The sequence below is a fragment of the Vigna unguiculata genome, chromosome 4 (assembly GCF_004118075.2).
Source record: "Vigna unguiculata cultivar IT97K-499-35 chromosome 4, ASM411807v1, whole genome shotgun sequence".
In the NCBI taxonomy this organism is placed as follows: Eukaryota; Viridiplantae; Streptophyta; class Magnoliopsida; order Fabales; family Fabaceae; genus Vigna; species Vigna unguiculata.
Genome location: NC_040282.1, coordinates 33,726,152 through 33,798,240, shown reverse-complemented (window position 1 = coordinate 33,798,240; position 72,089 = coordinate 33,726,152). Strand labels below are relative to the sequence as shown.

The 72,089-nt window shown below is 28.4% G+C and overlaps 4 protein-coding genes and 1 long non-coding RNA gene across 6 annotated transcripts in view; 3 read left to right on the top strand and 2 right to left on the bottom strand.

Annotated features, from left to right (window-relative positions):
- LOC114182443 (tryptophan aminotransferase-related protein 4-like) overlaps positions 1-3,392 on the top strand; it is a 4,006-nt gene extending 614 nt beyond the window's left edge. The window contains exons 2-5 of the mRNA XM_028069312.1: positions 1,650-1,947; positions 2,030-2,319; positions 2,626-2,906; positions 2,992-3,392. Of these exons, the coding sequence (XP_027925113.1) occupies positions 1,650-1,947; positions 2,030-2,319; positions 2,626-2,906; positions 2,992-3,374 (1,252 nt within the window). The 3' untranslated portion in view covers positions 3,375-3,392. The remainder of the gene's footprint in view (positions 1-1,649; positions 1,948-2,029; positions 2,320-2,625; positions 2,907-2,991) is intronic.
- An 8,926-nt stretch (positions 3,393-12,318) lies between these two features.
- LOC114182761 (zinc finger protein 830-like) lies at positions 12,319-18,684 on the top strand. The gene is made up of 8 exons (XM_028069690.1): positions 12,319-12,547; positions 13,435-13,585; positions 13,962-14,061; positions 15,582-15,798; positions 16,857-17,127; positions 17,936-18,011; positions 18,125-18,171; positions 18,285-18,684. Exons 2-8 carry the CDS (start codon positions 13,497-13,499, stop codon positions 18,463-18,465), a joined length of 981 nt encoding a protein of 326 aa, XP_027925491.1. The 5' UTR covers positions 12,319-12,547; positions 13,435-13,496; the 3' UTR covers positions 18,466-18,684.
- A 15,447-nt stretch (positions 18,685-34,131) lies between these two features.
- Positions 34,132-37,217, bottom strand: LOC114180225. Of its 2 annotated transcripts, none has more exons than XR_003603643.1 (8): positions 37,075-37,217; positions 36,738-36,894; positions 36,560-36,632; positions 36,421-36,484; positions 35,916-36,025; positions 35,143-35,252; positions 34,479-34,516; positions 34,132-34,323 (listed from the first exon to the last, which is right to left on the bottom strand). It is a non-coding gene; the product is annotated as an uncharacterized LOC114180225 (long non-coding RNA). The 2 variants fall into 2 exon arrangements; XR_003603644.1 differs by having other exon boundaries at positions 36,566-36,632.
- Positions 37,218-49,324: 12,107 nt separating this feature from the next.
- LOC114181043 (vacuolar iron transporter homolog 2-like) lies at positions 49,325-50,482 on the top strand. Its single transcript, XM_028067362.1, has one exon. It carries the CDS (start codon positions 49,444-49,446, stop codon positions 50,116-50,118), a length of 675 nt encoding a protein of 224 aa, XP_027923163.1. The 5' UTR covers positions 49,325-49,443; the 3' UTR covers positions 50,119-50,482.
- Positions 50,483-58,729: 8,247 nt separating this feature from the next.
- LOC114181393 (receptor-like protein EIX2) lies at positions 58,730-62,908 on the bottom strand. The gene is made up of 2 exons (XM_028067837.1): positions 59,433-62,908; positions 58,730-58,958 (listed from the first exon to the last, which is right to left on the bottom strand). Exon 1 carries the CDS (start codon positions 62,760-62,762, stop codon positions 59,475-59,477), a length of 3,288 nt encoding a protein of 1,095 aa, XP_027923638.1. The 5' UTR covers positions 62,763-62,908; the 3' UTR covers positions 58,730-58,958; positions 59,433-59,474.
- Between the last annotated feature and the right edge of the window lie 9,181 nt (positions 62,909-72,089).

The window sequence follows — 72,089 nt, the reverse complement described above, 5'->3', positions numbered from 1 at the left end:
AAATTGAGTATTTGGAATGTATTTAACAAATATTATAATTAAAGAGTTCTACAAACATTACAAATATATATATATATATATATATATATATATATATATATAATAAAATAAATTTTCTAAATTTATAATTTCTAAATTCTCTTACTTTTTAAAATCTTTCTCTTATCAAATTCATAAGTTATATTTAGGTTTTAGAAAAAAATATTTTAATTTTTTTTATTTTGTTATACATATTTGTGAGATAATATTTATCCAAAAAGAATTGAAATTATGACTCGATTGAGGGTACAAAGTTTCTTTAAAATCATGGTAGTGCATATAGGTTTGAATGCATTTATCATCTAGATGTGTAGTTGTAATATTTAATAGGTTTAATTGTGTTGCATATTTTTTAATTTCAATTAGAGCAACTCCGCTTATTAAAATACCTAATGTTAAAATATCAATTAGGTATACCCAATTTTATGTTTCGAATTATTGAAACTAATGTTTCCTTAAGTAGTAAAATATTTTTCTCAAGTATTTTTTTTATTTTTAATTTAATTTATAAGCATTGGTGTGATATACAACATAGTTATTAGTCCATATTTAATTTTCTTTATGAAAATATTTGATTAATGATTTGGTTTTAATATTTGGGTTTTATTTCGGTCCTTGAACTTTTTTAACTCAATTGAATAGGTATTAAAAAAAAAAATTAAAAACTCAACTTGGCTTCTTCGTTAAACTGGCATAATATGTTCGGAAAGGGTAACACATCAATATTAGGATTATTTTGGAAATCTTATGAATTTATTTGTTTTTCTCCTTCCACCTTCCTCCACCTTCATCCTTCTTTCATCCCTCTCCACCTCCCACCACTTACCAATCAAAAGGTTACCTATCTCCTAAAGTCAGAAAAGTCTCAAACGAAAAGTTTCAGAATCCAAATACTCTACTAGTTTTGTAGTGTGTTCTCCATTGAACATTAAAATTACACTGTATTAACATTTTAAATATCTTTTTAATATATTTTAAAATATCAAGATTAATGGTAATCAGTGTATCATAGAAATATAATAGAAAAACAATACTAATAAAAACTCAATAGAAAGTCCAAATTCATAATTTTAACTTTAGCTTTGAATATTTTTTTCAATTCAAAGTCGTAAATATTTCTCACCTAAAATCCCCCATCCATATAAGAATTATGAAGCTTAATTAGGAAAAAAAAAAAAAACTTACCGTTTTAGTTGGGAAGAGCATAGCAAAGCCTTTCACCCACTTTGGTGGAAGTTGGAAGAAAAAAATAAAAATTAAAAACCCAGAAGGATTTCAAGGTAAAAAATACACTTCACTTTTCAAACGGAGTTAAGCTAATGAAAGATAAACCCAGTTGAGTAAAAAAATTATAAAAACTAAAAGGATAAAGCCGAAATTACTAATGAAAACCTTAACTATATGTTAACACTTAATTTTATGTACTGTGATGTAAATTATTTTACACGATTAATTAATTAAAAATTGATAAATATGATTGTTTTAGACAGTTCTTTTATAAGGGAAGTTAATAAACACATATCATTCATGGTAAATTAATAGGACATATACTATGTACTCTAATTTTTGCATAAATTAACATCTATTACTTTGTGTATTGTCTTCTGCAGTGGAGATCCCACTTTTTTGGAACCCTTTTGGATGAAAAATGCAGCTAGCAGTGCAGTGGTGGTTGCAGGGTGGCATCGTATGAGCTATGAGTACAGTGATGGCTCTCTCATCTCAGAAGAGTTGAAAGCACACATTCAAAAGGTCCATGCAAGTGTTGGAAATGCCGTAACAGATGGAAAATACATAATATTTGGAGCAGGTGCCACCCATCTTCTTAATGCTGCAGTGCATGCACTTTCTTCAAACAATGCTTCATCTTCATCTGCAAAAGTGGTAGCTTCAGTCCCATATTACCCAGTAAGTTCTGATCCAAAGACCTTAGTTTTTTATATTTACATCTCTCAATGAATGCACTTTTTAACTCATTACTACTTGCCAGGTTTATAGAGAGCAAACAGAATTTTTCAATTCTGAAGATTATGAATTCAGTGAAGACACATCTATGTGGAAGAATGATTCTTCAAACTCAACCTTCATTGAGTTGGTGACTTCCCCAAATAATCCAGATGGGGATATGAAGAAATCTGTTCTTCAAGGTCAATTTGTGAAGACAATTCATGACCTTGCATACTACTGGCCTCACTTCACACCTATCACAGCACCTGCAGATGAAGATTTGATGATATTTACACTTTCTAAGTTAACTGGTCATGCTGGAAGCCGATTTGGGTAAGTCATATACATAAAACTGAGTCAAGTTATTCATAAATAGTTCATATAGTTTGAATAATATGTTTGAAAATTTCATTTATACTTATATTTTTTTGCCACATAATGTAGTATTTCTCTCAGAATTAAGGTTTTTATTTTCTATAAATTGATTAAAATTATTCTAGACATAAGTTACCTTCTAAAAGTCTGCATATTAACTTATTCAAAAGTTAGATTTTAACTTACTTATTGTTTTAATTTAGCTTATGAATACTTATAAACAAAATTTCCTCAATAGAATATGTGTGCATTGATTTGTGTTAGGTGGGCAATAATAAAGGATGAAGCTGTTTACAAGCGAATGTTAAAATACATGGACTTGAGTACCTATGGTGTTTCTAGAGAGACTCAGCTAAGAGTGTTGAAGCTTTTGAAGGTAGCCCTATCTGGAAATGGAAGGGCAATGTATGAATTCGGATACAACACAATGAGGAACAGATGGACTAAGTTGAGCAAAGTCTTGTCTCAATCAAAAAGATTTTCTACTCAAAATTTGAAACCTCAACATTGTTCATTTTCCCAGCACGTAAGAACACCTTCTCCAGGTATGTAGTTTTTTCCTGTTTAAAAAGTTAATGGGGGCATTAGTGAAGTTTAAAAAGTTTGCTAACACCTTCGTATTTTTTGCAGCTTTTGCATGGTTGAAGTGTGAAGCATCAGTTGTACAAGATCGTTCTTGTTATGAAGTTCTGAAAGAGGTAAACATTACTGGGCGAGAAGGTAGTTTATTTGGTGCTGATAAGCACTATGTGCGTCTTAGCTTGGTTAGAAGCAAAGATGACTTTGATTTATTGCTAAGGCAAATCAAAAAGCTAGTTTCTGTGGAAACTAATGATGAAGGTGTGGCCAAAGTTTCAACTGGTTTAGGGCAAAGCAATGATTCTACACTGATGTTGCGTGGTGAATGTTGTGGGAACGGATCATTGGATTTCAGAATGGAATTAGAGGCCTTGAACTACAATGGATTGTACAATATTGTTGATCTTTTTTCTTATCAAGAAATTAAGGTTTAAATATTCTTTTAGGGTTTAGATTAAGTTTATTTTTTCTCCAAATTTAAATAAGATTTTTGGTCTGAATTTTTATTATGAAAATATTGCTTAATCTTTTTGTTTTAAATACAATTAAAGATTTATGTTACCCATGTAACAAATTATAAACCATTTCTGTTTTTTTTTTTTTGTTTACATATGGATCACTTTGTTTCCTTTAAGAATTATTCATTTATATTATTGTTATAATATGGTTGCTAAGTGGTTTAATTCTTGGTTAAAGTATCACTACAAGAAAATATCTAATTAGTAACAAATTTTAGTAACTAAAAGTTGTTAGTTTACTAAACAATTTAGATACTAATATGCAAAAAAAAAAATTACTGATTACTAAAATAGTCACTATTATAAATAAAAAATTATAATTGGTCACTAATTAATTATAAATCAATTTAGTAACTATGTCATTTTGGTAGCCAAAACCTAGTGACTAATTTTCTTTGATAGCTAATTTTAAAAACCAATTTAGTGACCAATTATAATTTTTTATTCATAAAAGTAATTATTTTAGTAACTAATAATTTTTTATTTTGTAAATTGGTATCCACTACTAGATATATTAGTTTCAATAACATTTAAAAAATGTTGCTAAAAACTAAAAAAATGTTGCCATTTACAAAGGTAACATTTATACACATGTTGTGTATAGTACATGTTACCAAAAGGTTTTAGCAACATTTTTGTATATTATTAGCATCATTTTTAAAAATGTTACCAAATAGTATCTTTACTAACATTAGAAAAATGTTGTGAATTAGTATCTTTACTAACACTTTACAAATGTTACCTATCCATTTTCTAACATTTAAAAAAATGTTACCTATATAGTTTCTAACATTTAAGTAAATGTTACTGATTCTCTTATTTATAACAATTAAAAAATGTTACTAAATGTAGAACACCCAAGTGTAATTAATTCTTGAGCAAAGACTATAAATTGTACACTACCAGATCATGGGACTTTCTTGGGCTGGAAATATATGGAGAAATTTCTGGAGAATCCGCTTGGTGGAAAGGAAAAGTTGGAGATGATACATTTATTGCTAATCTGGATTCACGTAGATCCTACACTACATTGTACTTTATCATAACACAGGAGAATTTAGATATGAAATATTACCTTAGAAACATCATTGAAATTGTTTGTCAACTTATTATTGTTGGTGAGATAAATTGATGGAAGGAGCAAAACATATATTGGAACTAATCCAAACATTAAACTGAAAGAATCAAGCTCAAACTGAAATAGTAACATAGTACAGGAACTAAAATAAAGTACATGTGGAATATCTATAGAATATTTGATCTCATCAAAAGTGAAGGATAAAGGTTGAAAAGGAAGAACCATACTCCTTCCACTTCTGTTAGCCTTGTCACTAACTCTTCCAGAAAATGACCTTAATGACATAGTTGCTTCGTCTACCATTTTCATTTCTGCCTTGTCATCACATTCAATAGTTTATGGCCTCAATACCAAAGCACAAGCTGAAAATGGAGAAATTGTAACTTGTGCTCAAGGACTCACCAGATGAGCTCTTTCCATTAGTTAATTGAAATAACTCTTCAATTGTTGAAGCATTTCTCTCCATCAATGTCTCTTGGGATAGCCCTGCTTGATTCGTTCCGAATGCTGCAGAAGAAACATATTCAATGAGAACAAATTATGTTTGTGGTTATATAAAAGAATCCAAGTAAATTTCTCAGTTAAAAGATGTATGAAGATGGCAAGGTGAACAAAAAATTAAATAGAAATACATAACCAATTAATGCTCCTACTCCAATCCAATACCAATAAGCTTACGTGAAAAGTCCACGAGTTTTCAGTACCAAAACTCCTAAAGTTTTGTTGGACTTAGGAGTAACCTACAACATAACAAATCATCTCATAAATATATGCCTAAGATTCCAAGGCTTGTTGTTTCTCAAAATATATTAACCATTGCAAAAAAAAAATGTTACCTATCTCCAACCATGACCAAGAAATTTATTCACAACTATATCATTATGTCCATAATTAGAGGTATTTTATTTTATTTTATTTTTTCAATTTAAAAAGTATTAGTAATAAAGGAGTTCAAAATAAAACTTCCAGGAAATAGATAAAATATTCTTCAAAATAGAAATTCAATAATAGTTCAGCATATAACAGATTAGAAATAATAATTCTTTGAAATTGCATTGGACTTTGATCTACTGTGAAACAAAAAACATAACCTTCTTAAAACAAATCTAGGTGGATGAGGAGGCTTTATACTCCAACCATATCACCAAACATTGTATAAATCACACTATTCACAAACAATGACCTCCTTGTTTCAATTACAACCTTAAATGAACCACACAAAACTTCCTCAAATGAAAAGTGATAGGTAAACTACTGAAGCAGGGGCATTAACTTTCCTATTTCTCCTTTCACAACACAAAGTGATCGTAGTTTTTAGTTTCCTCTTCTACATCTAATGCTATATGACAGTGTACAGTTAATGAGAGATATAAGACGTTCACTTTTTGATTATCTAGCGATTTTACATTAAGAATTGGATTTAAATAAGCAAACCCATCTATCATCTACCGTCTGAATTAATATCATAGAAAGCATATACGAAAAAAAAGTATCAATAAAACCTGATTCACGAACAACGTAGCCTATTAGCCCCAATTCACAAAATCTTACTAAGATAACAAAATAAAACCTAAACCTCAAAATATTGGACACAAAACAAAAAGCAATACAATTAATTTAGACAAACGAACCTACACAAGAATCTCTTGTGGCTGGTTCAAGGGTAGAAACGCAAGTTTGAAATGGAGGAAGAAGAGAAACCTCACACGCGATCTCGAGAGAGGGGGAAGACGACGAGAAATTGTGTCGTTGTCGGCGACATCTCCCTAACGGCGGCACTGACGTTGATGGCTGAAAGTGTTGGCGACTGTCGGCGCTAATGTCGGTTTTGGTGATGCATTGCGGCTGCGGCTGCGGCGAATAAGGCGGTTGCGGCTACGACGAATGAGGCGGCTGCGGCTGCGGCGAATGAGGCGGCTGCGGCGAATGAGGCGGCGTGCAGACTTCATCGGAGATGGAAGCAAAGTGGTGGAGAAGAAGAAGGGAAAGTTGTTCGAAGACGTTGAATTAACCCTAGAGAAAAAAAAATGGTTTTGTGAATTTTAACATCTAAATTTTGAGAATAAAGATAAAAATATCAAATTTTTAATAATACAATAATTAAAAACTAAAAAGTTAGTTTCTATTTTGATAATTTTTATTGATTAAAATTTAATTTCTAAAATAAATTAAAATTTACTAGAACATAATTTCTAATTACATTTTAACAAGGCATGGGTTATTATTATTTTATATTTAATTAATTTCTAATAATACTAGTAAAATTATATTATACAGTAAATTTATTTATTTATAGTAACATTTTCAAAACCTATTGCAATATTATGATTAATATTATTTATAATGACGTTTTTAAGAAAATATTACTGTAGGATAACATTACTATAGGATGTATATAGTAGCATTTTTAGGAAATGTGACTACACAAATGTTGCTAAAGTCAGGGAATCCTGTAATAATATTACTTTAAATTTACTTTAAAATAAATTAAAATATTATTTTAAAATATTAAATTTTAAATTAATATTAACTATTTCAATGTTATAATAAAATTACTATTATCATTTTAAAATTTTACAATTAATATAAAAAAATAAAAATTATTTATTTATTTATAGTAACATTTATTTAAAAGTGTTACAATATCATAACAACAATATTTATAGTAACAGTTTTAATTACTTATGGTAACATTTTTTAAAAAGTATTACTATAGTTATTTATAAAGTAACATTTAGAATAAATGTAACAGAAAAATGTTACTAAATCTAATAAATCTAGTAGTGTATCTAAATTGTAATGAGTAACAATTTTTTATCACTAAAATTGATTACTAATGAAACATTTTCATACCCTGATATTTTTCTATGCATTCAATCAATCATCTTATCATATATTTATTACCTATCAAAAAGGCATTTATGTACAAAAATTTGAAATAGAAGAATTAAAGCAAAGTATACCCTTATGTTGAGTAGAAAAAAATATTTTTAAATTTAAAAGTCCAAAACAAACTTATTTTAAAATTGGGAAACTAAAAAAATATTTAAATCATATAGCAATTTGTGAAGTTGTCTAATATGCACATCACCACATCAATGAAAATTATTTTTTGTTAAAGAATACTTACCTTATTATGTGTGTTTTAGGAAAAATTAAATGTAATTACAAGCAACGGCTGAACTAGCATGTGACCAAGGGGAGCCACGGCTCCCCCAAGGTTTTTAATTTTAATTTTTATATATTTTTTAAATTTAAATTTATATATTTATATATTATTTTTATTATATATATATATATTATTTATATATTTTTAAAAAATAAAATAAAAATTAATTTGATGGATCTTGATTAATATAAAAGATTAAAGTTTTGTATCTGATTATAAAGTTTTTTTCATATCAATCTGTTAATAGAATGTAAATGTAAAAAGAAAGACAAAATGAGAAATGGAGATGGGAGAATAAAGAGATCGAAGAACTCATATTCACAATATCTCCTAAATCAGTATCTTAGTATCTTAGTATGATTTATGTAGGTTAGATTTATGATTCTTCCATTATGATATTTCTTCTAAATTAAGTTTTCTTTAACTTAGTATGAAAACTAGCTTAATTTTAGGGATTATTTTATGAAATTGACATAAACCCTAATTATATTTTTCTCAAATTAGTATAATCCTACCTTATAAAATGTTGTGATTTTATGTTTTCAAGTGCATACAATGAATTAGTTTAATAATCTTGAATTAGACTAGAAATTAGAATACCATTTTGCTTGAATTCAATCAATTAGAAAGATTAAAAATTGAGAAGTGTGAATTGCAATATGAAAATGGTTTAAGTAAAAGAAATAATTTTTTTTATTAATAAATTATATAAAAAAAATTAAATTGGCACCCCCGAATTTTTTGTTCAAGTTCCGCCACTGATTACAAGCGTTAAAGATAGAGCTTTTCTGGAAAGGTTTGAGGAGTCTACTCTATTACTTGTTGTTGGATCACACGTAAATATATATTTAGATATATATTTAGTCTCATATTTAATATATGTTCATTCATTTTTTTAGGGCTGCAACATAACATATGTAGGTTAGAATGTAATCATTTAGATTTTCTATTATGGTGGTTCGTTTGATTAGTCCTCAGTAGTAAATCATTAATTTAGTGAAATTAATTGGCTTGATTTGTGGAAGAGTTTGATGCAGTGGCTGCATTTAGAACCTATAAAAATTTCTTTTGTAGATCTCGTTAATTTAACATACAGTTCAATCATTGGAGGAGATGAAAATTGGAAATTCCAAGTTAACAATTGAGAAAAATTGTTATAAATTATTATTTGAACAACATTGTACCTAATTTGATCGTGTACTATTAGTTGAGGTTGGTAGTAGTACTCCTTCAATTTTTTTAGGTTAAAATATTTCGTTAGTCCTCATTTTTTATTAAAATCTCAATTTGGTTCTCATATTTTATTTAGTTTCAATTAGGTTCACATCTTTATAAATTAGTAACAATTAGGTCTTTTCTGTTAGTATGGAACTAACATTGTTAAGTAGGTGCCATGTGTCAGCTCCTCGTGTTTTTAAATTTTTTTTGAATTTTTTGAATTTTTTTTTTTAAATATTTATGCCACATGTCACGTATGTACTGTGCCATGTGTCAATCTAATATGATGACACGTGTCAAATTATTGTATGAATCTCAACTTGATCCTCATATTTAATTTAATTTGATTTCAGTCAAAAAAAATTTAAAAAATTTTCAATTTCATGTACTCCAAATTTAGACTAAATTTTACTTTTATATAATGTTATTATTATTTTTATTAAAATTGATATTTTTATTAAATATTGCAATAATATTAAGTGTATTTAATATTAAAATTTTAAATATATTTATTTTAATTTGTTATAAAATTGTTTTAAAATTTTACATTTGAATTTATAAAATTATTATTTTTAAGCCAATTCTAAAAAATTGTTGATATTTAATGTTATATATCACTTGTAATAAAAGTATCATCATAACATTTATATAAAAATTAAATTTGGTCTAAATTTGGAGCACATGCAATTGAAATTTTTTGAAAATATTTGAAAATGAAATCAAATCAAATTAACAAATATGAGGATCAAATTGAGATTCCTACAATAATTTCACACGTGTCACCATATTAGATTGACATGTGGCACATTAAAGAGTGACACGTGGCATAATTTGTTTTTTAAAAAAAATTCAAAAAAATAATAAAAAAAATTCAAAAAAAGAGTACATCTATTTAACTGTGTTAGTTCCATACTAACGATATACTAATGGAAAGGACCTAATTATTACTGATTTACAAAAATGTAAACTTAATTCAGACTAATAAAAATATAAGGACCAAATTGAGATTTTGGTACAAAAACAAGTACCAACGAAATATTTTAACCTTTTTTTTATCTCTTCAATGAGAATACACTTGAGTGAGATGACAATTAGGAGAGGAACATTCTAAGGGGAAGCCTTCATTAAGTTTTGTTCTACGACTGTTTTTTCAAAGACAACAATAAGATCATAATTGAAAAAAGAATTCATGTATGTTATTGGATGTCCCATATCAACTACAGATGAAATAATTTTATAATATATAATTTGGTACAAACCTCAATTTACAAACTGGTTTTATGTGATTTAGTTACAGTTAAAACTCATTTTTTAACATAATATCAGAACTATTGTATCAAATGTTCCACTCGATTTGACCGTTGACATGTATGTGTTGGATGAATTATTAAAGGAGATTACTTTTCTTTATAGCTGTAACTATTTTTTTTGGTGTATATATTTTATTGCTAGTTTTATTTTTATTAATCTAAAATGTTTTATCCTTCAAATTTTGTAACCATTTTCATGATTATCTTTTAAGAATTTATTTTTTATAAAAAGTATTTTTTATTTTAATAATAATTAAAATAATTATATTTTATTATTTTGTTATTATAAGATAAATGCACACACATATATGCACACTAGTGCAGTTTTGCTATTTTAACTCATGTTATAGGTCTCAGTTATCACTTAACCGAAGCATAAAATGGCATGGTGGCAATTTTACAATTTTTTCCAACTTGTATGCCTCGATTCAGTATATATCCAAGGCAGAAAACGCCTTTCTGCTTCGGTTCTTAGAAAACCGGTGCCAAAAGTTGGCTAATATTTCAAAAGTGCCACTACGACAGTGATATTTGGCCTCAGTTGGAATTGAACCGATGCCAAAAATTGTTTTCTGCCTCAGTTAAAAATTGAACCGAGGCCAAAAACTATTTTCTGCCTCGGTTGGAATTGAATCGGTGCCAAAAACTGCTTTATGCTTCGGTTAAAAATTGAATTAAGGCCAAAAGGTTCGTTAGGGTTCAAAAATCGTGAATCGCTTTTTTTCTTCTTCTTCCTCGCGTGCGTGTTCTCTCTCTCAGCCACCCACCTCCACTGCTATTGTTGTGCTCCGACCACTCGCGATTACTTAACATTTGGCTCATTCGTGTTCTGGCTTGGCGAAGTGCAAGTTGGGGCTCGCGAAGTGGGCGTCAGTTTGTTGTGTTGCAGGTGTGTGGCAGACTGGTGTTCTACGTGGATGGAGATCTGTCGTTGATGGTGGCGAGACATGTAAGTGGCAGCAGCGTGAAGAAACTTGTCTTTGCGACGAAGGTGGTTTCGCGATTTGGGGGAAGAGACCCGGTTTATGGTTTGTGATTTGTTATAGATTGTTGATTTTTGTTTGCATTTATGCAAGTGTGGTGTTCACATTTTTCGTGTATGAAGAACATGGAGAGTCCATGGTGGTGGCACGATTCACAAATTGCTCTTACGATGAAGGAGAAGATGGTGGTGGTTGCAGATCTTTGGTTGTGAGTTTCGGACGTCGCGGTGGCTGACGGAGCTGTGGTTGAACCATGGTGGCTGCTTAGGGTTTCTGGTGGAGTAATGCAGAGAGGCACATATGGTCTCGGTTCTCAACAGAACCGAGGCAGAATAGGGAGCTTCTGCTTCGGTTAAGACCCGAGACAAAAAATTAACCTTTTTAGCCTCGTCCTAAAATGCCTCGGTTCCAGAATCAGGGCAAAATGACAAAAATAATCGCTCCCAAAAGTCCTCCTGCACTAGTGACACATGTTCCTTCTCATGTGAATATAAATTAAGTTTAATTTAAATTACAAATTTAGATTTATCGATCAAATTTAATAGTTTATATAAATTCTTATACTAATTTTTTTGTGTGATTGTTATAAGATTAAATAATTCATTGTTATTAATTATGATAATTATACTTTATAACTTTTCTAATAACAGTAAAATATTAAATTAAATATTTATTATATTAATTATAAAATTTAAATATTTAAAAATTATTTATTAATTTCATATTAAGTATTTTTTAATATTTCTAAATTATTATTATCATTTTTATTTTATGTTTTTTAAATTTATTGATAAATATAAAATATTTAAATATAGTTTTTTTATTACTTTTATTTATCTATTTATTGTTTCATTAATTAAATTAACATATTAAAAGACCTACTCGTAATCGATTTCCAGCAGGCAAATATTAAAAAACGGTTTATTTTCCTAAATAAAATTTTGAAGTAAACTAATTGAGTATTTTTCTTATTTCCGAAAAAAAAATCCATTTGATAATAAATATGCCAAACAGCATAAAAAACAAGAGGAGTAATTGATATGTATTATTTTATTTTTTTAGCGTAAAAGTGATGATTTCAATTTTCAGTGAAAGAGGAAAAACATGTTTTTATTAACCACGCGCACCAAATTCATACGCATTGCAATTCACCACAAACTCCTCCAGGCGAACCACCAAGAGCCTCCGGCGACGTTGTGCGAACCACAAACATACTCTGGTAACCCCGAGCGGCGAACCAACCGCGTGTCCGGCGAGACCATACTGCAACTTCGGTGTGACTCGGCTCTGGTGAGGCGGTAGAAGAGGAATGGGGATGAAGCATATTTGAGGTAAAAAACTTCCAATTTTTGCTGTTTTCATGATTGGTTTTTTAATTTCTGGTTTGTACGTATCCCTATTGAGAATGGCTGATTAGGGTTTCATTAGAGTTTGTTCCTACCTCTGCAAAATGCTAAGTCATGTTTTCATGTATCCCATTTGATATTTAATTCTGATTCATTTGTGTTATATGCCGTGGGCATCAAAATTGTCCGAGTAGAAGTGGAATCAGCTCTTGTTTCATCCTTAATGTGCAGAGGTTTCTGTGGTTTGTCTGGAGCACTAGGCATGGCTTTATAATAGTCTCTGTATGTGGGAGCATGAAGTTTGTTTTTGTGTGTGAAAAAATTATGCACAGTTTGTGTGTAGCATAGTCAAGTGATTTATAAAGTTGAGACCCTCTGTCTCTCTGAAGGTTACCTGTCTTGTTGGATACCATCCTGAACTTATGTGCAATTTGTTGTTTTCTAAATGGTTAGAATGTTTTTTAAAATTTCAGTAGATACGCTTTGTCTAGTTGTGGTTTAAGAGGTTACTTTTTGTGACTTAATCATTGTGCATAGGCTTTGTCTTGCGTTGGCAAGGTTGCTGCCTGTATTTGAAGAAATTGCTGTGATTCCTGTAGATCAAATGACTAGTGTATTTTTATCTCACTTTGGATCTTTGTTAGGTTGCTTTCTTACAGTGTCATCAATGTTATGGGATGCTTGGCTTACCTTCTTAACTTGTTTTAATCTTGCTGTGTGTGGTGATATATTGATAAGTTTTCACCGAAAGCAAAACTGTTGTGGCACAAAAATGCTTGTTTCAATTGTCAAAACTCTTCTTATTTATATTATTATTTTTGAGGTGATGAAGGATCATTGATCCAACTATGTTTTGGGTGTTGACGTTTCAGGGAAATTACCTTTTTGTCAACTTTTTCCTATACGCTACACTGCTCTTCCAATCAACAGGAATATGGATGCACAAGCCAAGAAAAAGGCTTTGTTTCGTGCTAAGTTGAATGCCCAGAAGAAGGAGAAGCGTATAGAATCTCCCCTTGTGAGGTTTGTACTTGGTGACCAGCATGTACTTTTTGCATTCCCAAACACCAATTTACTTTGCCCTTCACAAATTTGCGTATGGATTTCTTACTTTGTTATATATTACACTGCATCCGTTCACCCTTCATGGTTTTCAATACCTTCTGCTTATAAATTGAGTTATACCTTTTTACTTAATTGTTTAGTTTTATGCTAATTACAAGGCATCTATATCTGAATTTGTGGCAAAGTGTACAATATCCATGTTTACTCCTATTATGATTTGCATCCGATATGTTAAGACATGCCTCTTCCTGGCTCAGCATAAAACATTATAAAGTTTATTTATTTAAATTATACCTGTTATTATTTTTTATAGTTTCTGTGCATATCAATACAGGTATAATGAATTTGATCAACCTGTTTGCCGGGTTTGTGATGTTGTTCTGAAGTCCGAGTCTTTATGGGATGCACACCAAGTTTCTCGTAAGCATCGTGAGGTGATGATGATTACAATCTCATTCTTTTTTGAGTATTTGTGCATATTAGTTGATAGAACACTATAGTAGAATCACAGAGCATCCCTAAACTCGTATGAGATTCTCATCACAGAGCAGCCATAATAGAAGCCCTTTTGCATGCTATAGCAGTGGAACCATGATACACACTTAAAATCATAGAAGCCATTTTCCCCTTAAATAATTCTGTTTAGATCTTCAGTTTTTATGGGGGTATAACTGTGATGTCTCCGTCATTTTCCATGGCGTTCTTTGGCTTCAAAAACATAATAATAAGATTTGAAACACTTCTTCCTTGATCATCCACACAAAAAGCTACGTCTGTGTTGACCTTTGTTACAGGAACTTTTGTTTTTCGATAAGTTACTAATGGTTTTATCTTTAGTCAGGTCTTGCTTTTTTCTGCATACTTCTCAGATTACATTCTACTAATTTGTCTCTGCATACTTCTCAGATTACATTCTACTAATTTGTCTCGAGTGTTGTTCTTTTTCTACATCGTCTTTCATTTTTTACTTAATTACAATGTTGTTGATGCTGCATTGTATGTGTTAATTGTCTTATAAGTTATTATTTATCATAAATTTGTTTAATTTTTCCAATTTTGAAGTATTTATATTAGAAGTAATAGTATAAATTATTTAGTTTGCATTATACTTTATAAGGTAACAGATACACTGACTTATTATTTTAAAAGGAGTGAAAGACTCTGTTAACATAAAATTACATACAGAGCTCAGCTGTAAGTTAGTTTAATTGTCTGACAGAACTTTTACACTAACCAACAGTGCCACTACTGTAACTGAAAACAACACTAACAGGCTCGATGTGTGTCAAATATAGTATTACAGTCACATTACCCCAGAAGCTCACGGGGGGCTTAGAAACCAAAGGTATCTCGGTGAGTCTGCCCCTAAGAAAGGAAAATCTAGTAGGAGACAGGCTTTATGAGAAGATCTGCCCATTGATCTTGACCAGGAATGTGTCGAACATCAAGCTGCTTGGTATTAACATTTTTGAAAACGTAGAACACGTGAAGCTCCATTTTCCTGGTTTTAGCATGAAGAACAGGATTATGAGCCAAATTAAGAACAGATTGTCACACAGAACAATAGGAGTATTATGAGGAATTGAAAGCTTCTTAAGAGTCTCTATCCATAAGATGTCAGCTGTAGCAACAGCTAAACTCCTATTTCCAGTTTGTTTTCTTGATCAACATGAAACTAAATTAGGTTCCAAGTAAATGGAAGCCCCTGAGATTCAAGAAGAGAAGTCATAAACTATCATATTCATACCTTGTTGACAGCAAAATTTTTACACACCTTGTAAATGGTATTTCTTTCATGTAAAAATTCTATTAGGTCATGCCTAGCTACTCTTATTTGTATCATTTTTTAGGATTCTTGTTAAGGCTTGTTTCCGTTTGTATTTCACAACCTCTCTTACATCTATCCCCATTCCAAAATGAACTTACCTTAAAAGGCTATGATTGTTTTGGGCAGGCAATAAGTAATCTGAAAGCTAATGCAGCTGGATTAACTCAACAAAACAATGTGAAGCCTGTTTCAGATGCCAACATTCCCAAGGCTAAACCAGAACATCCTTTGGGCTCACAATCAAAACTTCCAGAAGGTTCACGAGAAGTGTCTAAGCCTCAATCTTCGTCAGTGCTTCCACCAGGTTTTTTTGATGACAGTGATTCAGGAAAGAAAAGTTCTGGTAAGAATTTGGTTTAGAAAATTAAGTACGTATTTCTACTCTTGTACATTTTAATAAACAGAGTTGGAATTACATATCACAAGAGGTGATAGTAATATTTGTCTTTATTTACATATTGTGTATGCCACTTAATTAATATAAGTCCATTTGATATTTATACAGTTACAATTCATAATTTTAAGAGTAGAATAGGTTTTCATGAATTCTCACGTCTAGTTTAATTTGAATGATAAAAAATTTTCTGAACCAGTGTCTCATTTAGGGGTCTCATCTCATTCACAATTTTCAGTTGTTTATTTAGACTAAAAGATTTTGGTCCCTTGACCCTTCTGGAATGTTTTCACGAAAATCATTTTCAGCATTTCAAGCTCCTTTTTTCCTTTTAAAATATAAAACTAGTTTCTATCTTGAAATTCTCTTTTGTATGCTCAAAGCTAAAGTCTAAATTTTTATTTAGGGTGAGGTGCTTAATAGAACATATTACATGTTTGTAGCCTACAAGAGGCTGATGCTTGTTCAAAAGTGGTTCCTCATTCGGTTTTGCATTGTTTTTTTGTTACCTTTTGGAGTTCATTGGTTTATTTCCTTTTTTCTTTATGGAGCACCCTTTACCCTTTACTCTCTTTGTAATTTTCTTCTCTACACATTATTGAATTTCTTCCTTTATAAAATTTATTGTTAAGAGTAGGACATGAAATCCATGTGGTTGGGCTTTGAAATGATTGTAGATGCGTTACAAAAATGATTGTAGTCTACAGTTGGCTGTCCCTGCTTGGAAATGGATTAAACAACTTTTGGTGCTTTTCTTCCAAAATATATATTGATAAATAGTTAAAACCATGGAATTTTCAGATTTTATTAATAGCAGTGACAAGGTCCTTTGGGTCTAAAAGTAGTAACATTATTCTCATCTTTTATTATTTGTGCTGGGTATATCCAGTTGGTGCTTTATCACACCTTGGGACTTCATGTTACTACATGTTTGATAATAACGTTGGTTCCTTGCAACTTGCAGCACTTAATATTAACTTTTGCTTCATTGACATTTTTCCTTTCAGACCATTCAGCAGACTCTGACTTAGGTAGAAAACCTGGGGTTTCTGCTCAAAACCAGGTGTTAAACTTCAAGAAGGAGAAAGGTCATTTTCATGAAAATAGTGTTGCAGAGTCAAATGTTAGCGAGGCCTCAACGGAGAGTAAGCAGACATCAGTTAATAGTACTGATACAGAGATCACGCAAGTAAAAGGGAGTCTGCCTGAAGGATTTTTTGACAATAAGGAAGCTGATTTGCGTGCCCGTGGCATAAAGCTTGTTAAGCCAGATGTCAAGTAGGTTCCCCCTTTATGTTGAAGGTTACTGCTACATTTGGTTTTCATTAACTTGTTTTTTTTTTTTTCATGGGAAGTAAATATAACCAAAATATTTTTTATTCGTGGGGCAGAAAAACATTGCCCATATTTAATAGAACAGAGAACAGTAAAATTTTCATTAGCTTTCATTCTTATTTTATCAACCAGAGTGATTTTTGGGAAACTGTTGAAGACATTGAACTGGAAACAAGTCTAGTTCATAATATCAGATGTTTGTATCAACCTTGTGTGATCCACAGAGTCATATATAACCACTACTCTTTGATGATTTTCCTATTTTCTTAGCAAAATGATCTTTTGACAACTATATTTTTGTAAACAACCATGTGACAACTTTTTGATAGTAAAATATTATACTCAGATGAGTCACTAAAGATAGTGTCGTAGTTAGGAATAAAATATTATTAGAAGACAGTTGTATACTGAATGAATGGGATAGAATGGGTGTCAAGGTATAGGAATTCATTTTCTTATTTAGCTTCTTTAAGACGAGGGTGCACTTGAGAGGGTATAATGCAACCTCTGATTGAGGTGCAGAAAACTTCCCTTAGTGCACTTTATGGATGCACCCCTTACTCTATAGGAGTCAGCCTAATGGGTGAAACCATTTTATTTCTTGGTGTTCATTAATGCGATACCATACCCTTGTACGTTGCTGGTTCTGTTCCGTGAGAACTGTTGTTCTTTTCTATTTTGTGGAAGATTTATATCGTTAAATAGAATGGAACTTAGAATGACATTGTATTCTTTAAAATGTTCTCTTTAGAGACGAGTACAAGGAATTTGAGAAGTTGATTCAAGAAGATTTGCAGGAGGTTGACAACCGGTTGGAGGAAGAAGAGGTGATGATCATTATTTCTTTATGCTCTATAATTGAGCTTTTTGACTTTCTAACCTTGATATGTATATGCACTATAAATTTGATATATGATGAAACATTTGTCGTTATGGGCAGATTGATGCGGCCGAAATGATAGAGGAAGCTGAATCTGTGGAGCAGAAGTATGTTTAGCTGTCTTAAAATACTTTCACCCCTTTTATTTGTTCTCTTTTTCCATCTGTATTTTTAACTAAGACACCCTTCCGCACCCCATCTATATTTTATCCTTCTACAGGATCTTCAGGGAGAAAGTGCAAATGTTGAAGAAGAGGAGATTGGATCTAAAAGCTGCTAATGCTGCAAAGCGTAATAAATCATCCGAGGCTGTAGCGAAGGATTCTACACACGAAGAGTCATCCAGTGATGATGAAAGTGAAGAAAATTTTGCCGTGGATTGGAGAGCACAACACTTGTGATATGTGAACACTGTGCTAAGTTTTTTTCTTCTATTTCTTGAATTCATGACTTTTATATATACCCCATATCACATTTTGGACATAAAATGTTATGTACCACCCTCTTGTCTGTTCATCAATGATTTATCTTCACTTTAACCGAATTTGCTTAGAGCTTCGGAGATAAGGTGGTCATAGAGATTTTACAATATAGTGAGTTTGGGCTGAGTTATGGTCAAATTTGAAAATGTTCATTGACAAGACGTCCTTCCTAACCTAAAATTCATCGGTAGGCGAGAGGTGTCAATTGATCTTCTGAAGATATAAAGATCAATGATCATAAAATAGGTGTTTTTACACTCAATTGACACTTTATCTCACTATTTATCACTTTTTTTTAAGACAAAAGTTAACTTTTGTGTTAGACCATTTTATTCTTGTAAAAATTGTCAAAATGGTAGTCAAATATTATTAAATATTAGTTTGTGGATACATTCTAAAGGAAATAAAAATGTTGTGAAAAGAATATTACTAGAAAGAAAAAAAAATAGATATTTTTAGAACATAAAAAAAAACTCAAGAATAATATGGAGGCAGAATTTTGATTTTTAGTAAGAAATTTTTTGAATTTCTATTTAAACTGGAAAAATTTCTTAGGTTAAAAAATATTTAACAATATAAAAGTATATTGTCTCTATTAGATTGACAAATTTAAGAAAAAATAATATAGTAGTTGTAGCCTTTTATTTAAGAAATGATAATTTTCATAGTTTAAAAATAAATTTACTTTTATTTTTTATGTATTTTTAGTTTATTAAACAATTAAATATTTAATGTTCAATTTTTTAACTTATTTTTTGCTAAAAATCAACCGTTTTGGTAATTGGGGTCTTTAAACCAAAATGCATGAATATTTAATATTACTACTTGTTTTTGTAGTTCCATTAGTTATTTGGCCACACACTATGGTAATAGTTGCTATTTGATCTATCTTTATAGGTATATATTTTAACGCTTCGTTACCTTTTTTGTCCACCTCCAGTCCTATGGGAAAAATTCAAGTTATCTATAACTTGAAAACATTTTAAATTGTATAATTTGAAAATTCATATTGAATTGTGCAATCTAGAATTTAAAATATATTTTGAATGACATCATTTAAAAATATATTATGAATTGCATTTGAATTTTAAATTTTAAATATATTTTTTACAAAATTCAAAATGTATTATGGAATCGTGAAATTTAGAAATATATTTTGAATTACGTAACATAATTTGAAAATCTGAAAATGTATTTTAGATTACATTTCTAGATTACGAAATTTGGAAATGTATTTCAGGTTCAAAATATATTCAAAATTAAACAATCTAGAAAATATTTTAGATTATTTGAAATACAATTAATGATCGTAGAATTTGAAAATTCATTTTAAATTACACAATATAAAAGTACATTTATAATTAAATAATTTGTAACATTTCAAGCAAAATAACTATTGTGACTCCACTTGGCTCACATCTATAATGATAGGGTTAATTCTTTATAGCATCGGCATAATGGTTCTCTTTCAAATAAAAATCTTGCTATGAGAATTTCTTTCAACTCTCACAACCTAAACCTCACTTTCTATATTATATAAGTCAATGAGTTTAGTAGAGTTAGGAGACTTACTACCGGGATTCTAGCTTAATACATAACTAACACATGCATAAATGAAGCAACTCTCTTTAGAATTATTTTCATTCCCAAAGAAACATATAGAGAAACATTCATAGATCATAAACCATCATTATTTCAAATTTTCAAAACCTAAAACATCATGTGCCACTAAACTAGGCCACTAAACTAGCAGCCAACGTTAAGTTCACTAGAGCTCTTTGTTAAATGAGTGCCTAATGGTCCTTCTAGTGTTGATACCCTAATCCTCTAAAGCTCACTATGAAGTGAGCACCCAACGGTATCTGGGTGGCGCCCTCATTGGAACCTTTGATGGTCATTGGCTATAGTGCACTCATAGAACTTAAGTGGTGCTTAGCACCTGGAGCTCTAGAGTTCACTGCCAAAAGGGCACCTGACGTTGTTCATGCTATTAGCACCCTAATATATATTAGATTTTTTTTCGTGTGTATCAAATGAGTTTAATGATATATCTAAGCACTTTACTTCTTTTTAATTCCTTAAACAAGTATCCTTTGATTCAAAATGTCTCAGATAATACCATTCAATCAATTTGATCACATCACACTTCATAATTTCATATTCAAATCACACAATCCATCACAAAGCAGTCAATAAAATTTCATAATTTCAACAATTGCATCTAAATCAATTCATCAACTAGATCAAGTCATTGCATCACAATTCACAAACCAATTTAGAGAAATCATTCAATTCATTCACATGCATCAACCACACACATTTGTATTTGAACAAAATAAAAAGAATAAGCTTCCATTAACTGGAGTAAAAAACCATGACTTAAAGGTTGCTCCTAAAGCTCTAGTTCTCGCAAGATGCTTTAACTGCATAAAAAAAAATTATCAAAGATTCGAACACATCCTCATGATCACAAACAAATAGAGATTCACCTTCAATTATTTTGAATCACAAGCATGGACCAGAGAGCCACATGCAACATCAAAACTTTCAATTAACTCAAAAGTAGCAAAAAGTGAATTTATTCTATCTTGAATTCTAATCGGCTCGATGTGTTGAGCTCTTTGCTAGGATCTCTCTTATGATCTTTGATTTTCAAACATGAAAAATTATGTCAAAAATCTAGAGAGAAGACAAAGATAGGTTTTTAGAAAAAAATTTAGAGAGATGGTGATTTTTTATAAAATGAAGCTTGATTAATAGAAATTATTTATAATATTTTTAATATGCCATTTTAAATAATAAAATAATCGAGTGCCAACAAATAGTACTACTCTTTACTATTTTATTAATCTTTACATAATTTGTAAATCTATTTTTAATGGTATAATCTAAAATTTATTTTCAAATTATACAATCTAAAAATAAAAATGTAGTCTAAACTATTTTTTTTATTACATAATCTGGAATATATTACTAAATCTAGAAATATATTTTGAGTTATGTATTTGAAATCATGTTTTCAAATTTCACAATCTAAACGATCTATAGGTATCTTAAACCTTTTCATCTCTATGGAAATACATGATGAGGAAATAATTGGGATGCAAAAAAAGCAATGGCCTCAATCTTCTCTTTCAGCCCAATATGAAAGCAATGGCCTTTTCATCTCTCTTCGTAAACATTTCGTACCAATGGGTCCGTAGGACAACAAATATGCAAACCGATTCTCAATACAATAAATATGCTACATCACTGCTGCCTCCTGCACCCCCATTGTTACTATAGACATACTTATATTAACAAGAAATGGACTAAAATATTATTTCTTACTGTATTATATTATCACTATCTCCTATTGCTGTCACTGGAGCAGCAGAAGAGGAAGAGACAGAATGCTAGCAAGAAATAATTTATTAGACTTGTAATATTGAGTTAGAAAATAAAAATAATTATATAAATAATTATATAAATAATCAATAAAATAGTATTTTACATGATAAAAATATTAAAAAGTAAAAATATCAAATGTATGTGTTAAAAATAATTTGATACACTATTTAATGAAATCACACAAACAAAAACAAATGTATAATTAACGGTACCATAAGATAAAAAATTGTAAGAACTTAGATATAAAAAAAAATTAAAATTATATATTATTATCGGAATATTATGGTGTTCCTTGTTAATTTATATGTAATAAAAAGTTAAAGGTTCAAGAGGTTTACTTCAAAAATAGTTTTTGAAACACCTTTCATTTTAAATTTTGAGAAGCAAGGTTCTCCCATCCTTCCTTCTCCCTGAATAAAATTTGACCTCCTTCCTTATCTTCTTGAAGATCAATAGTCATAGAAGTGGTTGTGAAGGGTTCTACCATATAATCCAATTTTATCTTTCAGGTAAGTTTAAGTTTCTGTCATTTTTGTATAACCAATCTGTTTTCCTTATAAATGTCGTTTTTCCCTGGACTGCATATAATTTCTCTGTTTTCTATATGAAACTCCATCTCATAGTGATTCTAAAATCATGCTATGATCATTTGATCGGACTTTTTATTGTGTATCTATAACAATCTTAAGTGGTGGAGTTGTGTAGAGGAAGAACAATGATAAGTGTATTCTATAAGGTAAGAAGGTAAAGGCAACTAAATTCCTTTCAATTTTAAAGTCATATTATTGAATTTAAATATTGGGGTATGAATTGTAGTTACATGTTGACTTAAATACAAGAAATTTAAGAAATTATTGTGAGAAGTATTCTGGTTCAAAATGTGAAATTGAGTGAGGCTTTTAGTGTTATGAAATTGTGGATTTTTTTAGTATCAGTGTGGTTTATAAAATTTTAAGTTAAAACATATAATTGGAAGCATGTTGGATTATGAGCTGTTTGAAAATATGGCTAAAGTGTTAATTCTTGAGATTTATAAGAATAAAGAAGGGAGAATCAAATTTAATGTCATAGTAATGAATGTGACATATAAGATTGTTTATTAGAATGTTGTATTGTGTAAATGTTGTAAATTGAGGATAGGAATGAAAAAAAAATGAAGTGATGAGAAAGCCTAGATTTTCAGAAAAATTGTTTTGTCTATAGGGTTGTCGTTGGGTGCTAACTTTGTGACATTTTTTCATATTAGGAGTGGTTGATATCTTGTTAAATGGTTTTCTTTGCCTGTCAAATTATATTTATGATTGTATTGTGTTATGTGTTAAAAGAAAAATTATATGAATAAGTTTCGTACAATAATATTTCATTAATAAAAAAAGTTAAATTATAGATAGAGTATCTATTATAGAGTTAATCTTAACTATCTCTCTAAGATGTAAGATTACTTGTGAAAGTTTAGTGTGCTATGGTTGTCGCATTAGCTATTTTCGAGAAAAAATGCTAATCTATGATGAGGTCAAGTGTATTGAAGGAGACTTGTAATGTAAGATTATCCTAACTCTACTAGTATCAAACTATCTTAGAAGATGATAATGGTGGTGAGAGTTAGAGAGCAAATGATATGATATGAGAAACGTTCATACTTAGGGAACTAATGAAGTTAACCATGTTTAAGATTGTCAAAAAAACCCGCAACGAGTAGGGAATGAATATTGTAAATGGATATCCACGGATAACGAGTACATGTCTTTTTTATACCCGCATGTTAACGGGACGAATATGGGTATCACAGTCTTCGTACCCGTGAATACATGTACCTGCTATACTCTAATTTAAATTGAAAAAAATTAAAAAATATATGATTAAAACATTAACACATGGATTTTAATTGGGTTATTTTTATCAAATGGTTTTAAAAAATCTCCAATTCTTTGTAAACTGTCATTCAACACTATTTAAATAGGTTATTTACACTTTGTTTGAAATTTATGAATGTCATACATTGTATTTTTATTTTAATTCATGGTTAAAATATGTTGTTGAATATTAAAGTTTTCTTTTGTAAATACCTGCAGATACCCGTGGATATCCGTGTATATTAAAAAAAATATGCAGGTACCCGCATAACGGATACCTGCATGGATATGGATACTGGACGAATATTTATCTACCGGGTAAGGTACGGGTGAAGCTACTACCCATACCCTATCCAATCCGTTGGCATCCCTAACCGTGTCAGTTCTAGATGAGATATATGATGTTCCACTTAAACTATTATTGTATAGAAGGAGAGGAGGGTTAGTATTACATCGCAAAGTCTTACAAGTCCATAGAAATTTCTCTGTAGTTTGATGTTTGAACTTTAGTTAAACTAACTTTAATTTAAGATTTTTGGTGAAAATTATGATATCTTTCAATTATAGATTATTTTTGTATAATTAGCTCACCCTTGCATTTTTGTACCTTTTTTTTTGTTCTTGCGATGATCGTACATTGTGTATATACAGGAGCAAGGTAGGGAGTTAACGGAGATAGTAGCAATGGAGCTAGAGCTAGCCTTTGAAAGAGTAGTATAAGAATGAATTAGAGAATATATGTTACTCTTTTGAAAGCCTGTATCAAGCTTTTAGTTTTTATTTAGAGTACTTATGAGTTATGTTAACCATATTTCGATATACACACTTATTGAGTTTAAGAACTAATTGTAACTCAATTTAATTATAATCATTGATGCTATTATTGAGTTTTAATCTTAATTATATTTACTATGAGAATGATTAGGAAAGGGTTGTTACAAAAAAAATATACCTAGGAGATTTAAGAAAAATTTTCATATATCAAATTAGTCGAATTAGGAAGAGATAATGAAAATTGTTCTTGCAAATAAAGATTTTTCAAATGAAACAAAAATTAAGGATAAAAGAGAATAAGAGAATAAGTTTTTTATATTACCTAATAAATGAATGCTTATTAAGAGTCAAACATTCTCTTAAGAAAAAAAAAGCAATAAATTAAAATATTAAAAATTATTACAAATATTCAAATGCAAGACCCAAAATTCAGTGTAATTAATAATAAGGTTAGATATGCTTTTAGTCTCTTAACTTTTAGTGAAAATTGTAATTAGTCCTCTTCAAAACTTTGGTCAAATTTAGTCTCCTAACATTAAAAATGCGTGAATTTAATTAATTTAACCAAATTTTTTTAAGTTTATTTGACATTTCAAATATGTTTCATAATAGCATTTGAGTTGTTTACATCGTTTGACACATTTCTACTTCAATATTAGCCGAACAACGTGTTCAAAGCCTAAAATAAACTTAATAAAATTTTGTTAAAATAACTAAATCTACGCATTCCTAAAGATAATGACTAAATTGATTCAAAATTTTGGAAACTAATTTAAAAAGTGAGGACTAAATTGATTCAAAAATAATTATAGTAAAAGGGGAAAAGTAAGTTAGAGACGGGAGTGTATTTCATGAATAACAAAACAATTAGAAGAAAAAAGAAAAAAAATGTATAACGAAAGAAAAAATTGTTATAAAACTAAAGACTAAAAGAATAATATATATATATATATATATATATATATATAAAATATTATAACAGAGATGAAAATAAAAATGAAGGTAAGAATGAGGATCAATATAAAGATAGGGACAAAGACCAAACGTCTATATATTTATTTTCGTTTCCATATTTAATTGAAAAATTAAAAATTATTCATGTCCAATTGAAAAATTAAATATTATTCCTAACCAATTAATATGGACATCTCCCTTCAAAATGGGAATCGGTTCGAACGATAAATACAAAGTGAATTCATTTCCTATCTTCCTATTGTAATTTATATAAATAATATTTTCGTAAAAATAGAAGCAAGAGCAGTCATTCACATATCATTTTAGCGAATTTCTTTCCAAAATAATACTTTTTTAAGAAAAATATATTAAATAGACATATTTAAATATTATTTCTCTAAATGTACTGTTTAAAATTTTTCCGGTTTTTTCTTTAGTTTTTTCCATGAAAAAGTAAAAGAAAAATAAAAATAACATTAAAATTATGAAAAGTAATTTAAAACAATGAACTAAATAATTGAATTTTAATTTTAATTATTTTAAGAAAAGGAATAAAATGAAAATAATTTATAATTTTTTAAAATTAAATTTTTTATTAATAATTTTTTAAAGAATAAAAATTCTATAATAGAAAATATTTATGATTAATAATAAGTAATAACAATGGTAATAATGTTATAAAACTTGAGACTTATATTTTATTTTTCGTTAATTTTTTTTGTACAAATCATTATAATAATAAAAAAAATAAAATTAAAACTAAAGACCAAATTCTAACATATTGTTTTACAAAAATAAGCAAAAATAAAGTTCATAATTAAATTGTCTTAAAATAAAATTCTAACAATAATCTCTAAATCATGTTATTTAGATAAATATGTTTTTTTTTTGGACAAATACATTGAATAACATTTATTAGGATATTTTTTTTAATAATTTCATTTTAGTAAAAAAAATTAGGTAACCGTTTCAACAATTTCTTTGTTTTTATGCGTTTCTATAATTAGATTCCCATTTTTTTGTTGTGACAAATATTTTGCTTTGATTTATTACATGTGTACTTTGATCCCACATTTTAAGGTTTGGTTTAATATTCATGTAGTTATTGAAAGTTTTATTATGGATTAGACCCACTGATTTTTCTGCATAAAACCACGGAACTGAAATCCATAATTGACCATGATTGATAATCAACTGAAAATTAAGCTCCCAGTTTTTCTGATTTATAATTAATTAAAAATTAAGGTCCTAGTTTTTCTGATTAATAATTAATTGAAAATTAAGCTCCTAATTTGTCTGTCTGTATTTTCACATATAATGGATGTTGATCGAAACAATTATCACAGGACCAAGGCGTAATGATGCTATTTATCTGTTATTATATTATTTTAAATAATTTTAATATATTAGTAGTAAAAACAGTTGTAGATCTCCATTGAATTAACTAAAAACTATGCTTAAAAACTTTTATACAGTTAAATATTTTTTCTTTATAAGTGTTTAAATGTTTATAAGATAAATTCGGATCATGTTTTTCCTATATAATACTGTTCAGGAAATATTTTACTCCTCCAATGGACTGGTCTAGACTTTACTTTTCCAATTAGCACTTTTTATTATTTATGATGCGAATTTGATTTTTGAAAGTCAATTTTCTAAATTCATTTTACTTCTTTACAAAACAATTTTAGAATACGATTTTTGAGAGACTGAATTTTAGTAAAAAAAAAATAACAAAAACCATAAATTAAAAGTCAGAATTCGATTTTCTGATCCTCCAACATGGTGAAAAAACAACTAAAAATTATAGGAAATTGGATTCCTTAAAAATCAAAGTCTAACCTAAATAATAAAGGGTGCTAGTTGGAGAATTAAATTTTAAACTATCAGAGACGAGGATTTTATTTTTGAAAGATTATAATTGGCCAAAAACAAAAAAAACTTCTGAAGAATATATTTTAAAACCCTTATTCTTAATTACTAGTTTGTAAGACATCAATAAAAAACATTTCATTAATACTAAAATTTGTTTACATGTTCATTTGTTCTTTCATGCTCTTTATGATTGTGAAATATTGTGAAATTAAAAATAGCTTGTTTATGAACCATTAGAAACTTTTGGTAGTCGTGATTATGAATTGAATTTTTAATGATTCATTCTATATCTATTTTTCATCCAAATAATTGGATTAGATTTTTTATCCAAATTTATTTTTTTAGAGAAAGTAGATTGAATTTTTTTAAAATCCAGATCCAAATATTTGGATCAAGTTTAAATCTAGATTCAAATATTTGGATCAAGTTCAAAATTCAAAATTCATTTTTCATACAATAAATTTAAATTGAATTTTCTAAAACTTGTGTTCATAGGCCGACACCATAGAATTTTGCAGATTTTTGTGGAGGCCAACGAGGTCAAATTTCAGCATGGGACAGACTTGGTTGACTTTCGGTCAAGGTTGGCCAAATTTTGGTCGAACTCGACTTGGTCGAATTCAGCCGAATTTTGTCTGGGATCAATTTGGCCAAATTCGAACGAATTTCGGTCGGGGACAACGTGACTAAATTTGAGCCAAGGCCGAGTCGGCTAAATTTCAGTCAAGATTGACTTGACTGGATTTGGCCGAATTTCAGCCAGGGTTGATTTTGCCTAATACGACCAAATTTTGGCCAAAGTCGACTTGGCCAAATATGGCCAAATTTTTTCTAGGACCGGCTGGGTCAAATTTTGATCGGCACCGACTTGATTGAATTTTCGGCCAAATTTCGTATAAGGTTACGTAAACTCAGTCAAATACGACTAAATTTGGGCTAATCCATCTCAACCTTTAGTCTACCTAACCAAAAATATAAGTTGAAAATTTGGATTAGATATTTTGGATTATCTATTTTGAAAATCTAGATTGAGAGAATGAATATCTAATCCATAAAATGTAGATAAGATTGAAATTCATATCCATTAAAATAGATTTTAAATGGATTAGATTTTTAATAAAATAAATATTAAATGAATTGGATCAGAAAAAAATAAATTGGATCATGAAAATTGGATTTTTTGCTTATCCATAACTTTTGGTTTGAGAAAATTTACTAAGGACTCGTTTTTCTTGTTTTGTCCTTTGAAATATGATTTCCTGGATAATATATACAAACGTGAATTAATGTCTTTCTCCTTGAAGACACGTAACATTTGTCTATTTTCAGCAGGTTCTTATTAGTATGAAAATCTTTCCTTGTAAAATAAAAAAACAAACAATCATTTATAAAAGACAAAGTACACTTAAGTGAGATTATTTTATAACCTACAAAATTGTATGTACGGATATCAAACAAATAAATAATATAAATAAAAAATATTTTATTTACAATTTTAGTGACCAAAAGTTGTTAATCACTATAATATTATAATGATAAATTTAGATATCAATTTATAAAATAAAAAATTATTAGTTACTAAAATAGTTATTATTTTAAATAAAAAATTATAATCGATTCTTAAAATTTAACTACCAAAATAAATTTGTCGCTAAACATTAACTATTAAGATATTTGCTATCAAAGAAATTGATTTCTAAATCAATTTTTAATTAATTAATGACAAATTTAACGATTAATTATAATTTTTTATTTATAATAATTACTATTTTAATAATCATTAATTTTTTATTTTGTAAATTAATATCTAAATTAAACAAATAACAATAATTGATCACTAAAATTAATTGTTAATAAAATATTTTATTGTATTAATATTAATGTAAATGCATACTGGTATACTGATGTCTTGATGGAGATATTAATACAGAGAGCTAATTTTTTTATATTGAAAATAAAGTATTACTATATAAACAGTGCAAAGTCATTAAAAAAAGTATAAAAATTATTCGATGCATGCTTTATAAAGTAATGTAAATTATATTTAATGATTTCTTATCATATGCCTAGGCACAAGTGAAAGCCTATTTATAGATAGGCAAACGAATAACACATTTTAGGTAAAATGTGTTCTTAATTCATCAAAATATCTGAAAATTCAGTTTTATTTCTTGGTAAAAAGTTAATATATTTTTATTTTTAAAAAAAATACACGCTTTTATTTCCTAAAAAAGAACTTAAAATTGCATAATTAAAAATATAAACTGAATTAAGTATTTATAAAAATACAGTCGACTTTGAAGATATTTTGGTGTAGTAAAAGCGTATTTGACTACAGAGTTTTCTATCTACGAGCACACATAACTCCTACATAATTATTCTCTTAAGACATAATAAAATATTTAGTTAATTTTATTATTCATAGTGTAATTTTATTTTATATTAACATTTATTAATTAAAGTGTGAAACTATTGAAATAAAAGAAAATCAAGACAACATTTTTATTTTAAATTATTCAGTTAAAATATTTAAAAAATTTAAAAGTTTAAAATAAATTATAAAGATAAAAAAGTTAAATATAATTGAAAATATTAAGTTAAAAAAAAATACAGTCATTTCTCGTCAAACATCAATTAATAAATATATAGTTTAAGGATATGTAAGAAAAAAAAATCACAAATAGTACATATAGAGAGGCTTAATCTGAATTGATATTTAATTTTACCCAATGATTGTCTTTATCATCAAAAGTGCTAAACAAACGTCTAATCACCATAATTATCCTTATTATTCAATATGATTAAAGCTGAAACACCCTATTTATTCCATTATATATACCTTTTATTGCTGATAAAAACATTTAATATGATTAAAACATGTCCTTGTTTGAATAAGATCGAACATAGCTCTTCTCAAAATAGATGCCCTAGAATATATCTTCATCCTTTGGTTAAAATCATTAGTGCAAAATGACTGTGAAATCATAACAATTAATTAATTTCAGTATATTTCACATGATGATCATTCTTCAGTTTTAGATATTTTCCAGGGTAAAGAAATGCATCTTAATTATTAGAGCTAAATATTTATTAATTAATTACGTTGTATGTTTCTAGCGGCACATAGATGTTTATTTAAAACTAGTAGGAGACCCGTGCATACGCACGGGTCGTGTTTTTTATTTTTTATGTTTTGTAATTTTTAAAACAGAAATTTTATTATATTATATAAATCAATTATTTAAATGATTATTATTATTGGTTTAATTGCATACAATAATTAATTTTATTATTTAAATATGTTATCAATTTAATTAATTATAAAAATTTATAATAATGGTATTAATAATAATAATAATAAATAATATTATCATTAAATTATACTAAATTGCATATATATACGTCGTTGTTAAAGTAAAATATAAATATATTATGTAATATGATTCCATATAAATTAAATACAATATTTAATTGATTTAAATATTTTGAATAGAACCATATGTATATATAAATACTTGTATGTTATATTAAAATGAAATGTATATGCACGGATCGTTATTAAAGTAAAATGTAGACATATGGTGTTATATGGTCCCGTATAAAATATACAACATGAAATTGATGTTCAGAATTTTAAATATAAACACACGTAGATATAAATAAAAACATGTATATTATACTAAAATAAAATGCATATGGGTCATTATTAAAGTCAAATGTAAACATATTATGTAATATAGTCCCTATAAATTAAATACAACATAAAATTGATGTTAAAATTTTTAAATAAAAACACATGTACATATAAACACTTCAATGTTATATCAAATTGAAATGTGTATGTATGAGTCTTTATTAAAGTAAAATGCAGGCATATGGTGTAATACAGCCCCGTATAATATATATATATATATATATATATATATATATATATATAACATGAAATTGATGTCAAAATTATTAAATAGAAATACATGTAGATATAAACACATATGTATATTATATTAAAATGATATGTGTATCCAGGGACGTCGTTGTTAGAGTAAAATGTAGACATATTGTGTAATATTGTCCCGTATAAAATAATACAACATGAAATTGATGTTAAATTTTTTAAATAAAACCACATGTAGATATAAATACATGTATACTACATTAAAATAAAATGTGTATCGACGCATATGGTTAAAGTAAAATGTAAGCATATTGTATAATATGGTCCCGTATAAAATAAATACAACATGAAATTGGTATTAAAAATTTTAAAAAGAAACACATGTAGATATAACCACATGTATATTAGATTAGAATGAAATACGTATGTACATGTCGTGGTTTTTGATTTTTTTGTAATTTTTAAAATAGATTTTTTTGTTATTATATATATATATATATATATATATAATATTAATTTAATTGTTTATTTTTATTAATTTAACTATGTACGACAATTAATTTATTGTTTTATTATAAGATTATTTGATAATTATAATAAATTTATTTTAGTTGTAATAACAGTATTAAATAATAGTTGGTGCATATTATACTGCATTTTTTAATTAATAAAATTTTTAATTATAATATTATATTTTACTATTATATAATTAATGTAATTTTTGTTATATTAATAATAATAGATTATACTAATATTATTATTAATAATAATTAGATTAAAAAATAATAGTTAGATATGGATTTGTTTGTTTTAAATTATGAAATTGATACTAATTGATAAATAATGTATAGTAAAATAATATTGTTACATGATTAAAATTTGTAATTATAAGTTTAAGTTATATATTATATTAAAATGAAAAGTATAAGTACTTGTGGTCGTGGTTTAAGTAAAATGTAAGTATATTGTGTAATATGGTCTCTACAAAATAAATACAACATGAAATTGATGTTAAATTTTTAAATTTTTTATATAAATAAACATGTAGATATATTTACATATATGTTATATTTAAATGAGATGTGTATGCACAGTCAAATGTAGACATTTTGTATAATATGGTCCCGTATAAATTAAATACAACATGAGATTGATGTTAAAATTTTTAATTAGAGACACATGTAGATATAAATACTTGTATGTTATATTAAAATGAAATGCAAATGGTCGTTATTAAAGTAAAACGAATGCATATGGTGTAATAAGATCCCGTACAAATATATACAACATGAAATTGATATTATATTATATTAAAATAAAATGCGTATCCACATGTCATTATTAAAGTAAGATGCAGGTATATTGTGTAATATGGTCTCATATAAAATAAATACAACATGAAATTTATATTAAAATTTTTAAATAGAAAAGCATGTAGATATAAACACATGTATATTATATTAAAATGAAATGTATATGCACGAATCATTGCTAAAGTAAAATGTAGATATATTATGTATTATGGTACCGTATAAAATGAATACAACATTAAATAGACGTTAACATTTTTAAATAAAAACACATTATATTACATTAAAATAAAAATCCTATACATACTATGTAATATGGTTCTGTATAAAATAAATACAATATGAAATTGATGTTAAGATTTTTAAATAGAAACACTTGTAGATATATAATAATAATAATAATATAAATAATTAATAATTAATAATTATAATGATAACATTAATAATACGTGCGGATGGTTGCTGTTTTTTTTTTTATTTTTTTTATATTTCAAAAATAAATAATATTGTTATTATATTTAAATTGGCAATTTTTTGGAATAATTATATTTAAATGGTTTAATTATTTAGTGTATGAGATTAATAGCTATCAAGCTAAATCAAAATTTTGAACCGTAAGTCGTCTAGATTAGGTAACTAAATATGACTACAAACAATTTGAATATAAAGTAATTGAAATAAAGCAAATCAAATTCCTCAAAATATAGGATTTACCAACAACAACATTAACACACGTCCACATAAATATTAGCATAGGAGAAAAAATGAAAGAGAACCGCACACTCAATTTTATTCGTAGCTGACATTGATTTTCATCACAACGTGTTCCAAACATTGATTTTAAAATTAATAATATAATTGTTAACTGTAAATGTATAAATTTAAAAGATTTAAAAAATTAAAGGATAAAAATTAATTTATTGAGTTAGAAAAAAGTAAAATTACACTAACATAAATATAATTTAATAATATAAACGTAAATTTAAATTTAGTAACTAAATGTATCAATTTAAAATGATGATTATAATATGAACTTATGATGGTGTATCTTTTAGATTATAAATATATTAATATTATAAGTTATTTAGGTATTTCGTTAAGCAGATAGATTGTTTATTTTATAATTACTTGTTAAGTTGGCAAAAAATTAATCAAATGCTTGTACATAATTGGTGTTATAAATTAACAAATATATGAAAGAAATACTAATTTTGGTTCTAAAATAATTGAAATGGAAGAATGGTTTATGAATCTTAATTGACATAAACTAATCATGTGTTCTGCCACTAATATTGTAATCATTATTACAATAAAATAAGATCTCATAGGATCTTAACAAATCTTGCCATTAATTATCATTCAAAACTTTTAGCATAAGTTATATCCTGCAAACATTGAAAAAGTCAATTATCAGCACCACAATATTCACATACAACGTTTTTAATGTTATAAAATTTCTAACAAAAAAATAGAACATTCATTTTAATGCTAAAGATACATATTTTCTTAGTACAATTTAGGATTCAGTGTTAAAATGATATATACAGATATAATTATAGCTAATACATTACAATTCAAAGAAGGGTAATTAAAATATCTCAAGAGATACAGTGAACCAAAGTTAATTGCAAAACAACAAAACAGAATCAGTGATAAGACTCTAGACTTTGTCTTGCAGCTTCTCAATGTAGGTGATATCATCTATAATAATTGTTCCTCTATTCATCTAAAAAAAAATTTAGAATCTTTAATGAGATTATATCCCAACAATTTGGAAACCAAACAATGAAATTGAAAATCGAATGAACTCTTAAACAAAGATGCAAGAGTCAAGAAAATAAGGACTTAGATAATTGCATTTGTGATGACAGGGAATCATACCTCTATAGTTTACTCTAACAGTCATGTTGGTATGCTCCCTACAATGGTAGAAGACAGAACAGTTACGTAAATATTTATATTAAATACCATAAACACGAAATCAACCAATGATTTAAGTTAGAAAAGCTTAGAAGTAAATAATATTTATCTAAATCCAGGTCAAGAAAATTCATCTGATTAAACTTTATACACTATCAACAAAGTTCATGCAGAACTTCACAAACATCTATATGTCTAACCTGTTTAGTTAGAACTACATTATGAATTTGGTCCTTTGTATCATACGCTAGTACCAATGTATCGTTATCTTTGTTAACAGGCAGCCTAACATTGTGTTATTACATTAACAACAATAACAACAATTTTGTCTCAAAGATCACAAAATATTTTTCACTTCTATTATCAACATTAACATAAAAGTCATAGTTAACCTTCTATCACCGGTGGACATTGCAATTGCCATTGTTAATGAAGGATACTATTACTTTCATCTTTATACCCATTACAGATTCTTGAGTTGCATATCCTATCATTATTGTATAGATTTAACTTTGAGAAGCAAAAAGAATAGTCAATAGAATTTAAAATTATAAGATAGAAATATGAAGAAGATAAATTGAAAATAACTGTCATAAAAAAATAATGTTGAAAATGCAAGGCATACCACCACAACAATTCATGCTCGTCAGAGACATTTTTTAGAGCACCTGATTTTGAATCTTCAACTCAAGTGACTTGTTGCCTTTTTCTGTTAACTAAAGAAACACACTCCTCCTGCAATTGAGTTAAAAACGGAGCATGCAAGATCAACACCATCCATGCTAATAGCTTGAATCAATTAGTTTTTGATTCAACATCAAAACCAAAGCTCTCATATTATGTAATTTAGAAGAAAGTAATATTTGTTATGCCTGATTGGTTAGAAATATGTGTTTTAATAGGCAAAGATGGCTAGAATAAATACTAATGATCCTAATTACAAAATATAAATAAGGAAAAGATGCAAATCTACTAAAACATATTTATGGTTATTGAGTAGTTTATTTTTTTCCCTTGAAGATGGATAGAAATTCTCAACACATAAAATTCAGATATAGGGTACCCATACTAATTTTCCACATAATACTAATGTGTTCCTTTCTGTAGTCCCCTCGGAAGGTCATCTTAATGTATTCAGATTCTTCTCCAAGCTTCACATATGCCCCAATACTTGTAGTACACGCAAGCAAATGCAATAACCAAAATTATGACGAACCCGTTAAAACCAAAAGATAAAGTTTAAACAACACACCCCAATTGAATTAAATAAAATCATGTCAAAATAAAATATAAAAAAGGAGTAAGAAGTACACTAAAACAAAACATGGCAAAAAAAAAAGTCAAAATTTCCTAATTTTTTAATTTCAAACAAATATTGTCTTTCTTCTACAAATTTACCTCATCTGGACAATTCCAACATTAACCACCTTTTGGATCTTGTTCATCATCATAGGATTCTTTGTATGTTCCTGTGCAACCTTGGGATTTTCCTTGAAATCAACCAACACCTGCATAGACATTACAAATCTAATTCTGTTAAGCATGTTTGATTCTTCAATCCACAACCATAGACATCAAAGAAGCAACTAAACACACAACACCGAGATTAAAAACGAAAAATAGTAAATATGTCTTCTAAAATCAAAAGGTTTAACCTTTTCTTCAACCCACAACGATAGGTTTACGAAACAGGAAAAAAAAGTAGAAGAAGACCATGAAGAAGAATAAAGAAAACTCAAGCTATTGACTTTCAACAACTACTAAAATGTACTAATCCACGGTACACCATCTTCAACACAAAAATCCTCAAAAAAAATTAAAGCTTTCGTGAAGAAAAAGTAAGAGCAAATCTGAAAATGCCTTTCAAAAAGTAAGAAAAAAAAAGCCAAGAAGGAGAACTAACCTTGAGGCCGAAAGGTTTTGTTTTGGTTCTATAAAATTGCCTTCTGCCATTGTACTCATCCATTCTGAAAATTTCAAACAAATAATGAGCCTAATTGCAAACAATAACATGTGAAGGAGGACATAAAAGATGAAATTACAATAACTTGATTTTGTTATGATGCAGCAACAAACTTCGATCCATTTAGCCATTTGGGTCTGAAATCCTCTAGTCTACAAAAGCAAGAAACGATTTCAGCAACAAATCAAAGTTTTTTACAAAAACATTTAGCAAACCCCTAAGTATCGAACAAAAACATAAAAATATACCCAACTAACCCGATTGGAAATGAATAAAAAAAATCCAACAAATATATCCTTTAATGCTTTCCGCAGACCCAAAAAAAGTCGACTCAAAATCTAAGAACGGCGGCAAGGATGTTTAGATATATTTCACCAAATAAAAAGCAAAAGAATACCATTTGATGAAGGAGATCTGCAGAGACGAAATAGAAACAAAGTTCGGTTAAAACAAAAGTAAATAGAAATTAACAATGTCTAACATTTGATCCATTGTTAATATGAAGAAGGATAAGTTTTGAGAAGAAGTAAAAATACCTTTTATGAAGACCGAGAAGGAGAACTCGAAAACAAAAGTTGAGTTATTATAACTTACCTTCATCTGGATATGGCGACACAAACAGGAGACACAAAAGAAAAAGGAGACAACCTTGAGGTCGGAGGGTTTTTTTCTAGATCTGTCAACTTTTGTAGAAGAAGATTGAAAATAGTTTTTTTTCTTGGAGAAGAAGAAGAAGAATAGTAACTGCAGCCAACACGTCAATCAACATTCAATCAATATCAATATTTTAATAAAATATTAAATGTGGAATCATTCAAAAAAATTGTCAGCCATTTAGGAGGGAAGAAGCGGGAAAGCTTAAACATCGAAAAGACGAAAAAACCCTCCATTTGGAACACGTGTCAACGAATTGGAATGGCCAGTTTAGTAATTTCACTATCCTAACATTTTCTTAGATATATAATAGACTGCTAAAGATGTACTGAATGATCATCAAGATTACTAGATCACTGATACATTAAAAACTACCATTGTGTTTTATTTTTATTGCTTATCTTTCCTTTACGGCATGCTTAATCTTATTCTATATATTAGGTTGTTTTTAACAAGTATTCCATATATATATATATATATATATTAAGACTACCTCTATTATCAGGGTTTCAGATTTAGACACCAGATATTGAATTGACCTGTTGGATAAAAAATATCTTTTAATTATATTTAATTGATGTGAACTTTTTTATAAATGTATTTTTCATGGTCAATACAATTAATTATACTTGGCGTGTGCCCCCGTTTAATAATTCAGGATTCCATCTTACAAATTTGAAGTCCACCTTTATAATAAAATTAGTTTATAAAAGAGTTATCTTCAATTTATATATACTTTTTCCAGATTCTATCTCATGAAACTTGAGTTTTTCTTTAAATATTAACAAATATGATACTTTTTATTCTTGGTTAGAAAAAGAATAATTAATTTTAAAATTTTACATAGTGAGTATTTAAATTTTATATTTTTCAATTAATTTTTTGTTGTTTCATTTTCAGTTAAATAGATGTATCATTTTGCTTACTTGTATTAAAAAATATGATATTTTGTGATTAATATAAATTGATATTATTGTTCTTGTTTTTATTAAAAATAGGTCCGGTAACAAGGTTGTTATATTTACTTATATCTTTCAGATTATTTCACTTACAACAATTAAGAGATTATGCAACGATTGTTCCTTGTTATCCAATATTTTTCAATAAAAGTAATAAAAGTTATTCTTGTTTTACATTATTCGCAATACCGTTTTATATTAATCACGAAATTTTACATACGTAAAAACAAATAAGTAAAATAACGGATCAAAATAAGAGTCTCATCATCTGTTAACATAAAATTAAACCATACAGACTCAATTAAAAAAATAAAAAAAAAACTTTAAATACTTGATAGACTAACTTTTTGTACTAAATACTGTATCAAAAATACTCAAATTTATCACATACTTCAAACTCAATTAAACCTTAAAAAAATTGTATATTATGAACATATGAAGGACCTAAATCAATTATAATAATTAGTATATGCAAGTATATGTTAGTATAGTATTTTAAGTAAATGTTGGAGAAGAATCGTATTTAAGCAGGGTTGATGTTATGGATGTCATTATAGTATATAAGAGATGCAGCTTTTGTATTGGGGACTTACTACTTTATATTTTTGTACTTTAATAATGAGACAAAAGTTGGTGGAGCTTATTGAATACTCCCCTTCATGACATCATCCATGGAGCAAGTTGGTGAGGAAAATAATGGAAGTATGTTGGAATGCAAAGACATTGAAAACTCTTGTTTCTGTTTTTGATTGAAGCAGATATTGCATGTTGGTGGTCATCGTGTGGGATGCACACTCCCTTCCATTATTAATTATATTATCTCATTTTCCACTCTTCCTTTTCTCTCTCTACTTAGTGCTTTCCTCTTCACCAATCCAATATCATTCTCTTACTCTCTCTTTTTTTTTTATCCATCTTCATCCATCTATATACACATATTTCTCAACTTCACTTAGCTTCTTGCATCTGCCCACTAAAAATAACTGAGAATTCAAATTGTTATAGGAGTAGAAATTGGACTTGCATATAAAAAAAATACAAGTTTGAGGAATTTTTTTAACCATATTTACTTTTGACTATTCATATATATATAACAAAATTATTAAATAACAACCAAATTTAGAAGACAAAATAACCAATTATTATATTGATTAAATCAAACCATTTTATAAACTAAAAGTTATTAATAACTAAAAAGATGATATTATACGTATGGATATCAACAGAGCAGGTAGGGTATAGTAGCACTCCCGTATCTTACCCGTTGGATAAGTATTTGCCCCGATTTCGTATATATATCCATCAAGTATCCGTTATACGGGTATCCGCATATTTTTTTAATATCCACAGATATCTGCAGATATTTACAAAAAAAATAAAAATAAATATTTAACGATATATTTTAATCATAAATTCAAATAAAATACAATATATAATATTCAAAAATCTTAAATAAAGTCCAAATAACTCATTTAAATAATTTTGAATGACAGTTTACAAAGAAATATTTTTTTAAAAACTAATTGATAAAAAAATAACTCATTCAAAATCAATATGTTAATATTTTAATCATATTTTTTTTTTAATTTAAATTAGGGTATAGCATATACGGGTATCCATGGGTATATATATATATTATGATACCCATACTTGTCCCGTTAACATGCGGGCTTAAAAAATATCCATATCCGTTACTCGCGGATATCCATTTACAATATCAATTTTCTACCCATTACATATTTTATCCGCAAATACTTACGGGTACAAATATTTTTGACATCCCTAAGTATGCTAATAAGTTCTATAATAGTGTAAACTCATTTATATAATATCTGAATTTGGATTCACATTTTGTAATTATTCTATCTTCATTCATCTCCCCTGATGTTAGTATTTAGACTTTACATCTATTCTCATTTCATCATATCATCGCATTAATAAATCGAACCACTTGCAAATTAGTTAAAATTTCATGTTATAACAAATTTAATAAATATTCTTTAATATGACAATTTTTACATAAACTTTTCTTCTTCTTTAGTTAAAACTGTTTATTTGTGATGTTCATTATCCATCCTAGATTGTGCTGGTAGTTACAATCAAATTTTAAGATACAATTGATATTGTACAATGATATAAATAAATCACTAACTATTAATCAGCTGCTGATCTCTCCTTATGTTATTTTGGTTCTCTTTTAGGTCTTTTTCTAATCTTCTTCCATTGCTCTTCTTTTTCCTAAACAGTTTCTAAAATTAATTAAATTTCATTTAGATATTAGATTATGGTTAATTAGATATGTGTGAAATAATGAAAACAATATATGGTCCCAATCAAGATGATTGAAATTGGTCATATGCATCGATTTGAACTAAAGTTACAAATCATAGAGCTTTATATAGAAACATGACCTAGGCATATAGTTAATAAACAGTCTCAATGAAAATAAGATATTATTTCTTTTAACACCCCTGTAACTTTGCATTCCTTTTCTTTCCATTTACTTAGTTAATCAATTGAGAATAAATAATAATAAAGTATCCTCAATGAAGCACTTTCTTTTCTCCTTTAAATTTGGGGACTCTAACCAATCAAATGCATACCATTTTTATGAAAAGTTATTTTTTTAATTTTTACTGTATAATGTGATAAATAAAGTTTTTTTACGAAGATCAGAAAATCTATTGGTATTGCTTTTAGCCTAAAGTTCTTATAAATGAAGATTTATGTTACATAACTTTTGGTAGATGAAATAAAACTCAATTTTTAAATCAACTAATTACTGGAAATCATATATTCAATTATTCAACAAGAAATGAATTTCATCCACAGGAAACTATTCTTTACTGAGTTTATGATTGACTAATTTTATTTTTGTTCGTGTTGGATGTGACTACATGCAAATCGATGTAAATACTTCATTTTGAATTTATTAAATTTTACTTCAATGAGTTTGATAACTTTTATTTGTTTAATTGATGTTGGATTCACATTGGAAAACAATTTTAAATCTACAATGTTGACAAGAACACTTCATTGAAATTAATGCTAGAAATAAGTTAATTATAATTGAAAATTTTGAGTGGAAATATTTAGAAAAATAGTAAATAATCTTCTAATATAATTCACGTACTTGTATTTTTCTTTCTTTGTGTTGCTTTCTTAATTTTGGTTCGAATGTCTACAAACCCTCCAAAAAGTCCAAGAGAGGTCGTGGGCTGAACTTGGAGAGAGGACAAATGGTGAATAAATTTTTTTTTGTCCGCATACATATATATATATATATATATATATATATATATATATATATATATATATATATATAAAATATAATATAATATAATAGAGTACACAATAACTTTAAATTTTGTAGAAAGAGAAGATATTCAAGAGTTTCGTCCCTCGAAGAAGTGGAATAAATTACTTCTATCATGAAGAGGAGGAAATGTTACCAAAACATAATGTAAAAGTTCTAGAATTTAATGGCAGTTTTAATCAACACAAGATGGAAGAGGAAAGTAGATATCCATTTTTTTTCTCAAGAACTTAGTGTAATTAATATAGTTAAATTTACCTTATGCATTAATTTAGTGGAACAAAATTATAAATCAGCAAGTGAATGACAAAAGAAAAAGAAAATAGTAACATGGAAAGCATTATTTAATTACATGAGATCAATACTTGTTCCTTCTTCTTTCTACAAAAAAAGGAGTTAATTCTTAAATTTCAATGGCTTAAAAAAGGTCATAATAATGTGGAATAATATTATAAGAAGATGAAAGTTGTTCTCAGTAAATGTGAAATTAAGTCAAAAATTATGATTCACCCCTACTAGTGCATAATAGAGATATTATAAAAAAATATTACATCGGTTTCTGGAGAAATAATGTGATAAATTGTGCGGTACACTTTATCAAGGTTCATGAATGGTCTAAATTATGATACACATGATATGGTGGAATGCATTGACTATATTTACATAATTTATTTCTCATGTGTTAAAAACTCAAAAGGAGAGATCAACCAAGAGATCGGGTAAAAACTTTTGAAAGATCATAATTGTAAATCGAATTACTCAGTTCGTGCTTCTAAACGCGAGGAAATATATAACCCCTCAAATTTTTATTTTTTTTTGAAAAGCCAAAAAATTTGAAAAGAAAAGCAAGGGAAAAAATGTTTTACATGTTTTAGTTTTGGAAACATTGCTTTTGAATGTCCAAACAAAATGTTTATAATGTTAAAAGATAATGAAGAAGTATGTTTGTAATATTATTTATCTTCATTTTCTTCAAATGAAAGTTCCTCAAATGATAAAGGATGTGGGTTTCAATATATCTTTAATTACGTAATAAATATTTTGTGAGGAAAGGATCAAGATATTTTGTTTGAGAACCACTAAGCTAAAAAAAAAAACTAACATAAATTATCTTTTATCAATTGATCCAAATACAAATTTATATTTTAGAACTCTTGCGCCTAATGGAAAAACAACATTATTATTTTTAAAAGCAAGTTGGAGGAAGTAAATACAAAAGAAATATGATTTGAAAAATAGTAACAGAAATTGACTAATATATTTGAAGAAGTCAAAATAATACATCCAAAAATTATATATTTAATTATTGTCACTAAAGCAAAGATAATGAATACATAATTTAGTATAACCATAACTATAATATAAATTATACATATATAAAGGATTGTCATTAGTTCTTTTATATTTTTGAATTCATAAAAAATGAATCAAAAATAAAACATTTAGTTATTTCTTTTTTAATGTAAATAATCATGTTGTCGACAACAAAACCATCTCCCATTTTTATTCGATAATCTTGTTTTGATAATCTTTAGTGTAGAAGATGATCTTTCGATTATAGTTGCAGAAACAACGGAAATGACTCACCTGTAATTCTTTGAACCTTAAGAAAGAAGAAAAAACTTCTATAATTGCACAATTGGGTCATTAGTAGCATGTTCAAACCATATGTGAATGAGTTGAATTTGTCTTGTTCTCATCTTTACGCATAGTTTCCCTTTTATCACTTTTAAAATATGAATATATTTTTTTATTTCTCGTCAATACACTTTTTTTAGTGTAAAATTAAAAAATAATTTATCATAATCTAATAAAAAATTGAGACGTAAATACTAAAAAAATTTATAATAATCGAGCTACAATTAGAAATTAATTATGAAAAAACAAAATACAATATGTTTTTCTTCTATATTCATTTTAATGAATATACAAGAGGCATATATGAGATAAAATAAATAATGTTAATTATTAAATTAATATTTTACAATTAAATGAGACAAAAGAGTTATACTTTTTTTTTTAAGAATGAAAGAGAATAAATGAGAGTATAAATAATGATTATATCTTTTAGAATTAAAAGAAAAATAGACAAGAATGAGAGATGAGAACAATAGGTAAGAAACTCAAAAAATTATGGAAGAGAAAGTAAAATATATCTTAATAATTTATTTTATTCTTTATTATATTTGATTTTAGATTTTATTATTAATTAACATTAAATACTATACTTCATAAAAGAAATATTTAATTAATTCTCATTTATTTCTCATATACTACACATAATTTAAAATTTCAAAATACATAATTTAAAATTTTTCAAAATTACACATAAAAAATTTAAATTTTTTGGGATCCATGGCCCCTCTAACTCCTCTTATACTCTGTCACGGTTGACAGACACTAATAATAATTTAATTAAATTTTATTCTCAAACCTAAACCTATAATTAATTTAGTAAAGCTATATTAATAATAAAATCTTTGTTTGAAGCTTTCTTTTTCTTAAACATAATTTTATAATTAATTTAATAGGAGTATATTAGTAAAAAAAATTTGAGGCATTTTTTCTTAAATATAATTTTATAATTAATTTAATAGAAAATATAAGCACACTTTATGATAATGGTAAAGGAAGATTTGAGATTTTTTGTTTTGAGGCCTAACGAATATTTTACTTATTTTATCTTTGATCCGATTTTGTTCTTGAATATGCAAATCAACTTACATCAACATGTTAAGAGTTTTATCTCTTTATCTTTATCTCTTTGTTTATATTCTTAAATTTATTTTTATTTCACCTTTTTATTTTTTACTATTTATCTATATTTTAAATTAAATATTTTTGCTTAAAATAGAGTATAACAATAATATGTGGGATTCAACACTTCAACTTAAAAAATCATTTTTATTTATGAACTTGGTATTGCCAAAGATACCTAAGAAAGGGTTAGGATAATTTTTGGTGTGGGTGATTATTATCCTTTTTTATTATTGTTTTGCTATAACTCCTATGCTAATATTTTAAAGCTCTAAATTTTTTGAAAAGAGGGTAATTAGTGATATAAAATTGCTATCATGTATCAAATACGCAAAATATCCTACATGAAAAGGGACACTATGCTTGTGCCTTTAAAATATATGGTAACTTTTTTTTTTCACCTTTTCCTCATAGGATATTGTGTGCATCATTTTTGCTATAGATGGCATATGCTAATATAGGTTTATCTTTTCTTTTTCATTTTTCCCCTTTTTTTAAAAAAAAATTTGTCATTATAGATTTAGTTATAGTTAATTTTATCTACATCAAAAGATCCCGATATATTTTCCAATCTTGCTATTAATGTCACTTTCAATCATATTCTCGCCACTATTTTGGAGAAAGTATAACTTTATTTTTCTTTTTAATCACCCTTTCTTTCTCGTGGAATTCACTAACCCGTTTACACAACAAGAGTTTTGCTTTTAATGCATAAAATCCAATAATTCGTACGTAGAAGAGAATATTAGTACTTCCTCCATTGTTATTTATAAAAATCATACTTTTATTTTATTTTCATACATAAATAATTTTAATTATCTAAACTTTATTGATGATTTTTAAGATGCCTTAATTTTAATCAAATGTCGACTTTAACTAAGAAGAACACCTTAAAAAGATTATTAAGAGATTAGTAAATTTTGATGATGCACTTAATTATTTATTCTATATGTAAAGTTGATTTTTTTTTTATATGAGGTGTGGTATGTTAGTTAGTAATGATTGATATTACAATAGAAAAAACCTCCAAACTGTTATGTTACAAATATACGAATATTATTTAGCGTAGTACACATATAATTCGTGAAAATATCATTACGATTAAATTCTTCAATATTTCGTTTTCTAATTTATCTTACACATTGATCATATTTTTAAAATCTACCCATGCAATTAAATACTCTGCTCTTTATTCAAATAAAATTTCAGTACGATTTCTCTCTTAGTTTGGTCTAATTTAATATATAAAAATAATAACACAAAACATATTATAAATCGAGTCGTATAACAAAAAATTATAACACAACAATTATATTTTGAATTATATAAATAAGAAAGGAAAGTGTTTCGGGTATAGGGACCTACCACCTATCTAAAACACTCAATTTGTCCTTATCCTCTTCTTGTAGTAGCTTCTACCGTTCGATCTCCTTTTTTTCTCTCTCGTTCGATCTCCTTTCACTTTTTCCCGCTCGGTTGTCCAGACGATTGGGTTACCTGTCCATATAAGTGCAATTAATATTGTAATAAATGCGAAGTAAAAGTTTGTACCAACTCACCTTGGGCTCCTATTTATAGCGTTTGACATGGCCTGTGATTAGGGTTTTCTTAATCACGGTTCAATTGCTTTTTAAACTTGATTACTGACTTGTATTACTTCTAATTTACATATTTAGTTTTGGTGCATAATTATGTTATGACGACAAAGTTTCACTAGAATGAATGGCGGTGGCCGTTTGAGTCGTGAGCTCCCTTAAATCATTTCGGAAAAATTGTCACATCAACAATCTATGGGATTGTCCGTCTGTAGTGGGCAGCCTTTGACCACTTATTTTTAGACCGCCTGACCAAGAGTCTAACTAGGGATGTCGGTAAATCATACGGTACAAAAAGAATACCTATTGTGATGTAAATTTGCACAACTTGTACAAATCTAGGATCTCACTTACACAATATACTCCCATAGTTTTATTAGAGTTTGATATGAAAAATTTATAAAAAATTGACATACCGTACTTAATAGTAAGAATTGTAGGTAAAAAATGAAACAAGTGCAAGGTCTGAAACTGCGATTCTTAGTTCCAAATGAATATATATATAGAAATTGCAATTGCAGAAATTGAAGTCAAAATCATCGTCTGAAAAAGTTTATTTTAAAGTTACGTATGTGTGGTGGTTTGGTGTCACAGTATTTTTCTCCATTGTATGTAGTCACTTTCAATTATGAAATGAGTAGGGTGGACCTTATCTTAAAGTTATTCTATTTATTTTTTAGTGGTTTTTTCATTTCAATTCAAGTAATGCAGTTTATATTTAATTAATTACCATGAACGCACATAGTGTCCTTATTTTTAAACTCTAAATGGATTACCTCTCAAATTTTATGAAATCATATATACATGTGCTGGGTATGAACTACATTTGTTAACTTTAATTAATTGTTGAATTCTTTATATTTTGGGAGCATTACCTGTCATAATTGTCATATATATATATATATATATATATATATATATATATATATATATATATAACTTTAAATGTAATTATTTAACATTTTATAATTTCAAATCGCAGATATTTTAATTTAGTTTTGAATAATATTTTTTAAGTTTAACTTCATATTTATTTTTTATCGTAAAAAAAATATAATTAATTCTAACAAAGAAAAAAAAAGTTTAAAAATTAATTTAGAGACAAATATTTTAATTATAAATTAATTTTTTTGTAGTTAAAATTTTGGTAGCTAAAATTAATGATAAATTTAAATATTAATTTTTAATAGAAACTACTTTAATAATTATAATTTTTAGTTTATAATTTAATATTTAAATTGGTATTATAATGACTAATTATTTTTAATCATTAATATTAATCATTATTTAGAATTTTTATAGTGTGTAGTTGATTTTTTTTTTACACATTTTCTTAAGACATTAGGGGAATAGTCAAATCCGTAAAAGAGTCAACAATTTTCATAAAATTTAACAGAGAGAAAATAAAAATTGTTATTTAGAAGGATATTGGACATTTTAGGACATCATAAACAGCCCATTTAAAACTGACTGAGTCCAGGTATGAGAAAAGAAATAAATAAGTTTTTTGTAAATATTTAAGTTATATCTTTTTATCCTGCTAAAGTATTTTTGTATTAAAATCCATCATTACGAAAAATGGCTAGTTCTTCGGAAAAATTTTAGACCCAGAGAAAAAAAGAAAAACCTCTTCTTCTAGTCACTCTTCTTTTTTCTTTTGTTAATGTAATTGGATGTGTGTTGTTGATATTTTCGTTTTTTACTAAATTCATTATTGTTTCTTCTTTCATGCTCAATGTTTGTGTTGTTCTAATTGAAAAACAGAGCCATTGTACTGACTTATATAATTTTAAGTGTCACTGAGATATTCTTAAATTATATTTGCAGTATTTTATAAGCTTAAGTATGATTGATAAATCCTTAATTATAAACTCAAGAAACAACCAATTATTTTTATAAATAGATTAAAAAAATTTGATAATCATAGAATATTTTTTCTTAATACTACCCTAATTCAGTAGATAATTAATTGTGAGATGTCTTCATGACATAATCATATTAATTTTTCTTTTGATTTTCAAAAAATTAATAAAACTCATTTACATAACGTGAAAATAAATAAAAATAAGAATAAATTTAAAATAAGCTATAATAATTTCTTTTATCTATTTTTTAGGATAAAAGGTTGAATTAATTATGACTTATTAGTGTTTGTTTTGAGAGTTTAACATACTAACATATTTGCCATAACTCCCATCTTTACTTTATCAACTGAAGTTAGACTAATCAAAACTTCAAAATATGTGATAAATATTGTGCATTATAAATGTGAGAATCTCTGATATAATTTCACCTTTTTTTGTCATACTTGTAACTGATAATTACATCTAATTAAGCTACTCAAATGAAACAAGACTATGAATAGAGTCTTCAACGAACCCACATTTTCCATGAATGAGGAACAAACGAGGCTATTACCTTTAAACAAAAAAAACTCAAGTCACGTAAATTTCTATAGTTTTCTTCGAAACTCAACATTTCTCTGTGCCAATTTCTGAATTGAAACTGAAAGAACACGCTATGTGCATCTAAATGCTTTTCCCTTATTTTGTCATCGAAACATAAGCGTTAACAAAACCTTTGTCCTTGTCTCGGTCACGCCATAATTGTGATTCATGTCATCAACTTCAGGTCAAGTGTAACTGCCAAAAATTTATATTCCTTTTGGATCACTTCTTTAGGGATAAAGAGATGATGTATGGTACTCTCTTTTCTCATTATTCATTCCTATTATTACACATGTGCACACCAAAAACTTCAATTACTTACCCTTCTATTTACTTTGTTTTCTCGCCAAATAAATCAACCCCTTATCTTTTTTTCATTTGCGTCTGGGATTCAACCATACACTATTCCATGTTGATCAAACTTTTTATCTGATCAACAGTTCTCACATATTGGACCTTTATAAAAGAGGTGAACCTTTTCTTTTTTTTTTTCTTGTGAAGAAAAGCACGGTGTGACATTACATTACTAAACAATTCATTTCTTCTGCCACTTGATTATGTTTCTTTGCTGAATTTTCTGTAATTAAGAAGTTGATTTTGTTTAAGTGGGTGTTACTGGTGTGGGCAACTTCGTAAACAGTGTTAATCTATTTTTTTGTTTTTTTCTCCATCTTAAATATATTTTGTTCTGGTTTGTTAATTGTTACCTCATAAATTACACACCCCAACTTTTAGTATAGTGAAAAAAGTGCAGATTGTGGGTTTAAAGTGCAACCAAGCTACTCATGTTCACAGATTGTGCTTTCTTATGAATTTATAAACACAAAGGCTCAATTATTTGTCAAACCAAAAAACTTGCAACTCAAGTTTCAGAATATATAATATCTCAAAGTTTATATATATTTATACTTTGAGTGAACCTTCAATTATTCCTCCTCCTTTATAATTTTAATGCAATCTTTAAGAAGTGAGACAAAATTTACCATACTTTTAAAACCCAATACATATTTTTATACGAAATTTTGTGAATAAAATATCTTTTTGTCTTTTAACCAGTGGGCTTGCCCCACTTTTGCCTCCACAACAGAGTATTTTCATCCATAAATACCCTTGTTGGTAGCGTGTGTCCTCCACACTCTCTCCACACACACACCATCTTCTTTTCCTTATTATTATTATTCATTATCATCGATTTTTTTTTTCCTTCAGTTGGTTCAGGCTTTCTCTCCACCACCATGACATCAAATCAAACATCCCTGAACCAAGCCAAGCTCGTTCTTCCAACCAATGACCTCGAGCAACAACATGCGACAACTCTCGAGATCGAACCCGAGGAAACCTTTGACTACTCGAAACGATCTCAGTGGCTGCGTGCGGCGGTGTTGGGAGCCAACGACGGTTTGGTCTCAACAGCGTCACTGATGATGGGTATTGGCGCCGTGAAGCAGGACCTGAAGGTCATGATCCTTTCAGGGTTTGCAGGGTTGGTGGCAGGAGCTTGCAGCATGGCCATAGGTGAGTTTGTGTCTGTGTACTCGCAGCTTGACATAGAGGTTGCCCAGATGAAGAGAGAGAAAGAAAGGATGTCTGGGAGTGACAGAGAAGATAGCAACGAAGAAGAGAAAGAGGGTTTGCCAAATCCTTTGCAGGCTGCAGCAGCATCAGCTTTGGCTTTTTCTGTTGGTGCAATGGTGCCATTGCTTGCAGCGTCCTTTATAAGGGAATATAAGGTGAGGATTGCGGTGGTTGTGGCTGCTGTCACCGTCGCGTTGGTGGTGTTTGGTTGGTTAGGGGCTGCGTTGGGTAAGGCTCCGGTGTTTAGGTCTTCTATGAGGGTCTTGTTTGGGGGTTGGATGGCCATGTTCATCACCTTTGGTCTAACCAAGTTGATTGGTTCAAGTGGACTCTAGAATAGTTTCTTCTCCTTGTTTTGTATGTGATGTTATGTGTTATAGATATAGTTATAGTTATAACTGTGTTAATTATGCAGTTATGTAGACTCTCTTTTCATTTTTTGCTTAAAAAAAATGATGAGATGAGACATAGGTTAAAGAAAGTTGTTTTGATTGGCATAACTATAGCACAAAAAGAGGGTAAGGTGTTTCAAAGTATTGTAATCTGTAAATGGAGTTCTCTTTATGTGTATGATGATAATTGATAAAGCTTGGAGTTTTCTGTGGGTTGGTTTATTATCATATTTGGATTAATCAGTGAGGCATGGTGTGTTATTCTCAAATTACTAAACAACGAAACATGATTTTTATTTTTCTTAAATTTGTTATTATGTGCTTTTAGTAGACACTGTTTAATTTTGGAACACTTAAAAGTTTAAGTAAATTGTATTATACAAGTTATGGCTCATTTATCAAAAATTGTATTGAGTTTTTAGTAAAGAAAATAAATAGTGATGGCTTGGTGAAGAAGTGAATCTACATTTTTTTGGATATTATTATAAATAATAGTTGAATTAAACAAACAAAAAAAGTATTTGAGTTCAATTTTTTTTTATAATTTTTAAGATTTTCTTTTTTCTTTCTAGATTTTTTATTTAGTGAACCAACTCACTAGTCAATCCACCATCTTAATGGGTTGAGTCAGGTTGGCATCTCTCCTTGGATATATGTTGATTTTGTTACTTTATAAAGTTAGGTATTGGTATTTGTTTTTTGTTATAGTTTTTTTTTTTTATTGTTTTTGCGTGTTTAAAAATATGAAAACGTTGAATTTATATAAATAAAAACTGGGATACAATATCATATTGAGCCTTACTATGCTTTAATAATGCTTAGTTTCACTTTAATTATTTGCGTAATAAATATTTTGTAAGTATTTTTATATTTATTGGGACAAAATTTTATATATGGATGAGAAAAATTCTGCTGAATATAAAGTACTACATGAACATCTTTATAAACCTAACATATCAAATTAAAACTTTTATACAAATGATAACACGTAGTTCTGTTTATCTATTTAATGATTTAGTTATAATGGATCAAAATAAAACAATATAAATACTATTGAGTGTAAGGTTTTTTTAGTTCTCTTCATGTGATTATTAGTTTAATTTTTTCAATAGGTATCAATCCCTTTAAATTTCGAGTTATCTAAATGTGTTTAGAAAGTTTGTTTTGTATATCTTTAAACATATATTTGAGTTTGATTTCCTAAATTTTTATATTTAACCTTTTTTAATAATATGATTCATAGCGTGTGTCAAGGTTTTCAGATAACTTTTTTCTTTGTCGAGTCTTTAAAATAAACTTGTTAGTATATTAAGTTTTTTAATATATTTTAAAATATTATCTTATTAATATCTAACAGTGACACAAAAATATGTGTCACTATAATGACCAATTTAGATATTAATTTATAAAATAAAAAATTATTGGTTACTAAAATATTATGAATAAAAAATTATAATTAGTCATTAATTAATTAAAGACAAATTTAGAAATCAATTTTTTTAGTAGTAATAATTTTAGTAACTAATTTTTAGTGACCAATTTTCTTTTGATAGTTAAATTTTAAAAACCAATGATAATTTTTTATTGATAATGACTATTGTAGTAAAAAATAATTTTTTATATTATAAATTAATATTTAAATTGATAAATATAATAATTAACAAATTTTAGTTAGTTATCAATAAAATATTTTTTTATATTATTAAAATCGATGCTCATCAAATATTTTAAAAGTACAAAAGCAGAATAAAACATAAGACTTCACAGAAAATTTAAATTCACTCGTAACTGAAATATCATAATTTATAATAATGTCTGATATAGGTTTTTCTTTTCATAAAAAGATATAAATATTAAAAAAAAGTAACATTTAATCAATTAAAAAAATTATCTTACAAACTTTGGATAACAGCTTAAGTTAGGTGTTGGAAATACACTTCTTAATTAAATAATTGAAGGAAATCATTTACTAATAACTACTGAGATTATTTACTTTAAGATATTTCCTTCACTTGAAAGAACATGTAATAATTATTTCTTTCACTTGGGAACGTGCTCTAAAATGAAACTTTTAATGCATAAAGTGCATTTAATATATATATACTTGTATTCTTAATGGAAAGGTCTGTACATACAAAGCCAACTTGTAAATTGAATGCTAATAGTAAATTGATCACCAGTTGGGAGTAAATAAATATTTTATCTATAATAATATCTAAAGAGAATTTTCTTCTCTTTTTTTTATTTTTATTTTTTTTCTTTTTATTTTTTAATTTTATCTTTAATTATTATTTTAAAAATTATTTATTTTATAAATAATTTATTTTTAATTGTTATTCTAAGAATTTATTTTATTTTAACCGTCATTCTAAAAATTTATTTTATTTTGACCGTTATTTTAAATTTTTTTTTAAAATTATTTTATTTAACAATTATTTTAAAAATTATTTTATATATATATTTATATATTTTAAAAGTAAATATTATTAATCTTAATTTAAATTTTTATAAAAATTATAAAATACGAAACAACACCTGTTTTTCACTAGTTTTTATTGTAAGTTATTGAGAAACAAGTTATTGTTCTATCTTTAAAAAACAAAATGTTATTTCGTAATCTTATTTTTATAATAAATTTATATTGGATTGATTTGTATTTTTTTTTTTACTTAGACTAGACTTTTCACATTAAAAAATCTGTATTCTTTTTTTTTTATTGTTTTTTCTTGCAAACCAGTTTTAAGTTGCATACATAGAAGAAAATCTTTCTAGTTCTAGGCATAAAAGGGTCTATTCCCAACATTATAGTTAGGAATCAATTCAACTTCTTTTGTTGTATAAAGGTGGGTTCTCTTCACCAATCAAGAAAAGAAAATTTAGAATCTTACACAATTTTCTTTTTTCCTTTTTCTTATCATCCTTAAAGAAGAAAAACAAAACACGTGTGAAGTTATGATTAAAGAAAGTGCTAGATTTTATCACAAAGATCCACAATTATTTATATGGTAATGGATAAAGTTTCTTTCTTGGCATTTTTTAAAATCATTTTTCTATTTTTAAAAGAAGAGAACAAATTCCCCCTCTCCCTAAAATTCAACAAACCAAGAAAAAGAACAGAATCTCAATAAATTTCTTTCATCTACTTTTTTTGTTTTACCAACCCCATAACATTGTACTTGATGATTCTTTGATTATTTTTCAGTTGAGCAAACAAGAAGTTTTATTTTGGAAAGTTACAGAAGACAAGTAGCTTTATTTTATGACCAAAATTTCATTTGTAAGAAAATTTTGAGAAGTACCAACTTCTATATTCAACCATGTCGCATGAGACAAGAACTAAATTTTGTACTCAACCTAGGAATGACCTCCACTACAATCATTTAGACATCATCAAAAGAGGAAAAAAAGAAGATAAAGAATTATTGTGCGAAAGTGTTAGGTTTAACAAGGAGGTTTCACCGGAAAAATACAAATACCAATGAAATTTGAATCTGACCACATAAGATATTAACAACATTCTTAATCTAAAATCTTAAAACAATGAGTTTATGAATCTTCATATTTATATAGTGTTCTACTTTTTTATTTTTAACTAATGTAAAACTTAGACTCACACTTAAATTCTTAACGTAAAAGAAATCAATCTGGAAATTAAAACCCAAATGCAACCAACCTATATGTTCATTGACTTTTGCATAGATATAGGAAAAGAATTCCTAACCTTATTTCTCTTTGTTGGGATATGCTTTAGTTGAAAATCCCGTGACTTTGATCTTGTGAGTGTGTGAAAAGAACTTACTTTTTTGAGGGGGTAGTTCTTAAGTGCAAATAAGAAATTCACTCCATCACATATAATAATCCATAGATAATTTAAATAGTTAATTTCGTATTAATGTTATATAACTTAAAATTTTTAATTTTTTATCACCAAATTTCAAAATTCCTTCATAATTAATTAAGTAATGTTTTTCGAAACTATTTTTCAAATCAATTACCTGTGATAGGAAAGATTAAATAGTTGGTAGTTGCATATTATTATTCCTTATTATACACTTATTTATGCGCAACTTATTTATTTATGAAGTAAAAGTAAATGGTAACCATATATATATATATATTCTTGTTAGTGTTGGATTAGTGTTGGTTTAGCCACTTCAAATAAAATCTGCTTAAAGGTCCATCATCCTCTGCTCAACATTGTCCAAAATTGAGGCTATAAGGTTTATCACGTTGTTGCCACTTTTACGAGTCATCAGAGACCAATTCTGTTGGTGGTTGAACTGTATCCCCATCCCATCTTCAATTCACATGTGATTGAGAGGACTTTCTACTCTTCAATTTTGAACTCTCTTGTGGCCGAACCATGTGGTTTCTATCTGGTTGACTTTTATCTTATTTATTTTTAGTATTTATTTTGATTTAAGTTACAACCAATTATACTTACATTGATTTTATTTATTTCACTTAGTGTAAGTTAAGTTGATATTAATTTGACACTCACATAAATATGATGCTAATTTATATATCATGAATTTGTCAATTTTCTTGATAATGAATAATAATAGTATATTATTCTTAATCCAAAGGCTCAAGTTTAAAAATGACAAATATTTTTACTCAAAAAATATTTTCTCCCACTTTTTTATATAAATTTTCCCACTCTCATTTTCTTTTTCCACCCTCATCTCATTCACATGTATTCATCTCCTTCATTTAAATGCTTCTCCTTCACACACACCTATCTCCTTCATCCATAATTTGATTCTTAATATCATGTTTGAAAATATGTAAAGAAATAAACCTATCTCGTTTGCATCTCTATGGTATCTTTTTTTATCACTTTAAGAAAAAAAATCTATTATTTTATTCCTAATCAATATATCTATTTGAAAAAGAAAGTTTAAGACTCAAAAATAATTTATTAATATCTAATTGAAAATTTAGAGATATAATTACTAAAAGAAAAATATATGATAATCAAATTACAATTAAAAAATGGTTATGAAAAAATATATAGTACATAACTTTTCCTTCTATATTCATAAAAAAAAAATACAAGAAAATTCTAATTATTAAATTAATATCTCACTACCAAAGACGAGACAAAATTGTATTTTTATCTTGAAAAATGGAAGAGAACAGATGAAAAATGAGAGAAAAATAATGAATTTGTGTCTAACTTTCTATTTTTTTTAGAAACAATAGAAGACACTACAAGAGTGAAAGATAAATACAATACGAGAAAACCTGAAAAGAAATTGAGAGAGAACATAATTTTTGTTGTTGTTTATAATATTTAATTTTATATTTTTTATAAAAAATATAAAATTATCTAATTTAATTTTATCAATATAATATATAACATTTACATATATTTTTAAAAAAATTGGGAAGAGGGGGCATGGTCCCTAAGATCCACCCCTGCTTGTAAGTTTGTCTCTTCTGCATATAAATACCACTTATTTGCATTGAGAAAAGACACAACAAGCACATCAACTCATTCCTAAAAAGTTTTTTTAGTCTTATGCTTTATATTGTCTTTTAAGACATTGGTGTCATAAGGTTCAAAGATCTTTTGCTTCACTTGATCAATCTGATGAGTTATTGTATCTTGGGAGAGAAGCACATAAAAAAAGATTAAAGCCAAGAAAGGAGATGCTGATCCTAGGTGTTCCAGGTGATATATTTAGGATTTTCAATCCCTAAATCATGATTAGAAATAGAAAGAAATTGAGACGGAATCTGAGGGTTAAATAGGAAGCGTGGTAGGCAACAAACTTTGATCACCAACTCCACTTGTTGCTAGAGGAAGAAATTAATATCAACGATTTTTTCGAAATGGAATATATAAGAAAAGAAAATAGGCATGGAGGTCATAATGAAAGCAGGATTGATACCCATAAAAGTGTTGGACTGATGAAAATAACATGTTTTAAAAAGTCCCACATCGCGTACGACAACCGAGGAAGTAAGTGTTAGTGACTATATAATAGGCTCTAAGTCCATGATATTTCTTGCCCCGGGTCAACCGGGTCAACGACACTTCAAGCTTGTATTTGCTTCTTCTGATTTCTTATACTCTTGTAATAAGAGCGTTTTGAGGTTTGGATTAAATTATTGGTTTGAAGAGTGTGGATATACTTGGGGTCAAAGGGTATGAGAGAGTTGTCTATGTGTTTCCTTGTGGTTATTTTATTTCTTTATTAATAAAGCGATTCTCGGGAGTTTTTCCCAATAGAAGAGACAACTTCCGCTCTTGATACCACATTAGAAAACCTACTCTACTACTGAATGAGAGAGATGTGACTTAATAATGAAAATATTATTCACCTTAACATTGTAAACCTTTGAATACATGGTATTATATAAGAGAATTGTAAACACTAAAAACCAAATGATAATGACTTTTTGACCTACTTTCAACCCACCACTCCAATCATTCTTAAATCATCACATTACACCACTAAAATAAATCAAAATAGATGATCTAAGATGATGGAAATGGTGGATTAAAGTGAGTCAAAATATTATTATCCAAACAAAAAATGAAATGATAATAGTGCTAACAAATTAACAAAACCAAAATAGAAAATAAAGTAGATAAATAAAATCATTAGATTCTAACATATTTCTATTCGTCCTAACGGTCATAAATTTTGTAAACCTTTCAAACCAGTGGCGGATTTTGACCAAAAATTTTGGAGGGGCCAAAATAATATAATTTTTTTATCATTAAATTAGATTATTAGTATAATGTTTCAAAAAATAATTCTTTAAACTAAACAATTGAATCGTTAGATTAGATTATTAGTATAATATTTTAAAATATATGAAGAAGTGGAATGTATCTGTTTTTATCTTCACGAATAGCTTCCCTTTAATCATTTAAAAATAAATAAATCTATTATTTTATTTTCCATCTATATAAATAATTTTTTTTTCAAAATAATATTAGAATACAAATTTTATCTTATATATTCAAAAAAAATTGAATTTGGCAAAGGCTTGTAAGATAAAAAAATCATGTTAATAACTCTTCAACTAATATTTTATTATCAGGTAAGACGATATAGAGTTACATTTTTTTTTTCAAGAAAGAAAGAAAACAAATGAGAAATCAGAAAAAAAAAAGAGTGTGTCTAATTTTTTTTTCTTCAAAAACAAAAAAGAAAACATATGAGAATGAGAGATGATACAATTTGTGAAAAATTAGAAAGACAATGAGAAAGAAATAAAAAATATCTTAATAAATATTTGGTTTAATGATTTTTTTTGTTTTTTTATTTGTCCAAAAATATCTAATTGGTTGTCTAATGTTTTTTTAGTCTCAATTTGTTGAAAATTGAAACGATTAATAAGGATGTTTTGTTTTGTTGGTGCAATTAACATAATCCAAGTGTATGAAAAATCTTTTGATTCGCTTCAAAAAATTTAATGAAAATAATCAAATTGCATCAACTTTTTCAAAAATCGGAACTAAATTGAGACTAAAAAAAGCTAGATGACCAACTTTGTTAAGATTAAAGGTTGTGTTTTATAAAAAAAAATAAAAAGTCACACAATTTAATTTCTATTAATTTCTAAAATATACTACATATAATTTTTAAAAAATTTAAAAATTTAAAAGATATGTAGAATTTAAAATAATTTCAAAAATATAAATATAATTTAAAAAATTTCAAAAACATACATATAATTTAAAAAAAAAATTCAAAAATATGGCCACTCCCTACCCTATGAATGATCCGCCCCTGTTTCAAACCATGATGGTGAAGAACCTGTACACGTAGTTATGAAAAAAAATTACATTTCCACTTTTATGTAAGAAAATTGTGTCTAACTCAATTTATGAATTGTTTTGATTTTTGTAGTGGAGATAAAATAGTGATGATTATTCGATTCTTATTTAACCTTACTTTTTTCTTTTTAATTATCTTGTGTTCTCGCACAATTCAAATGGTAAGTATAAAATGATTCAGTTGAAATCTTTTACTCAAATTGTTATAAATATACTATAACGTGATTGTTAATATATTTTTTTGGGTTAAATATGTTTTTGGTCCCTCAAGTTTGAGCGAATTTTGGGTTTAGTCCCTCATCAAAACTTTTGACCAATTTAGTCCTTCATCTTCCAAAATGCATGAATTTAGTCCTTTTAACCAAATTTTGTTAAGTTTATCTGACATTTCAAGCGCATTTCATGATAGTATTTAAATTATTTATACTGTTTGACACATTTTTGCTTCAATATTAACTTAAATACTATCATGAAATGCGCTTGAAACGTCAGATAAACTTAACAAAATTTGGTTAAAAGGACTAAATTCATGCATTTTGGAAGATGAAGGACTAAATTGGTCAAAAGTTTTGATGAGGGACTAAACCCAAAATTCGCTCAAACTTGAGGGACCAAAAACATATTTAACCCTATTTTTTTTTACTATTTTAAGAGAGTAAAATTTAAATTTAGCTCAATTCTACAAAATTCTATATATGTAACTTCTGAATTTAAGACCTAATTCAATCTCTACAAATATATTTTACCACAAATAAATTTCCTAATAAAAAGAATTAATCATAAAACAAAAGTTAAAAGTTACAAGCATATTTGAAGTCAAAAGATACATAATTATCAATGAAGAAACGTGTTTCATATGGAGAACAACCTTTTGCAACGCTTTATGAGAAAACATTTAAACCACAATTGACACAAGATCTAGTACAGAGTCCCCTGCTTCAAATTTGAAAGAGGAAACACAAGCAAAATGTCAAAAACTAGCCACCTGCAAAAATTAAATAAAATTGAATCATATAAATGAATAACAAAATACACGAGAGTAATTTATCATGTTTCTCTTAATAAATGATCGCCTTGTTATTTCTTACTGCACATAAATTAAACTTTATTCTTATAATGCCATTTTTACAAATTTGGTATATTTTTTTCCCATATATTGGACACTTACGAACTGAAAGCATCAAGTTAGGATCAAATACAGGATTAAAACCAGACATCAATAATCACATTTCAGTTGAATTAAAACATTCTTTCCCATAATAAGTAACTGATCTTTACTTATAAATCAAACAACTGAACTAAACATGTTGCATGATTTCATCTGCATAACTTAAGTGAAATATAAAACAAGATTAAACTTGTTAACAGCAAAGCATACACTATTTTTTTTCCTCCCACATTACATTATAATTATGGCAACAACAATGAGATAGACAAACGCATATTCACTAAAACATACCTGCTACCCTAGCTTTGATCCATTTGCAGAAATTTGGCATATTCAGCATAGCTGTATCTCAGTTGTCAATCTGTTCAAGAACCTTAGGTAAGCAATTCTCCAAGGTTTCCAAATTAGAATTGGCCCTATTAAGCCCCAAAATCCTGCAAAGAACCCTAGACCCATGCTCATGTATAATGCTTCATAGAAAACAAAATCATCCCTATCACCTTCTACTGCTTCTTTTAGCTTTGCTGTTGTATGGTCTCCCGGACAACTTTTGTTGAGTTGTTCACCACAAAGATCAATATTTCCTTCAAAACTTGAGTCTTCAAAGGTCTGCAAATGTCTTCCCAATGGAATCCTTCCAGAAAAAGAGTTGTATGACAAGTCTAATTTTCCTAAGAAATCAAGTTGAGAAAGAGAAGATGGAATTTTCCCATGCAAATGATTTCTTGACAAGTCAAGAGATTCAAGTGAACTTAGATTTCCAATCTCAGAAGGAATTTCTCCAATCAAATTGTTTCTCGATAAATTTAAAGAAACAATCCCAAACAAATAAACAACTTCTTTTGGTATTTCACCTGTGAAATTATTGCTTGAGAGATCAATACTCTTAAGATTCAATTGGGGATCTCTGAACACATGTTCCACACCTTTCCACATCGACGTTATGTCAAACGTGTAGTCAAAAAACATGAAGGGACCATAGATTTCCCAATCACTAATATTGTTCCCATATATAAGGCGTTGAGTTTCAGTTCTGTTGATGCTCTTTTCAGACATGGCTGTAAAATTCTTTAAGCATGTTGGAATTGCTTTTGATAATTTATTCCCGGACAGATTCAACAATTGAATATGCCTTAAATAACAAAGTTGAATTGGAAAATGTTCAGAGAAGTGATTCCCTTGCATGTTCAAGATTATCAATTGCTGCATACTTTCTCCAATCCATGATGGTATTCGACCAGACAAATTATTTTCACTCACATCCACCATAATTAACTTAGTGCAATTCTTCAAACTGGAATGCAGTCCACCTGTTAAGTTATTCTTTCGTAAAACCAATGCTTCTAATTTAACAAGTTTCCCCATGGAGATGGGAATATTCCCAGACAACTTATTCTTGCTCAAATCAAGAAATAGTAATTGGTCTAAAGATTGCCAACAATCAGGAATTTGTCCCGTTATGTGATTGTTAGATAAATCTAAAGTTGCCAAATTCGGAGCAATGATTTGGTTACATAAAAAAGAATACAAATCTGAAAATGTATTTTTAGAGAATAACAGCTCTGAAGCTTGTAGCAAAAATGGTGGAAGTGTACCCTCAAATTGATTTGAATTCAGAATTATAGATGGTTTATAAGGGAGCTTTAATGGTATATCAGGAATTGCACCATTGAGATTATTGTGAGACATGTTTAACCATTCCAAATTTTGCAACTTGTTCCAAAACCATGCTGGTACAGAATCATTAAGCTCATTATCAGTTATATCTAGCCACATTAAGGAATTTTGTGTCTGGAGCCAACCAGGAAAACTCGGACCTAGCTTGCAAGATGCAAGATACAAGTAATTTAATTGAAAAGGAGGAACCCATTTGGAATCAAATTTTAGAGACAATGAGTTATATGACAAGTCTAAGTGCAATAATTTGGAAAATTTAGAAAGATGAGATTCAGTGACATCACCCTCTAAATAATTCCAATCCAAGTGTAAATACTCCAACTCAGATAGCAATTTGATGCTTTTTGGTATCTTGCCAGTAATTTGGTTATATGATAAAACCAAATTTTGTAATATGTGTCTATTGCACCATGAAGAATTTTGAAAGAAATGAGAAATTTCCCCATTCAACTTGTTATTTGAGAGGTCTAAGGTCTGCAATCTACACATGTTTCCAAAGAAAGATGGAATCTTGCCTTGTAGTCTGTTGTTGAAGACATAAAAGTGTTCAAGAGAGTTCATTACTTTTCCAAATCCTTCCGGAATTGGACCTTCTAACATGTTGTCACAAAGGTTAAGGGTCTGAAGATTCTTTGTGCTGTTCACCAGCCAGTAAAACACAGTAGATGATTTCAATAGATTTGAGGAAAGACCAAGTATGGCAAGAGAAGATGAAGAATTAATTGTGGAAGCATACGAAACAGGAAAACTTCGATCTGTAAGACTGCAGTTATACAGACGAAGGTCTCGTAGATTGGAGCCAAATTTAAAATCGTCTTGAAATACTGATGATGTTAGATTATTTCTAGAGAGATCAAGGATACGAAGAGATGGAAAATTTGGATAAAGAAAAGATGACAAAGCAATGTCATTATCTGTGAGATAAAGTTCTTGTAGATGAAGGCTAAAATTGAATAAGAGTTGAAATGCTGAGGAAGTTAACACATTAAAACACAGATCAAGGACAGTAAGAGATGTTGAAAAGTTGGAACGAGGATGGAACAAAGATTTGATATTAGTATCAGAAAGAGAACAATCAACAAGCCTCAACTGTATTAAGTTTGGAATGAGCATATTTATAGCTTGTAGCCAATGGCGCGAGGTGCTGAGATTATGCAATGACCTCAACCCTAGAGTTGTTAAGGAGTGGAGATTAGACAACCACTCTGAATCCTCAGCTTCTATGTCTAAATCACCACTTATACAAAGAGTCTGTAAGTTAGGAAGATCCCCATTCCGAAAAGGGATGGCTCCAGACAGATAATTCCATCCAAGATCAAGATATTGCAGCTGGTGGAGATTACTAAGTTGAAATGGGATTTCTCCTGATAGAGAATTCGCTCCAAGATCAAGATACTGTAACTGTCTAAGATTCCCAATCTGAAAAGGAACTGATCCCTGAAGAAAATTTGTTCTAAGGTCAAGATACCTTAGTTTTGAAAGATTTCCAAGTTGGAAAGGAATCCTCCCACTAAATTGAGAAAATGAGAGGTTGAGATATTGTAAGTTGTTGAAAGAGCCAATGGCTTGTGGGATGTGATTCCACAGAAAATCGTTATTGCTGAGGTCTAGTTGTTGAATATATTGCAAGTGAATCAATGAAGAGAGATTGATTGGACCTTTCAAATAGTGTGAATCTTTACCGTGAAGATCAAGTAGATGAACATTACCAGTTTGATGGTTGCATTGAATGCCTTTCCAATTGCAGCAATCTGTATTATTTTGATCGTATGTCCATGTAGAGAGTATGCCATAGTCATCTATGAGGCTTTGTTTGAAGTTCAAGAGTGCCTGTCTCTCCTTCTCTCTGCACTTTGCTTCAGCACTTATGAATCCGAGAGCAAAGTCTGATGCATGCAACAAAAGCAGAAGAGCATATAATGTTGTCAGAAAGTAACGCCCCATTTAACTAGCTGAAAGAAAAATCTTGACTGAAGACAAGATAACGCCAATGCAAGAGAGAATTATAATCTTAGTTTTTCTTGTGGTGATGTTAAGAAAACTTAGATTGCAAAATTATTTATATCGACAATGGTATTGCTAAGGGTGAAGACCACCAGACAAAAAAGTCTAGCGAATTCATGAAATTAAAAGTAGTAATAAAAAAATAAATTAAAGAAGATTTCATAATGTGAAATACACTGTTTCTTTTGCATTCAAACATAACACACTTTTGCATAACTTTTTTTGGTTAAATATGGTATCGCGTGGATCTTTGTTCTTTCCATTAATTTATGAAGCAGTAGTATAGTATACCATGCTTATCACATGGTATCACAAAGTAAAGTGGAGTCGGCCACATTGCACTTCTCTCTGTGGTGAAAAATTAATATTTAAACCTATCCTCACTCACCTTTACCCCATTCTATTCTTACTTTTTCCATTAGTCTACGATTATCTTGATTTTCATCTCTCAAAACGTTGAAATGTCTTATTTTCTTTAACACGTGACACTTTTTAATAATTACAATGTGTACATTTCAATACAATTGTCGATATAAGTGCCTTTGTTTTGTTACCCATGAGATATTATTTAATTTCACTTTGTTCATATTTTAACATATAATTCATGCTAAGCTGTTTTTAATAGGGTACACATTCAATTCTTCAACCAGTAGAGACGAGAAAGGTGTAATAGTGGATTGCCAAAAGCAAAAATAGAAAAAATAATTATTATGACATAATTTTATTGTCCTCTGCAGCTTTGTTGACCGTCGAATGAATTGTGAATTATAAAGTAAATGTTTCTAGTTTTTTCTTTCCAATATAGATTTCTTCCCATTTTTGTAATCATAACTTATTTTTATCGTGAAAAGTATTTAGGATATTCAAAATATGATTATTATAAAATAAATAGATATTTAGTATTGGTCAAAACTCGACGTTAATAAGTAATAACTATATATATTAATTAGTCAATAATGTTTGAGATACATGCACCTAAAACCATGAATGTGAATTCATTATCTTTGAAGGTTAAATAAGAGCTTTTAATTATGTACTGCTTTTTTATAAAAATAAAGGGTTATGTGTGATGAAATCTGATACATTTGCAACTAACCTATCCTTATATACAAGTAAAAAACAATAGATCTCTGCACAATTTGGAAAAACCAGTCTTGGAAAAATAAAAGATAGGAAGGATGAAAGGAAGATTAAGATTATTATAGTGTTTTGAAACACAAGTTAAAGACAAAAAAATGAGTAGGATTGCATGGGAAAAGTGTGTGATTTCCAATTGGTCAACTGTTTAACCATTTTTCATCAATAATTGCCAAATACACCCCTCACATTCCATAGCATAGGTGTGGATATAGACTAATAATTCAAAAGTCAAACCAACTCAAAAAGCATAATAACACGTATAGATTTTCTTTTGTCCGCCTACACAAGATTTAGCGTACACACGTATTCTTTTACACGGCCAGGATTTTCAGTTTCCAGAAGCCTTGGTGAAAATTTTGTGTTGTTAAGTCTTTGAAATTTCGTCAAGAACCTTGTTCTTTGGACAACTAGTCTAAAATTAGTAGCGTCTGCATTGTTAATACTAACATTTTTATGAGTTTGACTAGTTACATATGAACACATAATTGTCACACCAAAGGAAAAAAATATGAACGACTTTCAAGGCTTTCTACTAGAAGAAAATGGGCGACCTCTTAAGACGCTCGAGGATGATCTTTCAAGGCATTCTTAAGATTGGTGAGCACCAATCTCCCAAAACACATAATTGGTTAGCATAAGATTTTGAAAAGACGATATGTTAGTCGAGCAACCAATCTCCCAACACATAATTGGTCGAGCATTAGTTTTCCAAAATGCGATATGTTGGTTGAGCAACTAGTTTTCCAACACATGATTGACTGAGAATTAATCTCCCAAAAGACGATATGCTGGTCGATCAATCAGTCTTCCAATACATAATTGGTCAAACACTAGTCTCCCAACTCATCGGTTGAACAAATAGTCTCCAAAATACCGATAAGTTGGTTAAGCAACCAATCTCCCAATACATAATTGGTTGAGCATTGGTCTCCTAAAAGGTGATATGTTGGTTAAGTAACTAGTCTCCCAACAAATAGTCGGTCGAGCTTTAGTCTCCCAAAAGCGATATATTGGTTGAATTACCAGTCTTGCAACATATAATTGGTTGAACACTAGTCTCCTAAAAGACGAAAGCAACAACCTCCTAAAGAACGAAAGGACCAACCAGTCTCCTAAAAGGTGGATGGGTGACCTCTTAAGGTGTCTAATGGTGAGCTTTAATTCAAGGTGCCTAAAGAAGAAGAAATGTGACTTATCAAAGTGTCCACAAAGGTGACTTACACCATTAAACAAAGGAAAAAGGAAGCTTATGGTAGCAAAGGAATAAAGTTACAACTTGTGTAACCTTACACTCTTTTAGGTTAAGGCTAAGGGAGTTGTGTGGTGTTAAACCCAAGAAAAACAACTTATCAAAGTGCCAACAAAAATAACTTACACTATTAAACAAAGGTGAAAGAAAGCCTATGATAGGAAATAAATAAAGATACAACTTTTGTAGCCTTATATTCTTTTATTCTTTTAGGCAAAAGTTAAAAGTTACGATCATTTTGAAACCAAAAGATACATAGAACCATTTACCATCTTAAAAAGATTTTTATGATGCACGAGTCACTTGAATTACAACATTTACCATCTAAACCTCTACAGAATTTGTTGAGAAATCATTTGAATTACAAAACATTATGAAAATACATTTAAACTAACAACTGATACAACATCTTGTGATATGAAGAGTCACTTGCTTCAAATTTGAAAGAGGAATACACACAAAAAAGTCAACAACCAGACACCTGCAAAGTAAATGTAAAAATAAAATAAAATTGAATCATATGAATAATAAACTATACAGAGTAATTTCTCATTTTCCTTCCGATAACTAAACAATTTGTTGGTAGTTACTTCACATCAATTTAACTTTATTCTTAGTAACACAGAATGCCCATTTTTATATTGTTTACTTTAATTATCATGATTAACGATTTTAGTTGAGTGGTGTGCATTTAAGCTTGAAATATTCAATTATTTATAAATAGGCGGATGAATAGGTCATTTTCTAGTCAAGAAAGAAGATTTTATAAAGAGGATATAAAAAATAATAAATAATGAATGTAAAATATATGTTGCTAATTTGCAAGAAGCAGTTTTTCTCGTAAGCGAATTATAAAACAAGATTTAACTTTATAACCAGAAACATTCATTCTTATTAATAATTATGATTGTTCTTATTTTTTATTCAGCCTAGCAAGATACTGTAACATAAATTTCATATATTAAAAAAAAAGCATTCACTTTTTTCCTCATACCTTACATATAATTATTGCAATAATTATGAGTTAGACTAAGGCATATCCACTACAACATACCTCCTAGCTTAGCTTTGAGCCATTTGATGACATTTGACATATTCACCATAGTTGTATCTCACTTTGTCAATCTGTTAAGAATTTCAGAAAAGCAATTCTCCAAGGTTTCCAAATTAGAATTGGCCCTATGAAACCCCAAAATCCTACAAAGAATCCTAAACCCATGCTCATGTACAATGCCTCATAGAAAACAGAATCATCTCCATCCCCTCCTGCTGCTTCTTCTGGCTTTGCTATTGTATGATCTCCAGGACAACTTTTGTTGAGTTGTTCACCACAAAGATCAATATTTCCTTCAAAACAAGAGGCTTCGAATGTATCCATGTGTCTTCCCAATGGGATTCTTCCAGAAAGAGAGTTGTGTGACAAGTCTAATTTTTGGAGAAAATCCATTTCAGAAAGAGATGAAGGAATTCTCCCATACAAATGATTTCTTGACAAGTCAAGAGATTCAAGTGAACTTAAATTTCCAATCTCAGAAGGAATTTCTCTACTCAAATTGTTTCTTGATAAATTTAAAGAAACAATCCCAAGCAAATACACAACTTCTTTTGGTATTTCACCTGTGAAATTATTGCTTGAGAGATCAATACTCTTCAGATTCAATTGGGGATCTCTGAACACTTGTTCCACACCTTTCCACACCCACGTTATGTCAAGCCTGTAGTCAAAAACCATGGCAGGACCATATATTTCATTATAAGTAATATTGTACCCATAAATAAGGCGCTGAGTTTCAGTTCTGTTGATGCTCTTTTCAGACATGGCTGTAAAATTCTTTAAGCATGCTGGAATTGCTTTTGATAATTTATTCCCGGACAGATTCAACAATTGAATATGCCTTAAATAACAAAGTTGAATAGGAAAATTTCCAGAGAAGTGATTCCCTTGCATGTTCAAGATTTTCAATTGCTGCATACTTTCTCCAATCCATGATGGTATTCGACCAGACAAATTATTTTCACTCACATCCACCATAATTAAATTAGTGCAATTCTTCAAACTGGAATGCAATCCACCTGTTAAGTTATTCTTTCGTAAAACCAAGGCTTCTAATTTAACAAGTTTCCCCATGGAGATGGGAATAGTCCCAGATAACTTATTCTTGCTCAAATCAAGAAATAGTAATTGGTCTAAAGATTGCCAACAATCAGGAATTTGTCCTGTTATGTGATTGTTTGATAAATCTAAAGTTGCCAAATTCGGAGCAATGATTTGGTTACATAAAAAAGAATACAAATCTGAAAATGTATTTTTGGAGAATAACAGCCCTGAAGCTTGTAGCAAAAATGGTGGAAGTGCACCCTCAAATTTATTTGAATTCAGAATTATAGATGGTCTATAAGGGAGCTTTAATGGTATATCAGGAATTACATCATTGAGATTATTGTGAGACATGTTTAACCATTCCAAATTTTGCAACTTGTTCCAAAACCATGCTGGTACAGAATCATTAAGCTCATTATCAGATATATCTAGCCACATTAAGGAATTTTGTGTCTGGAGCCAACCTGGAAAACTCGGACCTAGCTTGCAAGATGCTAAACTCAATGTTGTTACTTGAAAAGGAGGAACCCAACTTGAGACAAATCTTAGAGACAATGTGTTGTAGGATAAGGATAAGGTTTGTAATTTCGAAAAATTAGAAAGATGAGATTCAGTGACATCACCCTCTAAAGAATTCCCATCCAAGTATAAATACTCCAACTCAGATAGCATTGTGATGCTTTTTGGTATCTTGCCTGTAATTTGGTTATATGATAAATCCAAATTTTGAAATATGTGTCTATTGCACCATGAAGAATTTTGAAAGAAATGAGAAATTTCCCCATTCAACTTGTTATTTGAGAGGTATAAGGTCTGCAATCTGCACATGTTTCCAAAGAAAGATGGAATCTTGCCTTGTAATTTGTTTTTGGGGGCAGAAAAACTTTCAAGAGAGTTCATTACTTTTCCAAATCCATCTGGAATGGGACCTTCTAACATGTTGTCATAAAGGTTAAGGGTCTGAAGATTCTTTGTGCAGTTCATAAGCCAATAAAACACAGTAGATGATTTCAATAGATTTGAGGAGAGATCAAGTATGACAAGAGAAGATGAAGAACTAATTGTGGAAGCATACGAAACAGGAAAACTTCGATCTGTAAGACTACAGTTATACAGACGAAGGTCTCGTAGATTGGAGCCAAATTTAAAATCGTCTTGAAATACTGATGATGTTAGATTATTTCTAGAGAGATCAAGGATATGAAGAGATGGAAAATTGGGATAAAGAAAAGATGACAAAGCAATGTCATTATCTGTGAGATAAAGTTCTTGTAGATGAATGCTAAAATTGAATAAGAGTTGAAATGCTGAGGAAGTTAACACATTAAAAGACAGATCAAGGACAGTAAGAGAAGTTGAAAAGTTGGAACGAGTACGGAACAAAGATTTGATATTAGTATCTGAAAGAGAACAGTCAACAAGCCTCAACTCTATCAAGTTTGGAATGAGCGTATTTATAGCTTGTAGCCAATGGCGCGAGGTGCTGAGATTATGCAATGACCTCAACTCTAGAGTTGTTAAGGAATGGAGATTAGACAACCACTCTGAATCCTCAGCTTCTATGTCTAAATCACCACTTATCCGAAGAGTCTGTAAGTTAGGAAGATTCCCATTCCGAAAAGGGATGGATCCAGAAAGAGCGTTATCTGCAAGATGAAGATATTGTAGTCTCTTGAGATTCTTAAGTTGAAATGGGATTTCTCCTGATAGAGAATTCCCTCCAAGATTAAGATATTGTAGCCGGTTGAGATTACTAAGTTGAAATGGGATGGCTCCTGATAAAGAATTCCCTCCTAGATCAAGATATTGCAGTCGCTTGAGATTACTAAGTTGAAATGGGATTTCTCCTGATAGATAATTCCCTTCAAGATCAATATATTGTAATTGTCTAAGATTCCCAATCTGAAAAGGAACCGGTCCCTGAAGTAAATTTCCTCCTAGGTCTAGATACCTTAGAAGTGAAAGATTCCCAAGTTGGAAAGGAATCCTCCAACTAAATCCAGAAGATGAGAGGTTGAGATATTTTAAGTTGGTGAAAGAGCCAATGGCTTCTGGGATGTGATTAGACATAAAATAATTATTGCTGAAGTCCAAATGTTGAATGTATTGCAAGTGAATCAATGAAGTGAGATTGATAGCACCTTTCAAAAATTGTGTATCTGTATCGAGAGAACGAAGATCAAGTAGAATGACATGACCAGTTTGATGGTTGCATTGAATGCCTTTCCATTTGCAGCAATCTGTGTTATTATGATGGTGAGTCCATGTAGAGAGTATGCCATAGTCATCTATGAGGCTTTTTTTGAAGTTGAGGAGTGCTTCTCTCTCCTTCTCTCTGCACTTTGCATCACCACTTCTGATTGGCTTTGTGAATCCGAGGGCAAATCCTGAGGAATGCAATAAAAGCAGAAGAGCATATAATATTTTCAGAAAGTAATGTCTCATTATAACCAGTTCAAACAAAGTTATTAACCGAAGACAAGAGAACGGCAATGCAAGAGAGAATTATAATCTGAGTTTTTCTTGTGGTGATGTTCGGAATGCTTGATTGCAAGATTATTTATATTTACAATTGTATACCTAAGGGGGAAGACCATCAAAAGAAAGTCTGAAGAATGGATTCTTAAAATTAAAAGTAGTAATAAAAAATATTAGAACAGAAGACTTCATAATGAGAAATACACCGTTGCTTTTGCATTCAAACATTTTTTCCTTAAATATGGTATCACTTGGTTCATTCAGACAGTATTGTTTGTTCTCTTCCTTTCATTATATGGAGTTGGCTGTCTCACGGGAATATATATATATATATATATATATATATATATATATATATATATATATATATATATAATTAAATAAACTTTTGTTGTCATCACATATTTTTATTAATGCTGCGCTTTGTTGACTGACCTAGGGAATTGGGAACTGTAGATACTTAAATGATATTTATAATATTTTGTCGTCAAAAAGTATTTAGCATATTAAAAAAGTGATTAATGTCACTTAATTTCTTTTGTTTGATATTTTAACTGTGGAAATTTAAAATCATTCATTAAAAAATAAGATTAGTTATTAATGAAAATTACTCATTCGCTTCCTAATTATTCTCCTTTTTCCTCATGGTTTGTCATTTTTTTTCTTCTTCTTTTACTTATTCATCTTCTTAACGTTCTTCTTCTTCCGAATTCTGTAAAGGCCACCTTTTTTTCTTCCTTCTTTTAAAATTTTTATAAAACGCTTATTTTCTTCTTTTTCACCTGCATTCTTCTTTAAAATTAAGTAAAATGTACAAAATTTCTTATTCTGCTCTGTTTAAAAAAGGGCAAAGTGGATGGTGAATTTTTTATTTAATTTAGTCCAATTGAAAGCATGGACATAGATTACAAATAAGATATTTAGAGCGAATTTTACATGTTATATGATTGATGTGTGTGCCCAATGAAATGAAATATATAATTAGGTGGGTGTCTGGATAAGTTAAGTTTGCTTTGTTTGCACTAATAAAGTCATGCATCTAGTGGCTCCATGTTCTAAGGCTGTGTACATGTGCTCCATTTTTCTAGGCTTGTTTAAAGTAATCTATGTTTCTAGACTTTCTTGTAAGTCTTCTTATGTTAATAAACTTAGTAAGCCTTTTCCTTTGAATCTTAGCCTTTCCTTGCATCTTAGGTGGGTTCCTAATGATTGATATCAAAGCTTCGAAATAAGTCTGGTAGAGTGAGAAAATAATGTAAAATATGGAATAAAAAACACACCAACAATGTGAAATTGAAAACCCAAAAACGACAGTATGAAATTTATGTTATTTTTAAGTTCCACGGAATTCTAAATTTATGGGATTGATTCTATTTTCTTGTAAACAGACTGATATACACACACATACATACATACATATATATATATATATATATATATATATATATATATATATAGGATTCTCAACCCATTTACAAAAGTCTCTAATTTTTACATGTATAGGTCTTCGTAACAAAAGCATGTTAATAATGATTACAGGAGAAAAAATGAAACATTAACCTACTCCCTTTATAACTTCATCAAACAGTCACTACAACAAAAATCACTTTAAATAACAACATAAAATTATGATATAAATTATAAAAACCATGGTCTAAAGATTAGACCACAATTTTTTAGGCGTGGTATAGGTGAGTGTAGCTATAGGTAATAGACAACGGTTGTTAGTATGACAATATTTTTAAAACTGTTGCTTAAAATTCTCACAATAAACAACAATTTTACATGTTGAATTTATACCTTACCTATGTTTTTAGACCACATTTTTACTAGTTTTGCCCACACAGTTTAAAGCAACAATTATATAATCATGGACTTTCATGATATTTATACATCATTTATAAAAATGTTGTTTATTATATGTTTAGGCTTCATTTATTTAGCCGTTGTCTATTTTAGTGTGGTCTAAACTATAAATTGTTGTAGTGAGTGTATCATACAATTGAACTTCATCAAACAGTGATCTTGCAAGCTTCACTTTAAAACAGAACTTGTCATATTTTACATTACAAACTTCAATCCTTCAAATCTTACACTCCCATCAATCCATAGTGCTTATCTCATAATGGAGTCTTGAAGCAGATCACTGTAAACTGCAAATTTTGTGCAAAAATTCATATGCAGACATTGGCAATGATAGAAAAAACTAGAGAGCAAATTTTAGAGTTAAACAAAAACTAAATGCCATGATAGGAGCATTGGGATATAATCGATCTTAATTAAATGGATATGCAAACCA

Coding starts and splice junctions, on each gene's coding strand:
- LOC114182761 (XM_028069690.1), top strand. CDS start 13,497: ATGGATGCACAAGCCAAGAAAAAGGCTTTGTTTCGTGCTAAGTTGAAT. Junction 13,586..13,961: donor ATAGAATCTCCCCTTGTGAG/GTTTGTACTTGG, acceptor ATATCAATACAG/GTATAATGAATTTGATCAAC. Junction 18,012..18,124: donor ACCGGTTGGAGGAAGAAGAG/GTGATGATCATT, acceptor CGTTATGGGCAG/ATTGATGCGGCCGAAATGAT.
- LOC114181043 (XM_028067362.1), top strand. CDS start 49,444: ATGACATCAAATCAAACATCCCTGAACCAAGCCAAGCTCGTTCTTCCA.
- LOC114181393 (XM_028067837.1), bottom strand. CDS start 62,762: ATGGGGCGTTACTTTCTGACAACATTATATGCTCTTCTGCTTTTGTTG.